Genomic DNA, 72089 nt, shown 5'->3' on the forward strand with positions numbered 1-72089 from the left:
GTGAGGGAAAAACACTGTTTGGGCGCACGGCAGGTCTCAGACTGGAAGGAGCGCCATTTGACTTTTTGAATGTAAAATTTGCTTGAATAATTAGCGGACACCATGTTGTGTTTGGGGAGCCCCTGATGTGCCTAAACAGTGGAAACCCCCCACAAGTGACACCATTTTGGGAACTAGACCCTCCAGTGAACTTATCTAGATGTGTGGTGAGCACCTTGAGTCCCCAGGTGCTTCATAGAAGTTTATAACATTGAGCCGTAAAAATAAAATTTTCACATTTTTCCAACAAAAAATGTTTTTCAGCCCCCAATTTTGCATTTTCACAAGGGTAACAGGAGAAATTGCACCATGCAATTTGTTGTGCAATTGCTCCGGAGTAAGCAGATACTCCATATGTGGGGGAAAACCACTGTTTGTGCGCACAGCAGGGTTCCGAAGCGAAGGAGCGCCATTTGACTTTTTGAATGTAAAATTTGCTTGAACAATTAGCGGACGCCATGTTGCGTTTGGGGAGCCCCTGATGTGCCTAAACAGTGGAAACCCCCCACAAGTGACACCATTTTGGAAACTAGACCCTCCAGGGAACTTATCTAGATGTGTGGTGAGTACCTTGAACCCCCAGGTGCTTCACAGAAGTTTATAACATTGAGCCGTAAAAATAAAATTTTCACATTTTTCCAACAAAAATGTTTTTCAGTCCCCAATTTTGCATTTTCACAAGGGTAACAGGAAAAATTGCACCATAATAAATTTGTTGTGCAATTTCTCCTGAGTAAGCCGATACCCCATAGGTGGGGGAAAACCAGTGTTTGGGCGCACGGCAGGGTTCGGAAGGGAAGGAGCGCCATTTGACTTTTTGAATGTAAAATTTGCTTGAATAATTAGCGGACACCATGTTGCGTTTGGGGAGTCCCTGATGTGCCTAAATAGTGGAAACCACCACCCCTCCCCCCAGTGACTCCATTTTGGAAACTACACCCCTCCAGGATTTTATCAAGGGGTATAGTGAACATTTTGAACCCAGAGGTACGACACAGAATTTGACAACATTAGGGCATCATATTCAATAAGTTGTCATTAGTCTTGAGCGCAAGTGCTCGCTATTTGAGTTTGCATCGGATAGTCGGGTATGCACCAAGTATCGCGGGTGCTCAAGTCCCCGTCCCGCATGTTTCACGGCTATTAGACACCCAAAAAAAAACATGTGGGGATCGCTCGTGCATGGCAGGCAAACCCCGTGAGGTTTTTTGGCTGCATAACAGCTGCAAAACATTTGGGGCAGAGACTTGAGCATGTCACTCGAACACCCGCTATACTCGGTGCATACCCGAGCACCCGATGCAAACTCAAGTAGCGAGCACTTGCGCTCAACATTAGTCGCCATATCGTTGTCATTTTTTTTCTTTACTTCTGAAAAAATCCCAACCCCAACTCTAACCTTAGTCCAACCCTAACCCTAGCCCAACCCTTGCCCAACTCTAACCCTAACCAAAGCCTAACCCTAGCCTAACCCTAACCCTAGCCCAACCTTAACCTAAGCACAACCCTAGCACAACCCTAACCCTAAAGTTTATTTTTTACGCCATTCCTCGTGCGGTACAAGTGATTAGACGACTTTATTCTCCGGGTCAGTGCAATTACAGAGATACCAGATTCATATCGGGTTTTTATGATTGACAGCTGTCCCACACTAGAAGACGCATTTTTTTGCAAGGACTAGTTTTTCCATCGCCATATTTTGAGAGCTATAATTTTTCCATATTTCGGCCAACAAAGTCATGTGACGGCTTGTTTTTTGCGGGACAAGTTGACGTTTTCATTGGCATCATTTTCGGGCACGTGACATTTTTTGATCGCGTTCTATTCTGATTTTTAGAAGGCAGAATAAACAAAAACCAACAATTCAGGAATTGTTTTTTGGGTTTTTTTTATGCTGTTCAGCATGAGGTAAAATTGATAAGGTAGCTTTATTCTTCGGGTCAGTACGTTTACAGCGGTACCACATTTATATATTTTTTTATATTTTGGCGCTTTTACACAATAAAAACTACTTTATAGAAAAAATAATTGTTTTTGCATCGCTTTATTCTGAGAGCTATAACTTTTATATTTTTCGGCTGATGGAGCTGTATCGTGGCTTGTTTTTTGCGGGACAAGATGACGTTTTCAGCGGTACCATTTTTATTTACATTCGTCTTTTTGATCGCGTTTTATTCCATTTTTTGCTTGGCAGGATGATGATAAAACATCATTTTATGTTTCGTTTTTTATTTATTTTTTTTACTGTGTTCACTGAAGGGGTTAACTAGCAGGACAGTTTTATAGGTCAGGTCGTTCCGGATGTGGCGATACCAAATATGTGTAATTTTATTGTTTTTTTTTCATAAGATTATTTATTTATGGGTACAAATATATATATATATTTTTTATTATTATTATTATTATTATTATTTTCATTTTTTTTTATATAGTTTTACAATTTTTTATTTTTTATTTTTTTTCACTTTCTGGCACTTTTGTTACTTTTACAGTATGTCCCACTATGGGACTTTCACATTTCGCAGCCTGATCGGCTGTATAGCACAGGAATGCAGAACCATCCCTGTGCCATGCAGCCTGTCAGCGCTGCACAGGGAGAAGTTACTTTGGTCGTGCATTGCGCATGACCAAAGCAACTTACTGCCTCCTGGTGACCCGGATGTTGTCATGATGACATCGGGTCACGATGTCAACATCCGGCACCGGACTCAGATGCAGCGGGACGCCAGCAGAGAAGGTAAGTATCGTGCTTACCTCCTCATGCCACCGGAATGCTGCGATTGATTTAGATCGCAGCATTTCGGGGATTAATGTGCCGGGAGCGGTGCGGAACCGCTCCCTGCACATAGCACCGGGTGTCAGTTGTAACAATCAGCTGACACCCGGCGGCGATCTCACCCGCACCGCTCGTGTGCGGGCGAAATCGCCAAGGCGTACTAATACGTATCAGACCCATAAGGCCCAGGGCACAGATATGTATTAGTACGTCCTGGGCCATAAAGGGGTTAAAGGGGTTTTTCCACGAACAAAAGTTGATTTTAATTAATAGATCTTGGAATAATAATTTCCGCAATTGGATGTGTTTAATAAAATGTTCCTGTGCTGAGATAATCTTATAAATGAGCCCCTGCTGTGTACTGTGTAATGGTCGTGTCTGACCATACAGGGACATGGTCTGATCATACCATATATCCTGGGCAGGGGAGGAAGCAAAAGAGTATACAGATAATACAGCAGGGGATCATGGTTGATTATTTCAGTGAGGAAAAATATTGTTTAAAAACAGGCAGTGAAATGTTTTACCTCACAAAAAGAATCAGCTGTGATCCCCTGCTGTCCTGCCTGTTGTTCGTGGGAAAATCCCTTTAAGCAATTATTAAAATATTAGTGTTTTTTGAGGTGAAAATGCTTAGAAGACACTGAAAAAGACAATCACGCATCTTCCGGGCATTTTTTAAGCCTTTGACTTCTATTGTAAAGCATGAAGGGTCTTCACAACCGAAAAACGCCTAAAGAACGGCCAGGTCACTTTTTTTAGCCGCTTGGTATTTTGGAAAGCTGAAGTAGTTAAAAAATGCTCAGAACATATGACCAGCAAGTCGTTTTGCAGTAGAAATGAGTAAGAAGAGTCCTTGAAGTGATTTCTAAGCTTTTATTTAGGCGTTCTGCGAAGCGGAGCGGACCAGCTCAAAATCCGAAAAAAAAGTGGTGTGAAGATAACGTAAGTGTGCAACTGTGAGGACGTATTCATTGGCTTTATTTGGGGTACAAATATTCCGTAAACCATATGTATGTGTGGTTACATCCAGCCTGCGATCAATATCTATTATTATGGACAGATCGCTATTACATGTATGAACGTTATACAGAATAAGAGCCAGAAGAGCCTCCCGGTATAAATCATGCCTAATGTATGGAAATAACTAAGTGAAGTCACCATGACATTGATTCTCAGGTTATCTGAGGAATGGTCGCACGGTTACATCGTAGATTAATGTGCTGGGTCTATCTACAACGGGCGTCTGTGCTGCAGAACTGGAGACCGGGATCAATCAGCTAATCAGAATTTTCACCAATACCCTAAAATTACCAGAGCCGGCAGAGAACAGGGAGATGTGTGTGAATGGGATTTCTTCCTTCAAGTCATCCTGATTCATCTCCTTGATGACTAATTCTCCACTATCATTCTAACTATTCTGTGCGTATAAAATGTACCATTCTATGGTTGTCTCTTTAGAGCCCTATATATATATATATATATATATATATATATATATATATGTACAGTATATATATTAAAGATTGTACCATAAGGACACCGCTTCATGAAATATAGCCCTGCTGGCTACTGACTCTTCATCATGGGCTGCTGAATGCTCTAAGCGGGTGCCACCCAAAAATGATAATTGCCAACTCTCCCAAATCATCCTGGAGGCCTCTGTAAAAAGAGGAGGAAACTTGCCAGACTCCTAAAATAGGCAAATCTCCAGAGGCCACAGAAACCATCAAAAAAGTAGTGCAGGGGTGTAACGACAATGCCGGAGTCCCACCATGGTCCCTCTCCCTCCTCCTGGCAGGGACACCGACACACTCACCGCCACGGCTACCTGGCAGCATATCCTTCTCCTGGTATGGCTTCCTGCTCCCAGGGCCTGCGCACATCACACAGGTCTCCCGGCAGCACGCTTATATGCCCCCAGCATCCAGCCAATAGCTGGAAGTCATCAGGTTCTTAAGGCACCCTCTCCTGTAGGGTGGTGCCTGAAGAACTTCTTTAGTTCTAGTTTGAGTTTATACCTGCTAGTCTGTTGTCAGGTCCCTGATTCCTGAATCTATTGAACCCAATCCTGTCTGCACCTGAACCTATTCCTGAATCTGCCCAGTCTGAACCTATTCCTGAGTTCGTCCCGTTTGAACATCCTGTTCTGTCCTAGGACGATCCTGTTCCATCTGAATACGCTCAGACATCCTGTCTACCCATGATTCCAAATCCTGTCCTGCCAGTGACTGCGATCCTGACCCTTGGGGTCAGCAGCTGCAGTACAGGGGTCTGTCCTTGGAGTGGTACTGTTAGAACCCTCCTGTTTGTTTTTTCCATCCTGTGTTTTGCGGTCACGTGACCATCTGCCTTTATATTCGAGCTCCGCCCTCCTGGCTGTGCTGGACTTCAGTGTTTGACTGTTTCTCTAGCCAGGCGCTTCGGTGCCTTTCTCTGTCAGTTCACTTGGTCCTTCTGGGACCTCTAGTACCTTTTTGTCAGTTTGTCTTTTTGTGCTCTGCAACAACTTCTCTGTTTAGGAGGTGTCCCATTTTTGTTCCAGTCCTTAGTTCTTTTAGGGACCCCTCCCCTCTTGCTATAGGTCTTCGTTCAGACTAGCCGAGGACTAAGGCGGGTTTGTTCGCTAGGAACAGGCAGCCCGCTACATCGTGGGGATTCAGCTTAGTCTTACTGTAGGGATAGCTTTCCCCTATCTTTCCTTAGTACATGTTACAGATCATAACAGGTACCTGGTGGCTAACTACAGCTCAAGCCTGACTCCATCAGGAGCTCTAGCGAAAACCAGGTAGCTGCTTATCCACACCCTTCCAGGGTAAGACCGGCCCGTGGCAGTGGTGGCGCAATAGGTCCACGATTCACCAGTGTGACAAGAGGGCATGTCCCTGCAAAAAGGGGGAAAGGCTATGAAGGCAAAATGTTGCAATTTATATCCTTTCAAAGGGACATTTATAAAAAAATACACTGTGCTTTATTCACCCTTCCAAAGTCCAGTGCTGAGTCGCTACCTCTGCTCCCCTTGTCTGTTACTGTCTGCGGAGCTGACATCACATCTACAGCACTGCAGCCAATCAGTGAGCTCAGCGGCGCTGCCAGAGTTGACGGCATGAGCCACTCAGAGCCACTGAGCTCACTGATTGGCTGCAGTGCTGTTGATGTGATGTCAGCTCCACAGAGACTGGTGCATTGACGGAGACTCGACTGGACCTGGGGAGGGTGAGTAAAGTACATTTGTATTTATTAAATAAACTGCAACCGGGCGACAGGAGATTTCTGACACCAGAAAACCTCTGTACCAAGCTATTAATATGGCAGATATGATGTGTGACATGGTTTTTCTTGATATAAATAGGCGGCCATGTTATTTATGGCTGTGCTGAATCCTGCTTATCTCTGCTGTGCCTGCTAAGGGGGTGACAACTAGAGGACTGCCCTTTGTAATGTCCGAATGTTCTGTCAGGCCATATGGAAAGGATTTCTTCTGACGCATTTGTTGTATTCCTTTTTTAAATGAATGTGTTTTGGTTCTTGAGAGATTTTTTACAGCTTTTTTTCAGTTGTGTTCTTAATGGAGTCCAGAATCTTAAAAATATAACAAAATCAGTTTATTATAATGAAATAACAAACATACTAATTTATTTTGCAGGAGCCAGATGTTCATATTTTGGTCGCATGATTCACTCCCTTCTCTGAATCCACAAAAATGACAAATGTTACAAATCGTGAGACAATGTATTCAGAAAGCAATGTACCCCTTAAAGGGGTTGTCTAAGCTCAAGTCTACAGTTACTGCAGACTTGTGAATGCTCACAGTGCACACTGTTAGGATTCTTCGGTGCGGTTTGCATATTTCCAGCCACATTCCAACGTGTCCGGCCTTGCTCAATTTATTTGTATGGATCAAGGCTATGCACGTTTAGCTGCCATGTGACTGCATATTTACAAATCGCATAATTAAGGTCAAGCTCCTGGCGCCGGCACCGGGGAATCCTGATAGCGTGCACACTGCGCATGGTGAGGATTCACAAGTCTGCAATCACATAGTATAGTGACTGTAAACTTGAACCACAAGCCTAGACAACCACTTTCACATATCAAGAAAGAGCCTGTAGGATCCCTCATAGGGAAGGGACTGTGACTCATGCTAGAGAGCAATACCTTAACTAGATCCGGAGTGGGAGGTTGGGCAGGCATGGAGGAGAGGGGACATAAGGGAGGTGTGGTTTCTCTGGATTCTGTTCTAGCTGAGTACATCCCCGTCATCCCACCATCCACAGATTTTTGTAAGCAACACAGCCACCGGTCCCTAGAAGTAATTTTATTTATTAAACATTTATTTCTTGTTAAGTTGAATAACATTGCAAGTCATGTGATTAGTAGATTATGTGGTGGAAGAAACAGTAGCCTTTTTATCAAGTTGGCATGGTCTTGACCTCTTCTCTGTAGGAGTCTTATGCTAGGGTCACACCAACGTAAACTCTTTCATCTGAGAGAATTTTGTGGATTATGCTAATCACACTCTGGTCAACATCTTCGCCATTCTGTCAGTGCGCAGAAATCGGACAGTACTCAGATGCCATCCGAGTGCAGTCCGATGGTTTCCACGGGCTCATTGACTTGCATAGCCGATTGCAATCCGAATATCGAATCAAACTCGAACATGCAGCCATTTTTTTCCCCGGATCTGCTCTGTTCGAGGAAAAAAGCGGACATGTGCACGACCCCATAGAATAACATTGGTCTGGGTGCGCGATCCGATGTTTTGTCTGAGCGCACTCGAACTGAAAATACGGCAATCTGCACCTGCCCTTATTGAGGACCATGATCAGCCAGATAAAAAAAACTAGAGGGTGGAGGGGCCATATCTCAGGAACGAAAAATAAATAATTTAGGAGAACAGTGGCTGGTAAGAAAATACTTATTTATGGCAAGAGACAGATCCTCTTTAAAGCTGGGTTCGCACGAGCGTATGCAAAATCGTCTGTTTTACATCCAGGAAAAAAATGATGATTTTTCATCCATACTATCATTCATATACATTCTGTATAACCGTTTTTTAAATCCGTACGGCATCAGTTTCTTACATGCAGTGCCTGTCTGGAGAGTTTTCCTACAGGATCCACTTCCTTTTTCATATGAACTTCAACGTCATCTTGTCATGTGCTGTCCCTAAGGCCACGGTCCCACTATCAGTATTTGTTTAGTATTCAGTCCAAAACCAGGTGAGAAACAATCAGAGAAAAGGTAGAATAGAAACAAGTCACCAATTCTGCATTTACCACCCACTCCTGGTTTTGGCAGCGACTCCTGAGAAAAAATACTGACCGAATACTGATAGTGGGTACATAGAGATACATTATATACAGCAGTGTATTTCTATGTATTTGCATTCTACAGGTGAAGAAAAGTCTATTTTTTTATTCCTATAATACTACTAAAAATAATGAAAATCAATTACAAAAAACTAATTGTCTCTTTCTTTGTGTGTCTCCCGGGACTCGAATCGACAACCTCTATAATTAGAGGCAGGAGCTAAAGCTACGTTTTTAATACTACAGAAAAGCTTTCAGTCTGCGTTTAAAAATGAAAAGGCGTTTTTTTCCTTGCATTTTTTTTCAAGCTCCACATAGAAGCCTATAGAGAAAAAAAGCACCAAAAACTCAAGAGTTCAGCGGCGTCTTTAGATGCACCGAGGCCGGAGATTTCACAGAATCACATCCACTTTGCTTGGACATTTAGACCTTGTTCACACGTAGCGTAAATAATGTATTTTTTCTGCTGCTATTTTTTTTTTTGCACAGAAATTCTGTCGTTTGTGGCTATGTTCACACACGTTGTGTTTTACTGCAGATTTTTATGCAAATTTTCAGCTGCGTCTCGCAGTACCAGCAAAGTCTATGAGAAACCAGAATTCACTGTTCCCACATGTTGCTTTTTGTTTGCTGCGTATTTTCTGCCTTGCTTGCGTTTTTGGAAAATATAGCATGTCTTTCAGCATTTTGTCAGCGTTTTTGCAGCAACCATAGGAAATGGTGGTGAAAAAAACGCTGGAAAAATGCAGCAAAAAAGAGCCTGCGTTTTTGCAGCATTTTTTATGGCAAAATAGAATGGGATTCTTTTTTTTCACAGAACTTTATGTACATGCATAAATATAGAAAGGACAGTTAAAAAACGTTGCAAAAATGCATAAAAAATGCATCAAAAAATGCAGAAAAACCTGCATTGTTGACGCAGCTGTTTTCCTGCCAGAGAAAAGTTGTCAGCAGATTTGCAGCAGATTCAGCTGCAGAAAAAAACACAACGTGTGTGAACATAGCCTAACTGTCCAAGCAAAGTGGATGTGATTTCATGAGAACTGCGCCCCCTGTGGTCAAAAGACGTGGCTGAACTGTGCGGTTTTGGTGCTTTTTTTTTCTCTGTAATCTTCTATTTGCAGCCTAAAAAAACGCATGTAAAAAAACTGCAGATACTTCACTAAGTGCAGAATCAAAGCTTTTCTGTGCTATTAGGCTAAGTGCCCACGATGCAGAAATGCTGCAGATTTTTTCCGCATCTCTCTGGCAGGAAAAACGCATGCGAATTATACATGGGTTTTTCCTGCCAGGGACAAGCGTTTGTCAAGCGTTCTTCACAAGCATTTCCACATGCGGGTTATCAAGCGCTTTTCCAAGCGATTTTAGCATCACTTGGAAAGTGCTTGACAACTTGTTCACACTATATAAATCCATGCAACCGGCATGGATTTATATAGTGTGACCAAGTAATAGTTAAAAAAAGAATAAAAACGGTAAAAAATAAAGATTATACTTACCTTCCGATGGCCCCAGTCATTTAGTCATGTGACAAGTCACGTGACGGCCGACATCAGTGGTCGCGTGACCTGTCACATGACTAAATGACGTCACCGCAGATCCTTTTAGACCATCGTGAGCCGTACAACAGACAGGACGCAGCAGAGAAAACACTGGGGGCCATCGGAAGGTGAGTATAATCATTATTTTTTATTTTAAATTCTTTTTTTTACAGGTACTATGGTACCTGGGTCCGGAGGAGAGTCTCCTCTTCTCCAGACCCGGGTACCATCCACGCATTGAACCGCATGATATCCGGATGGGCACATGTGCCCATGAGGATATTATGCGATTAAATGCAAGTCAATGGTGGCAATTACGCTGCGTGTCCGCAAAATTAATGGACATGCTGCGTATTTTTCCGCAATGATAATCCGCATCGGAAATTTCCGCAGCATGTGCACAGCACATGCGGATTATCATTGGGGACCATGGGGCACGTATTACCAAGCGTTTTTTAAGCGTTTTCGCAAAAACGCTTGAAAAACGCATAGTGGGCACGCAGCCTAAAAAACAAATTAAAAACACGGCTTCACATCTGCACCAGAAACGCATCAAATAAGGGGGAAAAGGCATAAAAAATGCAGCAAAGATGCAAGAGATGCCAGAGATGAGTAGGGTGCACAGATGAAGGGGCGCCGGCTCTGACTAATCAAAAGCCGCCGAGGACCCCAGATGGTAAGAGATTTGCGGCCTCCCGTCCATCCGCCAGGTACCACTGACCTGCACGCTGGACCAGAGTCCCGGGAATCCATCCGCTCATCTTTAATACCATCTGTCCCGGATACAGCGGACAGTCCTGGATTTGGGTCTTCCCCCTGCGGTCTCGGGCATCTGAGCCCTTCTGACAACTCCTCCTGCCAGGAGAGAAAGAAATGACAAATGGGCGTGAATTGGGGTGGGGCCAGGGGCGTGGCTACATTTTGCCCTGGTGTGCTATGCATACCCCATGATGTGTCTCTCTGTTCTTTAAAACTTGGGAGGTGTGTCCATATAGTGTGAACAGCGCCGCCCTTGTGACCAAGCCAAACACTACAGCTATGTAACCAGAGTTATTATTTATACTAATTTCTATAATATTAACTAGTAATTAATTACTTATTAATTAACTTCCAGGCGTAGGAGTTATCATTATCCGGGGGTCTTAATAACTGATGAGAGCGCAGTAACTAGGGGCAGGGACTTTTCAAGACTTTGTCATTTATTCACAGGAAATCACTATAGACAGCCATTCCTGAGCCTGTGGGGCTGATATAAGAAAGCAATAGAGTGTATTTAGCTTATTTGGGTTTATCAGGCAATAGACACAATTATAACGCTGAGGAACGGGCACATTAGTCACTAGGGTCACACTTAACTAGTGTGCCCGAACACAGTGCGTTTGTGTTTTATTATTGTTGTCGATAAAGTTTGTTTAAAAAAAAAGCGGCTGAAGAAAGTACGTAACTGAAGCCACCGGAAGTGACGTGCTACCTATTCCAACATGGCCGAAAAGGGAGAACCCACGTGGAGAAGCGCTGAGGAAGGAGATGAAGACATGGAAGGGACGGAGAGCGAAGAGGACGATAATGATGACGAGATCATGGAGGAAAACGAGGAGGAGAAGAAAGACGAAGCTCCTCAGAGAGTGTACCTGCCGGGAGTGGAGCCGCTGCACGAAGGAGAGGAGCTGGTGATGGAGCAGGACGCCTATGTCCTGTACCATCAGGCGCAGACAGGTGGGGCCCGGCCTCCTGGGGGCGCTGACCCGGCGGTGACACTGCCCGCGCTCCGCCTCATGCTGTACCTTGTCTTCTAGGGTCGCCATGTCTGAGCTTCGATGTGATCCCGGACAGTCTGGGGGCCGAGCGCGCAGAGTACCCCATGTCCCTGTACCTCTGTGCTGGGACTCAGGCTGACAGTGCACAAGCCAACAGGTAGGACTCAGCCAATCAGGACGCGGCTTACATCTTCTAAAGGGCTGCCCAGGAATAAGCTGGGCTGTTATTGGTGGCTATCACTGATTCTGCAGCACTGATCAGATTCCTCCATTTCTTAAAGGGGTTGTCCACCTTTTTTTTCTTAAATGCAGAAGTTGTTGGCTGAACATCATTTTTGCAATTGGATGTAGTTAAAGCAGCACTCCAACTGTTTTTTTTATTGCACCGCTGGAGTGAAGTTCCCTGCTCCTAGTCTTGTACTTACCCGCTGACGCAGTCTTCACCTCCTATCGCCACCTCTCCCTTGAAGTTTGTGACCTGCCAGATGGCTCCAGTGTTTGCTGGATGAGCTGGAGGTCACATTTCAATGGGAGTCTAGGAGCGGCTTCTTCTGGCTGTCATAGACTTGCATTGAGACCTTGTGACCATCTCTGACTTCCAGTCAGTGACAAGGTGGCGGTAGTGGAAGGGCACTCGGAAGAGCTGAAGACTGGCTGGAAAGTATAAATCTTAGATTGGAAGCACCACTCCAAAGCTGCAATAGAAAAAACACCAGAGGGGCTTTAAATCTCTGCACCTTTTGCCTCCTGTGGCCTCTATGTTGTACTGTCTATTACTGGCTGCAGATGGAGTTCACTGAAAATCTGTCAGTAGACTCTGACCGTTTTTGTATCTCATTTATCTGTCTTTTCCTGAGCTCCTCTCAGCTGATTAAACCTCATCAAGGTTTATTGTGCAGGAAAACAGAGAGGCTGTAAAAGCCAAATAGTGCAAATTTTTAAATGAATCTGAACTACAAAAATGATTTTTAGCCGTGAGTACATGCCTTTAGGTAAGAAAAAATGTCCCCAAAGGTGGACAACCCTTATCTGCACTATTTTTAATGGAAGTCCGACCATCTTGTAAGTCAGTGAGATCTATTGCGTAAAACAGAGGAAACCATTGCCAGTGTGAATAGAGCCTTACTCTTTTTTTTTTTCCTTTGGGCTAGCTTCTTTGTCTTAGGGGAATTCTCCTGTTTAAAAGTTATCCTCTATAGGGATAGGGGATAACTTTCTAATTGCTTGGGGTCTGATCATTGGTACCGCCAACGATCCCAACAAGTGCAACTCTGAAAAGCCCCATGTGAATGTAGCAGTGGTCGATCATATGCACTGCCGCTCCATTCATGCTACTGGGAGTTCTGGAGCAGAATGCAGCGCTCAGCGAGCTCTGGCCAGCCCATTTAGAGTGAATGGAGCAAAGGTTCATATGATCGAGCACCATGAGGATCGCTGAGGGCCCAGTGGATGGGGATAACTTGAGAATATCCTTTAAAGGGGTTGTCCACCACTAGGACATAACCTTCTTCATCTAAATGTTTGATGCCGATAAAAAAAAAAAAAAGCCTATACTCCCCTCCTGTGCTGGTGCGGTTGTTGTGAAGTGACCCCCCGGCCCCCAATCAGCGCTCGCCTCAATGTCTCCGCCTTTGCATGAAGAGGAAGTCAGAGATCAGCTGCAGCCCAGACTTTCTGTTCATGTTCATTTGGTAGGAAGGCAGAGATAGTGACGTCAGCGCTGATTGAGCACTGAGGTCAAGTATCAGTCCACCGCATCACAGCCCCAGAACTGCGAGTGCTGACACCGCTGGAACAGTGCCGGCACGAGAGGGGAGTATAGGCTTTATTTTATCAGGGTCAAACATTTACATTAAGAAGAAGTTGTCCACTTTAAAGGTTATACAGGTGCATCTCACTAAATTAGAATATCATCAAAAAGTAAATTTATTTCATTTCTTCAATACAAAAAGTGAAACTCATATATTATATAGTCATTACAGAGTGATCTATTTCAAGTGTTATTTCTGGTAAAGTTGATGATTATGGCTTACAGCCAATGAAAACACACAGGTCATCTCAGTAAATTAGAATATGTTATAACAGCTTGAAAAATATTTTTAAAATCTGAAATGTTGGCCTACTGAAATGTCTGTTCAGTAAATGCCCTCAATACTTGGTCGGGGCTCATTTTGCATCAATTACTGCATCAATGCGGCGTGGCATGGAGGTGATCAGCCTGTGGCATTGCTGAGGTGTTATGGAAGCCCAGGTTGCTTTGATAGCAGCCTTCAGCCCGTCTGCATTGTTGGGTCTGGTGTCTCTCATCCTCCTCTTGACAATACCCCATAGATTCTCTATGGGGTTAAGGTCAGGCGAGTTTGCTGGTCAATCAAGCACAAGTGATACTGTTGTTTGTAAACCAGGTATTGGTACTTTTGGCAGTGTGGACAGGTGCCAAGTCCTGCTGGAGAATGACATTTCCATCTCCAAAAAGCTTGTCGGCAGAGGGAAGCATGAAGTGCTCTAAAATGTCCTGGTAGACTGCTTCGCTGACTTTGGTTTGATAAAACACAGTGGACCTACACCAGCAGATGACATGGCTCCCCAAACCATCACTGATTGTGGAAACTTCACACTAGACCTCAAGTAGCTTGGATTGTGGCCTCTCCACTCTTCCTCCAGACGCTGGGACCTTGATTTCCAAATGAAAATTGGAACTCTGGGTCCTTGTGGAGTGTGTCAATGACTGCCTTTTGGACATCTGTCAAGTCAGCAGTCTTCCCCATGATTGTGGAGCCTACTGAAACAGACTAAGGGACCTTTCTAAACGTGTAGGAAGCTTTGCAGGTGTTTTTGTTAATTATTCATTTTACTGAGACTTTTGTGTTTTCACTTGAAATCGATCACTCTGTAATGACTCTATATAATATGAGTTTCACTTTTTATATTGAAGAACTGAAATAAATTTAACTTTGATATTCTAATTTTGTGAGATTCACCTGTATAACAAGATCAGAAGTTAACCCTCTCGGTATGATGGGATAACTTCCTGAGACCCGCATGGATTCCCAGAAAGAGACCGTTTTCGAGATTGGAGAGTTGCCAGTGATCGGACTCATAGAGATCAGGAAATTATCCATTTGATAGGGAGCAAATTTTGATCTTGGTATATATACACCCTTTAATTCACCTTCATTCTGACGAATAAAAGGAATTGTGACATTTATGGCACAGGGATATTACTGTATATGCTAAAAGGGGGATTCCAGTTCTGTTCACTTCTGCCTAGGACCGTGAGCAGGGCTGGTGACGTCGTGTATACGGATAGCTATTGACTGTTCATGCATTCCGGCAGGTATCAGTAGACGTTACATCACCGGCCCTGCTCATCACCTGATGAAGAAATGAGTGGAGCCGAAGTATCCCTTTAAGCACACGTGGTAAATTTCTCTTCTCCCATGGAACCGAATAGAGACATGCATGCATGGACAAATCTATTCCAAAAGCACTTGGGCCCCATGTATAAAGTCCTATTGCATCGATTTGCACACTTATCCTCACTTTAAGGGCAGAGGTAAAGTATAGATTCAGTTGTGTGTGACCAACATTACCGAATTCTTCATCCCCCAAGAGATCTCATCAATATTAGTGGGGTGATCTGACCATTGGACAAGTGTAGAGGCCATGATAACCTGATGGATTGTTTTTATACTAATAATTTACTACTGTGCTCTTGTCACTCAGGATACTAGTGATGAAGATGCACAACTTGCACCGGACCAGCAAAGAGAAGGGCGATGCCGAATCTGAAAGCAGCGAAAGTGAAGATGATGAAGAGGAGGAGGAAGAACGAAAGCCGCAGTTAGAGTTGGCTATGGTTCCACACTATGGAGGGATTAACAGAATTCGGGTAAATGCAATTTCTTGCACATTCATTATTATATTTTTTTTTTTTTTTAGCATGAGCTTACTTTAAAGGGATAGTCCAATTTTGGAAAAACAGGGCTCTTTGCTTCCAGTCACAGCACCACATCTGTCCACAAGCCGTGTGTAGTACTGTAACTCTGCTTCATTCATTTCAATAAAGCTGTGTATAAAATCTGGACCAAATACAAACAAAATGGGAAGGTTGTTAAAGGCAAACATACTGGTAGACCAAGGAAGACATTAAAGCATCAAGATATGTCTCCAAAACAGGAAATGCACAACAAAACAAATGAGGAACAAATGGGAGGAAACTGGAGTCAATGTGACCGAACTGTAAGAAACCGCCTAAAGGAAATGGGATTTACATACAGAAAAGCTAAACATAAGCCATCATTAATACCTAAACAGAAAAAAACAAGGTTACAATGGGCTAAGGAAAAGCAATTGTGGACTGTGGATGACTGGATGAAAGTCATATTCAGTGATGAATCGTGAATCTGCATTGGGCAAGGTGATGATGCTGGAACTTTTGTTTGGTACCGTTCCAATGAGATTTATAAAGATGACTGCATGAAGAGAACATGCAAATTTCCACAGTCATTGATGATATGGGGCTGCATGTCAGGTAAAGGCACTGGGGAGATGGCTGTCAGTACATCTTCAATAAATGCCCAAGTTTACATTGATATTTTGGACAGTTTTTTTTTTTTATCCCATCAATTGAAAGGATGTTTGGGGATGATGACATCATTTTTCAAGATAATGCATCCTGCCATAGGGCAAAAACTGTGAAAACATTCCTTGAAAGAAGACACACAAGGTCAATGCCATGGCCTGCAAATAGTCCGGATCTCAATCCAATTGACAATCTTTGATGGAAGTTGAAGAAAATGGTCGATGACAAGGCTCCAACCTGCAAAGCTGATCTGGCAACAGCAATCAGAGAAAGTTGGTGCCAGATTGATGAAGAGTACTGTTTGTCACTCATTAAGTCCATGCCTCAGAGACAGCAAGCTGTTAAAGCCAGAGGTGGTGCGACAAAATACTAGTGATGTATGGGAGTGTTCTTTTGTGTGTTTGTTTTTCATGATTCCATAATTTTTTCCTCAGAATTGAGTGATTCCATAATTTTTTTTCCCTCTGCTTGGTCTGAAAAAAATTACCCTTAGGCTATGTGCCCACGATGCAGAAATGCTGCATATTTTTTACGCTTCTCCCTGGCAGGAAAAAAGCATGCGGATTTTACATAAGTTTTTCCCGCCAGGTAGAAGCTTTTGTCAAGCGTCTTTGCATGCATTTCCGCATGCGGGTTATCAAGCGCTTTTCCAAGCGATTTTAGCATCACTTGGAAAATTGCTTGACAACTTGTTCACACTATATAAATCCATGCAATCGGCATGGATTTATAGTAGTGTGACCAAGTTAGTTAAAAGAATAAGAATGGTAAAAAATAAAAAAATAAAGTTTATACTCGCCTTCCGTTGTCCTCCCGGTGTTTTGTCTGCGCTATCCGGTGTCTTGCAATGCTCGCGGTGGTGTGAAGGACCTGCGGTGACGTCATTGAGCCATGTGATGGGTCACATGACTCAGTGACGTCATGGTAGGTCCTTCACAACAGCGCGAGCATTGCAAGACACCGGACGGCGCAGACAAAACACCGGGAGGACAACGGAAGGTGAGTATAAACTTTATTTTTTATTTTAAATTCTTTTTTTTTTTTTTTTTTTTTTTTTTTACAGTTTCTATTGTATCCAGGTCTGGATGAGAGTCGCCTCTCCTCCAGACTTGGGTACCATCCGCACATAGAAGCGCATAATATCCGTGTGTACAAATGTACTGACACGGATATTATGCGTTTCAATGCAAGTCAATGGCGGCGATTACGCTGCGTGTCCGCAAAATTAATGGACATGCTGCGTATTTTTGAGCGCAGCATGGGCATTGACATTGCGGCTTGTCATTGGGGACCATGGGGGGGCGGATTATCAAGCGTTTCCCAAGCTTTTATGCTGCAGAAATTCCGCAGCATATACGCTTGTAAAACGCTACGTGGGCACATACCCTTACTGAGTACCACATTTTTTATCTTGATTTCTTTTGGTGTTTCTTAAAGCCCTAAAGTTGCCATTTGAAATGACTTTAGTTTTGTGCCATGTCTGTGATCTGCTTTTTTTCAACAACATTAAACAACTGAATGAACATCCTCCGAGCCTGGTGATTCCATAATTTTTGCCAGGAGTTGTAGTATATGTAAATAACATAGGGAACTTGGTTAACACTATTTTGATCTAAAAAAAAGTGTAAAAGCCGTCCCACCATGACAGGGTGTACCTAAGTGGACGGTCCTGTCTCTAGCATTAACCTCTCTATGTGCCAGCCGGCCTCCATAGACTAATCTGAGTGTATCCCAGGCCTGGACTGCCTGGGAAAAGCTTTTTTGCTTTTATCCTAGGCTGTGTTTGTTAATGACCATAGTGTGAATGTGCACCTACACATTGCACTTACACCAACATGTGTTCCGGCTCATTTCTTTGGCTTTGCGTTAGTTTTGTTGTACTTTATACATACAGGGTCGTTGCTCTACCATTTTTCGGATGTGCATTTAGTCTATATTGCTTTCCCCAGGCAGGTGTAAAACAGTCAGGCCTTGGTCATGCTCCACCCTGTCTATTGAGGCCTGCTGGCACATAGAGAGGTTTGATGCTAGAGACAGGACCATCCTGATTGGGTAAAACTTGTTGCGGTGGGATGGCTTATATGCTTTTTCAGAGCTTGATTTAGGAGAGCGCATAACATTGTTCACACTGTGCCATCACTCATCAGACAAGTCGCACTACAGGACAGAACTTGGATCTGGTGATGACACCAGTACTTTTGATGTGTTCTCAGGTCTCTACACTTATGGACACTCCGGTGGCCGCAGTTTGGTCAGAAAAAGGACAAGTAGAAATCTACGATCTCCAAAAGCAACTGGCGGCAGTGTCTGACTCACAGATGTTGGCGGCGTTCCTAAAAGAAGAACAAGCAAAGATCAAACCAGTCTTTTCTTTCTCTGGTCATATGACTGAGGGATTTGCCATGGACTGGTCTCCAAAGATAGCAGGTAAGAGATGGACGTACATAGACATGGGCCCGTACCTGACATTGACTCCTGGCGTTTTGCTGTTTTACCACTTCTTGTGCTTTTCTTCTCCAGGCCGATTGATTACTGGGGATTGTAACAAGAACATCCATTTGTGGAACCCTAAAGAAGGAGGGTCCTGGCATGTGGACCAAAGGCCGTTCACTGGTCACACAAAGTCTGTGGAGGACCTGCAGTGGTCACCAACCGAAGCCACGGTAAATAGACATCCACACTTACTGCTGTCTGACTTGTTAGTACAATCTTATAACTATAGATATGTATTTAATATTGGAATGAGAATTGTATTCCAATTATTGCATCATATTTCTCAAAAATGAATGTTCAACTGTGGTAATAGAAAGAGCTGTAACTCGGGCAGTGATGGTGCAGTATATCCTTCAACATCTCAGGTCAGCGAGACCTCTGATATGAAAGGAAGAATACTTTCCATCCTGTAGATCTTGTCACACTCAGCTCTGCTTATCAAGTAACCTCACATAGAGATATTTCATGGGGTTTATCAAGATTTAAAGGGGTTCTCCACTAATAAACAGTCTAAAATGAGCCCATGCCTTTGCTAAACTAACAAAAGAAAACTAGCAAACCTTGCCTCTCCTCCGTACCACTGCTAGGGTGCTTTCCCGATCTCCTGACGTTGTCTTCTAGAAGGAAGAAATGAAGTCAGGTGACCGCTGCAGTCAATCAGTGTCTTAGCCCGTCTCCTGGCCAGTCACCTAACACTCCCCATAGGAATGAATTCAAGTGACCGCCAGGGGACACTGGTAAAGCTATGGATGAGTGGCGGGGGTCCGGTAGGTGAGGTTTTGTGTCTGTAGAATCGCCACAAGTACATGCTGCCCACAGAATTGGATAATCAGGTCAAGTATTAACCTAAAATAAGGGGAGAGTCTCATTTTGTTTTCCTGCCAGAATAATTAACCTTTTTCCTAATTGATACAGTAGTGTTCAAAATAATATCAGTCCAATATGATTAACCAGATTAATCACTGTTTTGGTATAAATTATATCACCACATGTCAAACAATTTACCAGTTGGTGCAGTAGATTCTAAGAAAACCACCAGATTCAGCATTCATGATCTGCATGTTTTGGAGTCTGTGTATTTCAATAATTAATTGTAAGGGGATGTGTTCAAAATAATAGCAGTGTGGAGTTCAATTAGAGAGGTCAATCATTCTGTGAAGAAACAGGTGTGAATCAGGTGGCCCTTATTTAAGGGTGAAGTCAGCACATGTTGTACATGCATTTCTCCATCAAAACCTGAGAAATATTTAAACGTTGTTCAGAAGAACAGTGTACTTTGATTAAAAGTTGATTGGAGAGGGTGAAACTTATAAAGAAGTGCAGACAATGATAGGCTCTTCAGCTAAAATGATCTCCAATGCTTTAAAATGGAAAGCAAAACCAGAGAGACGTGGAAGAAAACGGAAGACTACCATTTGAATGGATCGAAAAATAGCCAGAATGGCAAAGACACCGCTAATGATCAGCTCCAGGATGATGAAAGACAGTCTCAAGTTACCTGTGAGTACTGTGACAGTTAGACGCCTGTGTGAAGCTAATCTCTTATGAAGAAGTCCCCGCAAGGTCCCACTGTTAAAAAGACATGTACTGAAGCGGATACAATTTGCCAAAGAATACATCAACTGGCCTAAAGAGTAATGGAGAAACATTTTGCGGACTGATGAAAGTAAAATTGTTCTTTTTGGGCCCAAGGGCCGCAGACAGTTTGTCAGACGACCCCCAAACTCTGCATTCAAGTCACAGTACACTCTGAAGACAGTGAACCATGGTGGTGCAAGCATCATGATATGGGCATGTTTCTCTTACTATGGTGCCGGACCTATTTACCGCATAACAGGAATCATGGACCAGTTTGCATACATTAAAATACTTGAAGAGGTCATGTTGCCTTACGCTGAAGAGGATATGCCCTTGAAATGGATGTTTCAACAAGACAACGAGCCTAAACACACCAGTAAACGAGCAAAATCTTGGTTCCAGTTCAACAAAATTGAGGTTATGGAGTGGCCAGCCCAATCCCCGGACCTTAATCCGATAGAATACTTGTGGGGTGACATCAAAAATGCTGTTTCTGAGGCAAAGCTAACAAATGGCAAAAAATTGTGGAATGTAGTCAAAGCATCCTGGGCTGGAATAACAGTTGTCAGGTGGCAGAAGTTGGTTGACTCTATGCAACATAGATAAAAAACTGTGGTTAGACAACTAAATATTAGATTAGTGATCCACAGGAATGCTAAATCCTCAAAAAAAAAAGTACATATTGTGAGTTTATAAAGACAAATGCAAACACTATTTTTTTTAGTACAGATCAATGTTCATTTTTTTGTTTTCGGTAAAGTAGTACAAAATTTATTTACGTTTCTCTTCATGTTTTGAATTAAACAGTGTGCAATGTTCCCAGTGCCTGGAAATAAAAACTAGTGTAAAGATTTTGTGCTTAACTCATGGTTTTTGAACACTACTGTACATACAAAAAAATCTAAGCTGACAATCACAGGTGAATATTTTTGGTTCCTAATGATAATGTACTTAACAGGTTTTTGCCTCTTGCTCGGTCGATGCTTCGATTCGTATTTGGGACATCAGAGCGGCTCCTAACAAGGCGTGCATGCTGACAGCCAGCCCGGCCCACGACAGCGACGTCAACGTCATCAGCTGGAACCAACATGAGCCTTTTATCGTCAGCGGCGGAGATGATGGCGTCCTCAAGATTTGGGACTTGCGTCAGTTTCAGGTCAGTCTCTGGCAGTAGACATTTGGCTTACTACATCATATATACATGTATAGTAAGTGAATATGATTGCTGGATACTCATTGCTGTCAGTCAGTAAGGGTGCTTTCACACTGAGTTTATAGGAGGATTTCATATAGGTGCCTCTGATGTTTGCCACAGTATAGTCCTACAGTGGAATGAGAGAGATATTGCTCTCTCACTCTCAGTATATACAGTTGAAACCAGAAGTTTCCATCCACTATATAAAAATACACACATGCATGTTTTTCTCAATATCTGACATGAAATCAGAATAAACCTTTCCCATTTTAGGACAATTAGGATTACCATCATTTTTAATATTTGCCAAATGCCAGAATAATGAAAGAGAATGTTTTAAGGAATTTTTATTACTTACCTCAAAGTCAAAAGTTTACCTACATTTCATTAGTATTTGGTACCATTGCCCTTAAACTGAATGACTTGGGTCAAACTTTTGGGATATCCGTCCACAAGCTTCTCACAATAGTTGGTCGGAATTTGGGTCCATTCCTCCTGACAAAACTGGTGTAACTGATCCAGGTTTGTAGGTTTTCTTGCTCGCACCTGCCTTTTCAGCTTTGCCCATAAATTTTCAATAGGATTGAGATCAGGGCTTTGTGATGGCCTCTCCAAAACATTTACTTTGTTATCCTTAAGCCACTTTGTTACCATTTTGGCAGTATGTTTCGGGTCATTGTTAATTTGGAAGACCCATTTCCTCCGAAGCTTTAACCTGGCTGATGTCTTGAGGTGTTGCTTCAGTATTGCCACATAATCTTCTTTTCTCATAATGCCATCTATTTTGTGAAGTGCACCAGACCTTCCTGCAGCAAAACAACCCCACAACATGATGCTGCAGCCCCCGTGTTTCACAGTTGGGATGGTGTTCTTACGCTTCCAAGCTTCTCCCTTTTTCCTCCAAACTTAATGATGGTCATTATGCCCAAAAAGTTCAATTTTAGTTTCATCAGCCCATAGATTATGCCCAAAAAGTTCAATTTTAGTTTCATCAGCCCATAGGACATGTCTCCAAAAATTAAGGTCTTTGTTCCTGTGTGCATTTGCAAACATTTATCTGGCTTTTTTAGGGGTGTTTTTTTTTTTTTTTTTTGAGTAATGGCTTCTTCCTGGCAGAGTGGTCTTTTAGCCCATGTTGATACAGTACTCTTTTCACTGTGGATATTGACACAAACTTACCAGCTTCTGCCATCATCTTCACAAGGTCTTTTGCTTTTGTCCTTGGGTTGATATGCACATGCTGGACCAACCAGTCTCCTTCCTGAGCGGTATGATGGCTGGACATTCCCATCTTGTTTGTACTTGCGTATAATTGTTTGTACAGATGAATGAGGCACGTTCAGGTATCTTTAAATTGTATCCAAGGATGAGCCAGGCTTGTGCAAGTCCACAATTCTGTTCCTGATATCTTGGCTGATTTCTTTAACTTTCCAATGATGCTACACAAAGAAGCAGTGTGTTTCAGGTGTGCATTAAAATACATCCACAGGTGTGTCTCTAATTAACTGAGATGTTGCCAAAAAAAAACAGAAGCTTCCAAACACATTACACCATCATATGGGCAGTCCATAATTGCTTAGAGGCAGTGTATGTTTTGACTTTACAGTAAGTAATAGAATTAAAATTCATTCTTTCTCTTTCCTCTTTCTCTCTCAAATTCTGGTAATCCTAATTGATCTAAAACGGGAAAGGTTTATTCTGATTTCATGTCAGATATTGGGAAACACATGCAGATGTCTTTTTATATAGTGTATGTAGACTTCTAGTGTGAACTGTGTGTGTATATCTCATATTCTACATTTTTACTGGACGATTCTGCATAGAATAGAGCTATCGGCTGCACTATATACAGTAACCAAGAAAAAAACCACCGTATTATACGGTCTTGACAGCACGCTCTTGCCATCCCTTGGGTAAATGTTTGATGTATTTGTGACGTATACACAGGGAGATTCCTGGCGCAAACTGCAATGTGAATGCTCCCTACTATCCCCAGTAAGTAAGGGCTGGTTTTCTCCATTCCTGCCCTCCATTCCTCCCTGCTCCTGTATACTTTTAGTGAATCACAGTTTAGATGAATGGACTGGCTTAGAAGAATAATACAGATAGTACAGAGACAAATCCTCATAGAACAATGGCTTTCTATGGAGCTTTAATCATTACTTCTTTTCCATCTCTACGGAGATTTTAAATGAGCCTGGTGTATCGTAACTCAGGCGGGTGCATTATAGATTACTTGGGATGAATGCATGCAGTGTTTGCGCTCACAGTTGCACATATGTGATCTTGAGGGAAGCATTCAGCAGTGGCCATAGTCTGGATCCCTGCTTTGGCATCTGTTCATACCTGTCATACACACTGTTTTGGCTTTGGTCAAATATGGGGTTTTCTACATTTAGCAAAATGGATCCCAAATGCTTGCAGGCATGTAAAATAACAAAGGCCGAGATTACTCGCCCTCCCCTGGACCAGAGACCAGAACAGTGGTGGAGAGGCGAGTACCATCCGCCTTTATTTTACATGCCGCCAGGTGTTTTGGATCCACTTTGCTGAAAGTGGAAAACACTTAACGTATATGCTGGGAGTTTTTCTTTAGATGCAATCTATTTTCAGCTGGCACCCATCGTAGTGTGTACTGGGTCTTATAATTATGTGACCACCCCCCCCCCCCCCAATATGTCTATAGCTGATGGGCGAGGCATTCGAAGATAACATTTTAAGAGCACTTAGCATCACTGATTAGAGGAGGGATTGGTCCTTTTAGGTTTTCATTCCCACATTGTGCTTTGTTGATTGCAGATCTTATTTTTTTTTTTTTCATTATTTCTCATCAATGGATTCTTAGCAGTTGTCGCATGAAAATATAATTTCCTTAGAACGAAGCCTGTGTGATACAGCTATTTTTTTTCACCCCTAGCAATAATTTCTGAGCAGAAGTTTAGTGTAAGCACTAGTGTTGAGCGAGCATGCTTGACACTGCTCGTTACTCGCCCGAGCATCTCACTACTCGGGATGTTCGGCGAGCACCGAGCATTTCCGGGTTACTCAGGCGGGAGCTCGGGTCTCCGCCCTGCACGTTTGGCGCTCTTTACAGAGCCAATGAACATGCAGGGATTGCCAGCCAGTCACTGTAATGCCGCAGCCATGTTGTTTGTGGGCATTACAGCGTCACCTCAATTATTTAAAACCTCCCGCCGCCATTTTGGACACAGTCGCTCCGGATCAGACAGTGTAGAGAGGGTGCTGCTGAGTTAGGGAGAGATATATATATAGTGCGAAATAGTTCGTGTAGGGTCTCTAAAGCCTGCCAAATCAAACAAACAGTCCTTCTCAGGACTAATGTCCATCCCAGATATCAGGCAGGTAGGCGGGCTGTATAGGAGACGCAGAGGTTATACCAGCAAACACTGCATTACAGTCCTGTGTGCTCCTGTTGGTCAAATTGCTAGACTTATCACCCCGGTCTCAGGGGCCAGGAAAAATTTATTTTTTTTTCATCTAAATCCTGTATATATTTTTTTTTTTTCCTCAGTCAGACTGTACAAATCCACGTGTTATTAACCTTTAGGTATCTCCCCACCCAAACAAAAAAAAAAAAATTGTGTGACTGTTCAGACACCAATATATCTGTTTAAAAGCGTCTGGTGTAGGCCAGAGAACTAGAACTGTGGTTTTCCTCTTCCACGGTTCTAATCTCCATTTTATTACCCTTTTGCCATTGATAGTGCGAGTGTAAGCTATTTTACTTCATTTACAATGGGCAAGGCGCGTGGCAAGGGACTGGACGTTCTGGTGATGGTGCGTGTAGAGGACGGGGCCGTGGCCAAGGTGAAAATGTGCCACAACCAACAGCCACATCTTGACCGAATTACTAGGGAAGCACACTACAACACCAGTATTGCGAACTGATCAGTGTGAACAGGTTATTAATTGGATAGCAGATACTTCCAGTTACCTGGGCACCCACCACCTCCGGTCTGTCTTCCACATGGTCAAGTTTTAGTAGCTGTGAGTCTCGACCGCATACTTCTCCTCACCCTGATGATCCTTCCTCCCACCATGCTGAGTGTCGTCAGACAGCAACTGATCCCACAGTTCGACACTCTGAAGAGCTGTTCACTGGTCCATTTCCATATTTGTGCCCTTCGCCTGCTCCGCTTGAAGTGGTGGAAGAGGAGATCCCATGTAGCGATGCCCAAATATTTGAACAGCCACAGGAAGTCGACGCTGGCAGTTTGTCACAAGAGGTGGACGATGACTAAACACAATTGCCACGAAGTGAGGAGGAGGATCGTGGTGCGCAAGTGGAAGAGGAGGAGGTGGTGGATGATCTAGTAACTGACCCAACATGGCAGCAGGACACAGGGGGAGGGAGGCAGAGTACCCCAACAGGCAAGAAGAAGCAGTGTGGTGGCCGCACACAGAAGGCGGGCAGCTGTTCCCCGTAACACCAACACGAGGGACTTTGCCAGTACAGCCGGTAGGTCTTCCAGAGTCTGGATTTTTTTTTTAAAGACTCTGCTGATAACTCCAAAAAGCCATTTGTACCACCTGCCAGGCCAACATCAGCAGGGGTGACAAAACTACCAGCCTGACCACCACCAGCATGATCAGGCACATGGCAGCGAAGCACCCGATTTTCTGGGGCAAACCCTAGGGTCCACGACCAGTGTCAGCGGGTGTCACCACTGCTTCTTCCGCTGTTGTGCGTGTAATAGAACCCCCTGTTGTGCGTGCAAGGCAATCCCCTGTCCATACTGCATGCAAAGATGCCCCCTCCTCTCAGTCTTCACTTGTTATGGCAATTTCTCAAGAAACAGCGTACACGTCCCACCGCAGCGTTCAATTGTCCATATCCCAGAGCTTTGAACGAAAGCGCAAATACGCAGCCAACGCCCCACAGGCCACAGTCCTAAATTAGCAAATTTCACGACTGTTTGTGTTGGAAATGCTGCCTTTTAGGCTGGTGGAGACTGAATCCTTCCGCAACCTTGTGGCGGTGGCCGTCCCTCGGTACTCGGTCCCCAGCCGACACTATTTTGCCCGGTGTGCCATCCCCGCACTACACAAGCACGTGTCCCAAAGCATCTGCCATGCCCTCAACAACGCAGTTACTGGGAGAGGCAACCTGACAACGGACACGTGGACAAGTGCTTGTGGCCAGGGACAGTACATCTCCCTGACGGCACACTGGGTAAACATAGTGGAAGCCGGGACCCAGTCGGACCTTGGGACGGAACACATCCTCCCCACACCGAGGATTGCGGGCCCTATGTCAGTCAGAGTTGCCCCCACAGTGTACAGCTCCTGCGCATCATCCTCCTCCTCCTCCTCATGTTCAGCCTCCATCTCAGATATCACCACATCAGTTACAAGCTGGAAGCACTGCAGTACTGCCTCAGCCAAGCGGCAACAGGCTGTGCTGAAACTCATAAGCTTAGGTGATAAACCTCACACTGCTTGTGAGTTGTGGACAGCTATGAAAGAGCAGGCTGATCTGTGGCTGAGACCGCTGAACCTACATCCAGGCATGGTCGTGTGTGTGTGACAATGGCCATAACCTGGTGGCGGCTCTGAGGCGAGGCGAGATCACACGTACCATGCCTGGCTCATGTGCTTAACCTCGTGGTTCAGCGGTTTCTTAAATCTTACCCCGAGTTGCCAGATCTGCTCGTCAAAGTACGCCGCCTGTCAGCTCATTTTCGCAAGTCTGTTACTGCTTCCGCCGCCCTTGCTGTGTTGCAGCAGCGTTTGCAGCTTCCGGCACACCGACTGGTGTGTGATGTACCCACACGTTGGAACTCTACCTTTCACATGTTGCAAAGGATTTGTGAGCAGAAGAGAGCAGTTGTGGAGTACCAGCTGCAACAAGGCTGTCGATATTCAGGTCAGACTCCACACATAAGACCTCAGGACTGGACCTGGATGTCTGACATATGTACCATCCTGACAAACTTTGAGGAGGCCACCAAGATGGTGAGTGGCGATGACTCCATCATTAGCGTGAGCATCCCACTTGTCTTTCTTTTGCAACGCTCTCTGCAGAGAATTAAAGAGGAGGCATTGCAGCCAGAGTATGATGAGATGGATCAAGAAGCTGTAATTGGCGATTACACACAGCCCAGCCTCATCTCATCCCAACGTGCATTGGGGGACAATGAGGGAGAGGAGGAGGAAGAAGAACAGGAGCTGGTATCATGCGCTGTAGACCGTAGTACCTGTACAACTGTCATACAGTCGATTCAGCATGGGTGGCCTGAGGACAGGGGGAGGAGGAGAGCATGGTCAGTCGTCATCTTGGTGAGGACACGGAAGTCTTGCCCGTTACCAGTCTGGCACGCATGGCTGAATTTGTTACGCTGCCTTAACCGTGACCCTCACGTTGTCAAAATGTTGGGTGACAGTCATTACTGGTTGGTGACACTTTTAGACCCCCGCTACAAGGAGAACTTTCACTCTCTTATTCCTGAGGTGGAGAGGTCTACAAAAATGGGGCAGTACCAGAAGGCCCTTGCTGCAGAACTGTTAAAAAAAATTCCCGTCTGAACACGCTAGCAGCAGAGGTCACAGTTCGTTGACCAACCAAGGCGTACAGGCGAGAGAGACGCAACTCCAATCCAGCAGAGGCAGGGGAACACTGTCAACATTCTGGGACAGTTTTCTGAGACCCGCCCAGCTTACAGGCCCTGAGGCGCGGTGTACTCTCACAAGGAGTGGAAAGTTTCAAAAGATGGTGATGGAGTACCTTGCCGACCGTAACAGCGTCCTCCGTGATTCCTCTGTGCCTTTTAATTATTGGGTATCCAAGCTGGACACTTGGAATGAACTCTCTCTGTATTCCTTTGAGGTCCTGGCCTGCCCTGCTGCTGGCATGTTATCGGAGCGTGTTTTTAGTGCCGCTGGGGGAATTATATCTGATAAGCGCACTCGCCTGTCAACTGACAATGCTGACAAGCTGACCCTTATCAAAATGAAGAAGAGCTGGATTGGGCCTGACTTCTAATCACCACCAAATGACAGCAGAGTAACAAAGTCAAATCCACTGTGTTATTTTGGGAGGTGTATTCCCATGCACCACTTCACACCCACACATGGGTATACGCTTCTTCATTTCGGCTGTATTTTGCTCTTCTCCTTATCCTCAGCCTCCACCACCACTATACCACTAGGGTGACCGTGGTCCGTGTTGCCAGCATTGCAAGTTCCTCCGTCCTAATTTTTGGCAGCTTTGGCTTGGAAGGCATAGGCAAAGACTATGGGAGACCCACTCCCCAATAATGGGAATGCTTTTAATATGCTGTACTGCATGGCTCTTGTAAGGGGCATGAAAACCGTGTTAAGCTACTGCGACCTCCACCACTTTTCCCAGGGACATTAAAACCATCTTGTTAAGCTACTGCGACCTCCACCACTTTTCCCAGGGGCATTAAAACCTTCTTGTTAAGCTACTGCGACCTCCACCACTTTTCCCAGGGGCATTAAAACCTTCTTGTTAAGCTACTGCGACCTCCACCACTTTTTCAAGGGGCATTGATATTATCTTTTTATTCCACTGCGAACTCCACCATTCTTCCAACGGGCATTGCATTTCCTTCTAATTTTAGTCAGCTTTTCCTTTTCAATGCATAGGCGAACACTAAGGGAGACCCACTCCCCAATAATGGGTAGAAGCTTTTTAGTTTGCTGTAATCTACGTCTGTTTCAAGGGGTTTTGCAGTTCCTCATAATTTTTGGAAAGCCTTCCATTCACTGCTTAGGCCAACAGTGCACAGGAGACCCAGTTGCTATAAATGGAAAAAATCATTTAGTTAAGGCCCTCTGACCTCCATGTTACTTCCAAGGGGCACTGGAGTGCCTCGAAATTTTTGGTAGGCATTGCACTCACTGCATGCCCTATAACTGTGCAGCCGAACCGCTTCTTTTGGTACAGAAACATATCCTACAAGACATATGTGGTTGACTGGCCTGATATTGATGTGAATGGTCTCTGTTCCTCCTGCTCTTTCTCCTTTGCCACCACCTCATCCATCATTCATCACCTGAAGCTTTGTTTGAACGGGAGTCATACAACTGGGATAGTAGCAGGAAAACATCCAGCAATCCTTGGAGGAGGTAGGATATGTGCCAAAACGCTGACCACCTCAGGCCTAGCTGCTATCACATACATGTGACTCACCCCCTGGGCCGTGGGGCACCCGGTCCCGTGGCTCAGGGTGGTCAGACCAAGGTTGTGGCAGTCTCTATCAGTATAATGCAATGTCCGACTACGCCACCCGTGGATTGCGGTCAATAAGAACCGCCGCTGCTGGACCGACCTCTGAGGCTGATGTTGTGAGGGCCGCAGGGTGTAGTATAACTCCCCACGGGAGGAGTCTAGCCTCAGGGCAATGTAGAGCGATGATGGTGGTTGTGGTGCGGGGCGTCCCAGTACTAGTAGTGCTGTATGCGGCGAGAAAGCACAAAGACAAGGTGTTGCAGTTCAGGTTCTTTACTCACTGTTCTCATCCAGGTCACTTGTGCACAGGTAGGACCGCCTGAGCCGTGCTGCGTCCACCAGGCAGGGGGCTCGATCAACCCCCAGGTAATTCCGGAGTGTGGCACAGGACTCCCTTCTATCCTTTCGTCAGCCGTACCCCACCAGTGACACTACTCCTGTCCAGCTACCTCGGGTCTTCTCCTGGGAGGGCTGGGTGCCCACTTCCCTGACCCTATGTGGTGTGCCTTCCTAGTAGGTGTAGTGAGGGGTCGCACCAGTAAATGATCACGACCACCGGTTCTTGGCTAAGGATTAGTCACCTCCACCAACTTGGGATCCGGTACCCTGTTCTGCCAACCCGTCACCCGTAATCTCCTGGGTCCTTAGGGTTCCTTCTGCCTTCGTGTCTGAGCCCTTCTACACTTTGGGTACTTCTCTTTCTTTGCTGTTCCTTTCTGTTTCTGTTCCTTTCTTCTGGCTCTGGCCTTCACTCTAGGCCTGCCTCGTGGAGCTGGGCCCGGACTGAGCCACAGCTCCCTGTCAGCCCTCTCTGGCTGAACTCCTTCTCTCTCTCCTCTGACTGAACTTCTCTCCTCCCAGAACTAAGATGGTGCCCACCTTATATAGTGTGAGCTCAGGTGACCAGCAACCAATGAGCTCCTACCTATGCTCAGAAACCGTCCCCTCCTGCTCCTACATCACTAGGTTTTCCTCCCCCCTCCCCACTCCAGCTAGGGACATGATCTGTCGTGCCTGCATTACTATATAAATGGGAGCACCGTTGAGCTGTCCCCTGGAAATGGGGTGTGTGTGATGCATGCAGCTAACTGAGTCCCGGTCCACACTCCATCCTTACCCGGGAGTGGAATATCACACCTCTGGCAGAGGTGCAATACCCCTGTAGCGGCCGAACCCTCGGGGCGCTACACATGCGCTTGCATTCCAAGAAGACAAAGCAGATGCTAACTTCTATCATCATCATCATGCTCCTCACCTTGGCACTCTCAACTCCCCTGATGGAGAAGCCAGGGCCCACCGGAGGAGTCTGGTTCTCTGATGGGCTTGTCCAATGCTGCCCTAAAGCAGGCCAGGCTAAGTAAAGTGTGGGGGGAAGTTCCAAGGAGAAAGAGGCTGCTGGAGACTGTTTATGGACACCCGGCCGCCCCCTGGCGGCCTGGAACCGAGCGTGGACTCCTGGGCGGCTGGGGACTTAGTATGGATACCAGGCTGCCGACGCAGCCATGACATGGTGGTCGGCATCTGCCTCCACATACCTAAAAGGCCCAATTTCAAGTGCAAGCAGGCTAGCAGTATGGTATTGCGGCCTGGGGGTGGGTGTGTGGCAGGCTGCATACTTGCGCTTGCATTGCAAGGAATGGGGGAGGTACAATTGAACACTGCCCTGGGACAAGGACTTGATGCGGCAAGGATCACTTCTGATGGGCACACTTTTAGGCAGTGACCTGGGTGTCAGAGATGCTTCCAGGGGTCTTCCCCATGCTGGTCCCACGTCTTTCCAGCACTGTATGCATGTGTCACACAGCACATGGCCAGATAAGATTGTAAAATGTTAAAATGACATTTCCCGGTGAATGTATTTGTCACGGCTGAAAACAATACAAAAGTGCAAAAACGCATAAAAAATGCTACTTGTGAACATAGCCCAAGGTGTGGAGGAGTATTTTTGTTTTTGGTTATATATTTTACCTAATACACAAGTCTTTACCCTGGAAAGGAAGTTCCTTAACATATTTCACAGGAAAACCGTTTCAGTTTCGTTTTTGAACGTTTTATTGTGAGCACGTAAAACCTCTGACCACGTTGTTGACAGCAGTGACCTGGGGGTCAGAAATGCTTCCTGGGGCGATGCCCATGCTGTCCCCATGTCTTTTGAGCACTCACTATCGTTTTGGGCACTTTTTAGGCTTTCTACAGACTACCGGGGGTGCCGCCGCAAAAATGCTCGGGTCTTCCATAGACTAACATTGGGCTCGTTGCTCAGGTCGAGCACCCGAGTATCACGGTGAGCTCGGCTCGAGCTTCAAGCTCCCGAGCAGTTTAGTGCTCGCTCAACACTAGTAAGCACACATTTCCTCTTGTAGCCGGGGTTGGTTCTCTCCTAAGGATTTGGAAGTTTGGCTCAGCTGCTTGGTCGCTCTGCTTGTCTGAACTGTGCTCTCACAGGCTACCTGCAGAGGTAACGTTGCCTCAGCAGCATGAGGGAAATGCAGAGACTGAAAGTGGCCTGATCCAGCTGGCTTCAGAGCTGTGCGAGGGGCTTATGCGCATTACCTAGATAACCAGCCACTCTGAGACTGCAGGGTGACAGGTTACTTTGGCAACAAGCTGTACACAGGATGGATTTTTAATCTTACATTCTTAAGAAAATGTAGAGAAAATCTGGGCAGTGAGAAAGATAAAAAAACTGGGAGAAGAAAGGAGTGCTATCTGAGCGCAGTAAATAACATCACATATAGAATTTTGATAAGGTAACTGGAGAGGTTCACCTTTGTGGGTTGTGCAGATCCAGGCACAACTCTAGTAGAGATGCCATTATATGTCAACCACTCATCTCTTGAGTGGTTTTTATTTCCAAATAAATTTTTATATCTTGAACCTATGCGCTTTTGAGCAGTCACCTACGAGCCTATTGGAACGTTTCCACTAAACTTACAGTGGAGTCTCGATCATTATCCACGGGAGCGCCTCCGGTAAGCTTTCACATTCTTAAGAAAATATGATTTTTAATAAGTTAATTCCAAAGTTGCTTGTTTTGGACAACCCTTTTTAATCAGTTTGGTTAATTATATGAAATAAAAATATTACCAGATTTTTTTTTTCTCCCCCTTACAGAAAGGAGTCAGTGTGGCCCGGTTTAAGCAACACACGGCCCCGATCACCTCTGTTGAGTGGCATCCTACAGACAGCGGGGTGTTTGCCGCTGCTGGTGCTGACGATCAGATAACTCAGTGGGATCTTGCAGTGGAGAGAGATCAGGATCAGGAGGGCGACACAGAAGATCCTACTCTACAAGCCATCCCACCACAGCTGCTGTTTGTTCACCAAGGCGAAAAGGACATTAAGGAGTTACATTGGCATCCGCAGTGCCCGGGGGTCGTCATCAGCACAGCCTTGTCTGGCTTCAATGTGTTTCGTACCATCAGCGTGTGAGGCCGTTCACCACCCATCACCATGGACAACCTGTAAAGCAATCAATGGTGTAAATGACACGACAGCCGGGTACAACTGACCTCTCGTCTGTGGGGTTACTGACAATCCACAAATAGGTGTGGCCATTTTATAATTCTTATAATTAGTTGGGATTTAGCCCGGTGCCCGACATTTATCTATAAAGAAGGCGTCTGCCTTCTGTCCTCTGCTGTGTACTGCTGGATGCTTACAAACACTGTGTGTTTTCATAAAGTCTTTTGGATCAAATATGACCTTAAAATATATTGCTTGATGTCTCTTTTATTGGAACTAGCATTCTTCATCAGTCTGACACACTTGGTAGCATCATGATCTCACAGAAATCTGTATATGTATGTGTATATATATCTCGCCATTAATTCCACAAAGCTTCAGACATTATCAAGTATGTGATATGCATACTGCCGGCCACATTTCGATTAGACGTGAACCACTTTGTTCAGTAAAAGGAAATTTAGGGAGGCTCTGGACTTCTTGTTGGAATGCCATGGAACCAGAGGATCCTCAGTCTTGCCTCCAACACTGAAGAATTTATCCATAGTGACTAGACTTTTGTGATAAACCTGGACAACACCTTTAAAATGTACTTGTTTTGTTTTTTTTGGTCACAAAACCAAAAATACGTGTTCATGTGTCCATCTCCCCCCACCTACTTAACAAATTAAGGTGTATCTACAATTTTTAGAGCACTTTTCACATGATTCATGCTGAGCCCCACAATGTGTTTAATCTTTTTACGACCTTGGACATATCAGTACATCCAAGGTCACATCCATGCGGACTCTATGCTCGCATGTTTTTGGGCACTTGACGGATGATCTGTACTTCTGAAATGTGCCCCTAACAGCAGTGTGTGGAATTGCGATCCACCCGCTGCCCTTAACAAGTTAAATGCCACTGTCAATGTCTGGCGGCGGCATTTATCTCGCTTTTACCGGAAGCGCATCATAAGGCCTACCCATCAGCGCCTGTGTCACATGACCACGAGTTGCCTATGAATTACCATGACAACCCGGGGTTTGCAGTAGACCCCCTCCAGTTGTCATTGCCGGGACGCTGTGAGCGCCGCCCAGCAGTCGACGCTCATAGCAAGTGAGCATTTTTTCTACGCTGAAGCCCTGCTGTATAGCACAAGCAATCGGATGATCGCAGCTTCTTGTCTCCCATGGAAACTATTGAAGCATGTAAAAGTCAAAATAAAACATTAAAAAATAAATCAAATATACACATTTTGTTATCGCAGCGTTCAGAAACTCCCGATCTATCAATATATAAAAAGAATCCGATCGGTAAACGGCGTAACAAGTTAAAGGAAGTCAAAACTCCAGAATTACAATTTTCTCCAAACCTCTCCACGACAGAACCACCTGGAGGTTGCCTTGCCATCCTAATTAGGGACAGTAAACACAAGAGGTTAAATAGCTCCTCCCCAATACTATCTCGAATGTTTTCCTGTCCCTATTTGATGTAGAGGTTACCTAGGGCACTGCTCGCTGGCCACAGCCACCCTAATAAAGATTACTTGAGCCGGGCTGCAGAGATCGCTCGCCTTCGACCTTCCTCCTCTGTCAGCTCCTGTTCCCTCTGGAGCGGGACCTCCCTACTCTCCTGCGCCGGAGGGTAAAGCTGAGTAAGGTTGTAGGCTGGGGGCCTCTTGTAGCTCCCCAGCCTGGGTTTCCTCCATGGCAGCGTCTGGCGCGCATGCAGGACGGCACCGGAAGTTCAGGGTTTTCGGCCGGCAACGTCACTTCCGGTTGCGTTCCACCATGGAACGCGTGGGGCCACGGCGGGAAATTCAAAATTGAAACTGCGGTTGGCCTGGAAGTGAGAGGAATCTTCCACCTGATTGGTGAAAATCGGCACTGGATCTCTCTCGGATATAAAAGAAGGAGATGAGAAGACACCATTAAGGTAAGACAGAACATTCTGTTGCTATGGAAGGTGTTGTTTCAAAGCTTGCATCTGCAGAGCCCAGTGTGAACACAGCCTCAGTAAGTACTACTGGGAGGGGTCATTTCCCACTCTTTTTGAGCAGGATTCAAAATTATGTTTTTAAAATCTCACATTTTAAAGAGACAAGGATCCTGCACAGAGAGAGGGGGAGAAAATACTGCAATATGCAAATGTGACATTTGTAGATAAAAAAGCTTGCTTCGGGCCATAAGAATCCCCTATGCTAGAAATGTATGGAGAACGTTGTTAAAGAGGAGCAGCCTTCCCTTATGGTTGAGGTTAGAGAAATGGTTCGGCAGGAAATGCAAGCCCCCCTAGCCGCCTCCGCAGTCTTTTTCGCAAGCTAAGGCTGAGGGTCCATCTCCAGCGAAAAAGAGGAAGTGTACCCCTAGGGATACCTCTGCAAATCAGAAAGGTGAAGAGGATAAGTATTTTTCTTCCAAAAACATGGTGGAACTGTTATTACAAGTAAGAGATACTATGCAGGTGGAAGAGGAGCAGAAAACCTGTGCTATTCAGGACGAGATATTTGGGGGTTTAAAATCAAAGATGCTAGTATTCCCTTTTCACTACAATATTCAAAGTCTGATAATGGATGAATGAGTTACCCGAAAAAAGATAGATTTCCTCTAAATGTGTGGCTAAATCGGGTCCGAAATTCCGAAGGTCGATGTACAAGTGGCAAAAAAGACAACCTTTCCATTCGAAGACTCCTCTGATTACAACAACTGGAACTTTGGAAAGGTATCTAGGAAGGACCTTCTTGCATCTCTTCTCTTACTGCAAAAGTCCACGGAATTCCTAGCGATGCCTCAGCAGTGTCAGTCAGGATTGCGGCAAGATCGGCAGTATTTAATTCTATGAGAAGAACTCTATGGTTAAAAATGTGAAGTGGAGATAATGTGTCAAAATTTAAGCTTTGTTCCATCCCATTAAAGGAGAATGTATGTTTGGTTCGACCTTGGATGAGCTGTTGGAGAAGGCTTCGGACAGGAAGTCTCTACCAGAGCCAAAGCATACAAAATATTTTAGGAAGAGGCCATTTCTTCCACCTCAGCAACAGAAAACATTTCCGTATAGAGGCAAGGGTAAATCTGGTCGCTGGAGTTACCCCAAAGATGGAAGAGGGAAGAATATCTTTCAAAATTCAAGGCTGCATAGACAATGATGCCAAGAAGGTAGGAGGCAGGATTGCAAGTTTCCTTCCACAGTGGCAACAAGTTTCAACAGACATAAGGATCCTGGAGATGGTGGAAATAGGAGCAAAAATTTACTTCACTACCTACCCTCCAAGAAAGTTAGAGATAACAACCTTGTCGTCTTCAATATTGCAGAAGATCCTAATATCCCAATATGTCAAATAGAGAAGGTTAAAGATGGAATCTATAAGATCCACGATTCCATTAATTGGAAGATTGTGTCATGGCAACAATAGACCTACAAGAGGTAGGCCATGTGCCGATTTACCCTGCCTACAGGAAATTTCTCAAATTTGCTGTAAGTCAAAATCAGAGGATACACTTTAGTTCAATGTGCTACCCTTTGGAATTTCTTCAGCGCCCTGTCTATTCATGAAACTCATGGCAGAAGTGGTAGCTTTCCTAAGAAGGCGAAATATTGGTGTCATCTCCTATTTAGACTGTTTTCTACTAATGGCTTCCTCAGTTCCAATATTGGAGAAGCACCTTCAGATGACCCTCCAGTTTCTGGAATCATTAGGATGGCTGATAGATCGTGGAAAATCTGATCTGATTCCCTCCACAAGGAAGACCTTCTTGAGAATCCTCCTAGACTCCCTTCAACAGGCCTAGTTTTTGCCAAGACAAAAGCTAATTCAGTTGAGGTCAAGAGTCTATGCACTAAAGAACCGGAACCAGGTTTCAATAAAATTTGCCATGTCCATCCTCGGGACCATGACCTCCTCCATTCAAGCTGTACCCTGGGCTCAAGCTTATACAAGGGTTCTGAAAAACTACATCCTTTCCCACTGGAACAGATCTCCAAGTTCCCTTACCAGCAAAATTCATCTGCCAGATCAAGTAAAAGCATCTTTAAGGAGGTGGCTCTGTACAGGAAATCTGGAGAAAGGAACATGGATTCAACATCCGTTAATATTGGTTAAAACAGACACTAGCAAAAGAACATGGGGAGCAGTAGACTCAGGTGGCCTTTCAGAGAATTAGGTCACAAGAAATTGCAGTTCAATCCTCGAACCTAAGGGAGTTAAAGGCGGTGGAAGAGACGAGATCCTCTGGGCAGCCAGTTCTCTACTTCAGGGGTTCACATGTCACAAGACAATATGATGACTGTAGCCCACCTGAGACATCAGGGAAGTACAAAGAACAAAAAACTGCACTTGATCTCAGCAAGCATCTTCCACTGGGCGGAGCATCATCTATCTTTGTCGGCTCTGCACCTGAGGGGCTCTGACAATTATCAGGCAGATCTATTGAGCAGAAAGGGCATTCATCCTGGGGAGTGAAGTCTGAACTTGGAGATATTCTGTATGGTTGTACAGAAATGAGGATATCCAGAAGTTTATTTGCGAACCACAAACGAAAAAGTAAAAACCTATTTCTCCCTAGACCCCAAAGATCCAGCAGCAGTGATAGATGTGTTTTCTTATCCTTGGAAAATCAGACCCGCATATGCATTTCCTCCAATTTCTTTGCTGTCAAAACATTACAATCAGATCCGAAAGAGTCAAAACGATGTAAATTGCACCAATGTGGCCCAAAAGGGCATGGTTTGGAACACTGAACAGTCTGAAGGTGGAGGATCCATTGATTATTCCTCAGATCCGCGATCTGCTGCATCAAGGCCCGATCTACCATCCGACCCCTCAAAATCTATCTTTAGCAGCTTGGCTTCTGAAACCTCCATCATAAGAGCCAAAGGCCTTTGAGAGGAGGTAATCCATACTCTGCAGAAAGCAGGTCACAAATTCCATTTATGCAAAAATCTGGAAGACCTTAAGGCTATGGTATGAACTTCATCCATTAGATCCCTTTCGGCCAGACATAGCTGGACTTTTTGCAAAAAGGTCTGTCTAAGGGACTGAGACCAAGCACACTCAAAGTCCAGATCTCGGCTTTGAACTCCTATTTTGATACGGACTTAGCCCAAAACGGTTTAAAAGATTCATGACAGCCACATCACGGATAAATCCAACAAGAGCAAAAGCAATTCCACCTTGGGATCGCAATACGGTTCTCAAAGGTCTTACTATACAACCTTTCGAGCCAATATCTTAAGCACACGTAGACAAATTGTCATGGAAAGCAGCATTGTTAGTAGCACTGACTACAGCCAGGAGAGTGGGTGAAATCCAAGCACTTTCCATCAGCGAGCCTTACTTATGAATTTTGGAAGACCGAATCATCCTCCAGTTGGAGCCTTCTTTTCTTCCCAAAGTTTCGTCTGAATTTCGTATGTCTCAGCCTATAATCCTCTCGTCCTTTTGCCAGAATCCATCAAATAGCAGAGAAGCAGAGTTCCTCGCATTAGATGTTAGGACTATCCTCTTCTACTTGTCAGACTGAAGCCTGGAGGAAGGATCAGAACCTCTTTGTGTAATATGAAGGCCCCAACAAAGGAAAGAAAATCTCGAAAAATACGCTCGCAAATTGGATTAAGAAAGTCATTTGTGAAGCATACAAAATTCAAGAATTATCTTCTCCAAAATCCTTGAAAGCTCATTCCACCAGAGCTATGTTTGTCTCCTGGGCTGAAAAGGCTAGTGCCTCCGTCGAGCAGATCTGCAGGACAGCTACATGGTCATCCGTCCATACCTTTGCTAAACATTATAGATTAGATGTTATGTCAAATAGAGGCCTAGCATTTGGAAGGAAAGTTCTTCAGGCTGTTGTCCCTCCCTAAAAAATTCATTCTTTGGTATTACTCCAGATGGTACTGTCATGGAGGGGATTGGAGAAAATAGAATTACTTACTGTTAATTTTGGTTGCTAAGACCCTCCACGACAGCACAGGTAATTCTTGCCTTTTGTTCATGGGAAAATTCCTTGGTGTCCATAAAATATTTGAAGCATTCATACTGTGGTCCTTTGAAAACACTGGGGATAGTATTGGGGAGGGGCTATTTAACCTCTTGTGTTTCCTATCCCCAATTAGGATGGGGAGGCAACCTCCAGGTGGTGCTGTCATGGAGGGTCTTAGAATTCGACTTACCGGTAATTCGGTTTCTATTTTTTGGTCACCACAACATTGCAATAACAGGCGATCAGAAGATCGTAACTACCCCAAAATGGTAACCATAAAACCGTCAGCTCGGTGCGCAAAAAAATAAGCCCCCACCCGGCCCCAGATTCCAAAAAATAGACGCTACGCGTCTCAGAAAATGGCAACTTTATTTTTTTTGCAAACTTAGGATTTTTTTTCATCACTTTAATAAAAATGAACCAAATACATGTTTGGTATCTACAAACTTGTAATGACCTGGAGAATCATAATGGCAGGTCAGTTTTAGTATTTAGTGTACATGGTAAAAAATAAAAACATTTGTGAAATTGCTCTTTTTTTTTTTTTTTTTGTAAATTTCACTGCACTTTGAATTTTTTTCCCGTTTTCCAGTAAACTATATGGTAAAACTAATGTTGTCATTCAAAAGTACAACTCTTCCCACAGAAAAATAAGCCCTCACTTGGCCATATTGATGGAAAGATAAAAAAAAAAAGGTCTAGCTCTTGGAAGAAGGGGAGCAAAAAACGGAAAAACCCAAAGTGGTAAAGGAGTTAGGCTGAGTTCACACGATGCGTTTTTCATGCGTTTCCGCGGCGTTTTTGCAGTTGCGTAAACGTCGCGGAAACGCATGAAAAACGCATGGTAGAAGGGCAGCAATGTTACCCAATGGAAATCCGCATGTGCTGTGCCCATGATGCGGATTTTTCCGCAGCGTAAACGCTGCGGTCAAAAATCCGCAGCATGTCAATTAATTTTGCGGAAACGCTGCTCTTTTGCCGCCATTGACTTGCATTAGACCGCATGGAATCCGCATCACTGTATATGTTGATGCGCTTTTCATGCGGTCTAATGTGCGGATGGTACCCGGGTGTGGATGAGAGGACTCTCATCCAGACCCAGGTACCATTAAAAAAAAAAAGAATAAAATAAAAAATATATATATATTCTCACCTTCTGACGGCCCGCGCTGCGTCCTGCCGGCTTCCCGGGCACTTCGCGGTTGAATGAAGAAGGACCTTCGCTGACGTCAGAGTCATGTGACGGGTCACGTGACGCTGATGTCGGAAGGTCCTAAAGTCTTCACTGCCGGCAGCCGGGACCGATGAAGCAGGACACCGGGGGCCATCAGAGGGTAAAGTATAGATTTATTTTTTTGACATTCACACACTATATAAATCCATGCCGGTTGCATGGATTTATATAATGTGACCGAGTTGTCAAGCACTTTCCAAGTGATGCTAAAATCGCTTGGGAAGCGCTTGTCAACCCGCATGCGGAAATGAAAGTGAAGACCGCTTCATTTCCGCATGTCCCTGGCAGGAAACCGCATGTACAATCCGCATGCGTTTTTTCCTGCCAGAGAGATGCAGAAACGCTCAGGAAAAAATCCTGAGCATTTCTGCATCGTGTGCACATACCCTAAATCCACATTTAGTGTCCACATGTTTGGCATTTCTGTAGCGATGAGAGTGCTTAGATGGAATCTGTCAGGCCATTTTAGTGTACCATACTAATATTATCCTGAAATAGTGCTGGGGTAACCCTTTGAGGATATGCAACTCTTATTGCTGTACATTGCCCCGTTGTGTTGCTGTAAGCCCTGAAAAAGTTAGTCGTGCATCGGCTCATCAAGTATGTGTAAAGGCAAATGAATATTCGCCCCTCTGCAGAGGCGTCAGTGATTGTCAGACTGCCGTATTACTCCCCGAAAGATTGTGCGGCTATAAATTTTTCAGGGCTTACAACAAGACAATGGGGCAAGGCACATCAATAAAAGTTACATATCCTGAAGGGGCTGCCCAAGCACTGTTTCAGGATACTAGGACTATGGACACACAAATGAACTGACAGATATATACCCTTTAATTTACGAGTGTGTCTCCCCAGAGCCTTAAACGAGGCACTACAACGTCAGTGTTGCAGTTTTCACTCATCAACGTTCACTGACCCACTGCTGCTTGTTTCTGGATAAACACCCATGGAGTCAAATCATCACTACACCTGTAGATAAATTCCTAAAGGGGTGTAATTTGCAAAATGGGGTCACTTGAGGGGGGATTCTGCTCTTCTAGCACTTAGAAGTTCTGTATGGTATCTGCAACTATTCTAGGAAACTCTGTGCTCAAGAGTCAAACAGCGCTTCGTCCCTCCCGAGTCTCATCGTGTGGCTAAGCAGTACTGTGCAGCCACATATGGGGTATTGCCACGTTCAGCAGAAATTGTGGGACAAATTTCGATGCCATTTTTACCCATTTTCTAATGTGAAAATGTAAAATCTGGGGCTAAAACAAAATTTTGGTTGTGAAAATGTAATTATTTTTTCTTCATTACCCAATGGTATAAAACTCTGTGACCCACCTGTGGTCTAAATATGATCACTGCATTCCCAGATGAATTCATTTGGGGGTGTAGTTTGTAAAATGGGGGATGTTCTGCTGTTCTGGCACCTCCAATGTGACATGGCACCCTGAAACCAGTCCAGCCCAATCTGCACTGTAATATGGCGCTTTTTCCCTTCTAAGCTTTGAACTGTGCCTGAAAAGTACTTTTCAACCACATTTGGGCTGTCGGCGAACTTAGGAGAAATTACATAATAAATTGTACTTTTCGTTTTTATACCTACTTGTCTTTTTGAAAATTAAAAACTTAGGGTCAAAGCAACATTTCAGTGGAAAAAAATGGTAATTTTCATTTACTAAGCCCCATGTTATGCAATTCTTTGAATTGGCTGAGGGTTAAAAATTCCCACTACACCTCTAGATAAATTCCTTGAGGAGGTCTAGCTACCAAAATGGGGTCACTTATTGGGAGTTTTCACTGTTTAGGCACAGCAGGGCCTCTGCAAATGTGACATGGCATCTACTATCTATTCCAGACAATTTAGAACTCCAAAAGTCAAATGGGCCTCCTTCCCTTCCGAGCCCTGCTGTGCGCCCAAACAGTAGTTTACCCCCCACATATGTGGTATTTGTGTACTCAGGAAAAATTGCACAAAAAATTGTATGGTCCTCCTATTATCCTTTTGAAAATGAAAAAAATTGGATCTAAAGCAATGTTTTTATTCGGGGGAAAAGTACAATTTTCATTTTTTCCTACCACATTGCTTTAATTCCTGTGATGTACGTGAAGGGTTAATATACTTCTTGAATGTAGTTTTGAGCACCTTAAGGGGTGCAGTTTTTAGAATGGTATCACTTTTGGGTATTGTCGGTCACATAGACCCCTCAAAGTCACTTCAAATGTGATGTGGTTCCTTTAAAAAAAATAAGTTGTTGGAAAAATGAGAAATTGCTGATAAAGCTTTAACCTTTCTAACGTCCTAACAAAAATAAATAGTTTGAAAAATGATGCTGATGTAAAGTAGACATGTGGGAAATATTATTTATGAACTGTTTTGTGTGATGGGCGGCATGGTGGCACAGTGGTTAGCACTGCAGCCTTGCAGCTCTGGGGTCCTGGGTTCACATCCCACCAAGGACCACATCTGCAAGGAGTTTGTATGTTCTCCCCGCGTTTGCGTGTGTTTCCTCCCACATTCCAAAAGACATACTGATAGGGAATTTAGATTGTGAGCACCAATGGGGACAGTGCTCATAATGTCTTTAAAGCGCTATGGAATTAATGGCGCTATATAATTGAGTAAAATACATAAATATAACTCGCTGGTTCAAGGGCATAAAAACTAAAAGTTTGAAAATTGCAAAAGTTTCAACTTTCACCAAATTTGCGATATCTTTACAAATAAATGCTAAAATTATAGACTTAAATTTACCACTAATATAAAGTACAATATGTCACACGAAAAAAAACGTCTCAGAATCACTTGGATACATTGAAGCGTTCCAGAGTTATTATCTTGGCTTAGAATTGGGAGCATTTGGCCTAGTCAAGAAGGTGCAAACAGGCTTCAGGGTGAAGAAGCTTGCAGAGAAATTGTCCTAAACATCTTGGAGAAGTAACCACAGATCTATCGATGTCGCTTTTGCAAATCCTTCTGTCTCTTCATGTGAAGACTGGGCCCCTTCCCCTCAGGACCAGGTCTCAGTTGCCCCCTCTGTGAGCTCGATCATTACACCACTGATGGAAACACTGTAGGATGGGGTGTATTCTATATACATGGGGTATGAGGCCCTTGGGAGTCACTGCTGTATGCTGTCACAAGACATAGGGGGCAGTATAATAATGACTACATGGACAAGCATTGGAATAAAGACAAGCACAAAGATATAGGGGGTAAAAAGATTTTATTTATAGATGGGGTTTATTATATATTATAGTATCATGTATATGTGTAAATTATTCATATATCAGACTAAACCTATTTATGGGCCGTGTTGATCCAGAGGAAGGTGAAAACCCCCTGTGAGGAATCAGCCAATTGCCCTCATATCAGGGGGGGAAATTCCTTCCTGACCTCAAATAAAGAATGGCGGTCAGAATAAATCTCAGGATCAAGGACTGATACCGAACCTGTGAAATATGAGTGCAAATTAAAAACAAACAGAACCAAATGATTTTTGCATGTGTGCACTAATTTTTGTCCATTTGGCTTAGCTAACATTTTTTTAACTAATATTTTATTTCAAAGTATGTACATTCTTATTAATCTATCACACTAAATGGATGTATGGGTCGTGTTGATCCAGAGGAAGGCGAAAACCCCTTGTGAGGAATAGGCCAATTGTCCTCATATCAGGGGGGGAATTTCCTTCCTGACCCCAAATATGGCGATCAGAACGAATCCCAAGATCAAAGGCCAATACCTGACCTGTGTAATGTACCTGACCTGTGTAGCGTACCTAACCTGTGTAATGTACCTGATCTGTGTTATGTACCTAACCTGTATAATTTTCTAAGTAACAAAAAATATTTACTTGTACTAATTATCATTAATATTTGAATAAACTATTTTTTCTTTATAAAATATAAAATACAATTTTCTTAGTTAAAATTTTCTTTCTTATGTTGCTAGTGTGTGTGAATCTACTTATTAATTTATGATACTAAACTTATTTAAGGCCGTGTAGATCCAGAGGAAGGCGAAAACCCCCTATGAGGAATGGGCCAATTGTCCTCATATTAGGGGGAAAAATTCCTTCCTGACCCCAAATATGGCGATCAGATTAAATCCCAGGATCAAAAGCCAAACTATATCTTATATCTATGTGCCAAAATTACTCTGTGCTACATGTGTGCCTATACTGATCATGTAGTGTGGGGCCTATATTGATCATGCAGTGTGGGTGATGTGATGTGTGATGGGTGCGGTACTTACCAGGCCTGTGCTAAGATGAGTTCAGGGATAATGGCCGCTCCGTACATTCTGCTGCCCCAGGACTATTGTTCCTGAACTCACCAGATGGAAACTTAGCACAGGCCGCTCCTGGAGTAGACGATCTTCGGGCTGGAGGGATGTCAGATACCAGCCCAGGATTAGAAGAGGGCAAGTCAAGGATCTGTGGCAGCAAAACAATGCCAGGGGTCCGGCATAAAGATGGTATAGAGAGAGCTGATGTTGAAGGGCAGCCGAGGTGACGTACAGCAGCAGAGATGAGGTACGGGTCAGGAGGCATGAAGTTCTGGGCAGTTGGCATGGGCTCATCCTGCAAGACATAAGAGGAAGACATAAAATCTTCTGTTATTAGGGGAATGGTCTTTATAATGAACCACTCCGCTATGTAACATCAGATACAATGTACTCATATAATAGGTGTCTGTGTGGACAGCGGTCACTCACCAGATGGTCGTGGATTCTTTCACAGTCCAGATCTTTTCATCCACCTAAGAAAAATAGAGACATAAAGTCATTGTCAGAAAGTAAAAAAAAGACAAGTTGGATGATGGTTACCACAATATGAGAACACCTGATGGGAGTTATAACCAGATGATGAGATCCTTACCGGGCCCAACTTGGTGACACGTTCGTAAATCTGGCCACGGGGTGAAGGACTGTATGCTCCGGCCACTGCAGATGATGGTTCTCCAGAACTGGCCTGAAAGGTGTAAATGGCGGCTCCGCTCTCCTTTCCTCCAGATCCTCCCAGCCGATGGTGGTAAAAAATGGATGTTCTCGGATGTTCCCGCACACACCCAGGCGCGTCTGAGGGTCTTTGCGCAGTAGCTTTTTGGTGAGATGTTTCACGTCAGCATCAAGCCAAGATGGAAATTTTGGCTTTTCGTTGATGATAGCTTTGAAAGCCATTTGCTTGACGGGGCCGTTGTAAAATGGGGATCATCCTGCTGCCATCCTGGACACTACAATCCCCAGGCTCCACCAGTCCACTGCTGTGCCGTATCGTTTTCTACGAAACACCTCAGGGGCCATGTAGTGGAAAGTGCCCGTCACTCCAGAGATGTTTTTGGAGGATGTTACGCCATCTTGGGCAAGCCCAAGGTCGATAATACGGATGTGGCCGTCTGCATCCAACATGATGTTTTCTGCCTTAATGTCTCTGCAATGAAAGAAGAAAACAAAATAAGAAATCTGTCCAGTGATACAAGGGATGAAAAATGGATCGTGGCAGGACACCAGGAAAGTTAAGGGCCATATCTCCTGAATGTAAAGGGGACAGAGAAGGAGGAAAGTTCTGCTTACCGGTGGACGATGTTGTGTCCATGGAGGAACTGGAGGCCACATACTATCTCTGCTGTGTAGAATCTGGTGGAGAGAACAGAGTGTAGTATCAAGGTCATCAAATCCTTCTCTAGCAATCCCCAAATACCATGGCGCCCCACCTCCTGTATCCAGCACCCTAAATATATACCCTGCCAGGGCTCGCTTAGCTACACCTGGACCTTGGAAAAAAAACTATTTTCTTAGCTCTCCTGTAGGCACATTCTCCGCTTTCTCACCTCACATTGCCGATGTTCCTGCAGCCGCACATCCTGATCAAGTCCTCCAGGCTGCCACCGGACAGATACTCCGTGATAAAATAGGCCCTGTGCTGAGACTGATGTGCGGCATAGAGGTGGCATAGGAATGGGCAGTCTCTGGCCGCCAGGAGTATCTGCCGCTTTCTCTTGATGGTGTCCTCATTGTCCTCTTTTTTAGTGATAATTTTGACGGCTACATTGATGTTACGGCCGGGGACTGATGCCAGGACCACCTGAAAAAAGCAAATGAATACTTAGAAGGTGTCTGCAGGGTGTAGAAGGGATCTGGATTTTCTAGTACACACAACACATGAGTAAACTGAGTGGTCACTCAGTCTGCTGGTAATCAGGTCCATGTAGAGGAGCAAATCTATGTGCATAATGCATTGCCTGCTCGATGGGTGGGTTATGGAAAGGTCTTAAAAAATAATCATTTTTATTTCATAAATCAATAATATACATGAAAATAAGCAACTCTGTAATAAGTCTAATCATAGAAATCTGCTTTTTTCTCTACCAGGACTGATTTTTCATTTTCAAACATTCTCAATTTTTGGGTTAAAATCTGTGCTCAGTGATAACAGATTGTTACATTACTGAGATAGGAGGCAACAGTTGGTGCTGATTTCTATGTAAAAGGGAAGGGGAAGGATGAGGGAGGAGTTCTGCATTTAAATCCTCCCTCTCCCCCTCTACATAGAATATTATCAGCACCAACTATCATTTCTTATCTCAGTAATGTAACAATCAGCTTCACTAAATACAGATTTTGCCCCAAAATAGAGACTTTTGAAAGTGAAAATTCAGTCCTGGTGGAGAAGGAAGCAGATTTCTCTTATAAGATTCATTACAACATTGCTTATTTTCATGTGTGCTGTTAATTAATTAAATAAAAATTAAAATGACATCGACTCTTTAAAGGGTTTTCTACTGTCACCATATGGGAATAAACATAACAAGCATTAGTGGAGGCTTTGAGTTGGCATTAGTGTGGTCTGAATATCATTTTCTATTAATGTTTAATAAAAACAGAGAGCAATGTATGTACAATATGGCCGCCAGATTGGAGCCGATATTGATGATGACATGGAAAAACACAATGTCCCCTACCCCTACAGCTGTGACCCCTGAGATCAACCATCCAGTATCGAAGAATACCACGTTATAGCAGCACTAGATCTAACTATGGAGATGTCTTATATGTCATCTCACAGAACACTTCACTGTGCAACCACAAAGCATGACATGGCTGATAACAGAGTACAATACATGGGGATATAATAAAAACTTCAGGTTTCAAATAAATAAATAATATGTAGGACTTACTTTGCCAAAGGCTCCCCTACCCAAGACCTGGTGGATGTTGAAGCGGCTGATGTTAAGCCTGGCATAGGGGCTGGATGATCCAGGGTCTCCGCTGCATCCAGGTGTTGGCTCCTCCAATCCATTTTTGGCTCCTCTCCTCTTCCTGATCTTATTGAATCCGGTCACGCTGTACTCTTCTCTCTTCCGCTTCTTCTCCTCGCTCTGCTCTCCATGTCTAGTAAACGCCATTAGCATAAATTTCTTCCAAACCGCAAACTTCCGTCCGATCACTTCAGCCGACAGTAGAAAGTAAACAGCAGTTGGTCGTGTGCAGGTGATGTCAGAGGTGACGGAACCTCAGGTGGCCCCTGCCAGGCAGCGGCTCATGGCCCTGCTCTGCCCTATACACTGATGTGGGCATCATGGGTGACAGTTTAGAGTCCAGAGGAACGGCACAGAACTTCATGGCGACTTCTAGTGTTTTTTTTATTACTCTATTAATCCCTCCATTCAGGTGCTCGGCGACGGCAGTAGAAACTTGTTGTGCATCCCTATATGACTATGGGCGGTGCATTATACTAATATATATGACTATGTGGGTGCATTATACTACTATATATATGAGTATGAGGATGCATTATACTATTAGTTATGTCTATGGGGTGCATCATACTACTATATATAAATATGGGAGTGCATTATTATACATGACTATGGGGTGAATTATATTACTATATATGATTATGGGGTGCATTATGCTACAGAATAATGGACCCCATATAATGCTCCATACAGAATAATGAGCTCCATGTAATGCTCCATACTGAATAATGGACCCCATATATTGCTCCATACAGAATAATGGACCCCATATATTTCTCCATACAGAATAATGAGCCCCATGTAATGCACCATACAGAATAATGGACCCCATATATTTCTCCATACAGAATAATGGGTCCTATATATTGCTCCATACAGTATAATGAGCCCCATATATTGCTCTATACAGAATAATGAACCCCATATAATGCTCCATACAAAATAATGTGCCCCATATATTGCTCCGTACAGAATAATGGGCCCCATATATTGCTCTTTACTAGTGTTGAGCGAGTATGTTCTGTCCGAGTATGCTCGGGCCGAGCGCCGAGTATTTATAGCTGCTCGGTGATAAGGTTAAATCGCTCCCCTGTGCATGATTTGCAACTGTTTGACAGTTTTATTACATGTGAGGAATGTGTGAGAAATAGACATTCTTCACATGTAATAAAACTGTCAAACAGTTGCAAATCATGCACATGGGAGCGATTTAACCTTATCACCGAGCAGCTATAAATACTTGGAGCTTGGCCCGAGCATACTCGGCGAAAGGCTTAATAGAACATACTCTCTCAACACTACTCTTAACAGAATAATAGACCCCATATATTGCTCCATACAGAATAATGGACCCCATATATTTCTCCATACAGAATAATGGACACCATATATTGCTCCATACAGAATAAAGGGCCCCAAATATTGTTCCAGACAGAATAGTGGACCCCATATATTGCTCCATACGGAATAATGGGCCCTATATATTGCTCCATACAGATTAATGGACCCATAAATTGTTCCATACAGAATAATGGACCCCATATAATTCTCCTTACCGAATAATGGACCCCATATATTGCTTTATACAGAATAATGGACCCATATATTGCTCCATACAGAATAATGGCCCCATATATTGCTCCATACAGAATAATGGACCCCATATATTGCTCCATACAGAATAATGGGCCCATATAATGCTCCATACAGAATATTGGACCCATATATTGCTCCATACAGAATAATGGACCCCATATATTGCTCCATACAGAATAATGGACCCAATATAATGCTCCATACAGAATAATGGACCCCATATATTGCGCCGTACAGAATAATGGGCACCATATAATGCTCGATGCTGAATAATGGACCAATATATTGCTCCGTGCAGAATAATGGACCCCATATAATGATCTATTCAGAATAATGGACCCCATATACTGCTCCATACAGAATAATGTACCCCATATAATGTTCCATACAGAATAATAGACCCATATATTGCTCCATATGGAATGATGGACCCCATATATTGCTCCATACAGAATAATGGACCCCATATATTGTTCCATACGGAATAATGGGTCCCATATATTGCTCCATAACAAATAATGAACTTCATATAAAACTCCATGCAGAATGGATCCCATGTATCTCTTCATACAGAATAATGGATCCCATATAATTCTCCTTACCGAATAATGGACCCCATATATTGCTTCATACAGAATAATGGGCTCTATATAATGCTCCATACAAAATAATAGACCCTGTGTACTGCTCTATGCTGAATAATGGACCCCATATATTGCTCCATACAGAATAATGGGCCCCAAATAATGCTCCATGAAGAATAATGGACCCATATATTGCTCCATACAGAATAATGGAACACATATATTGCTCCATACAGAATAATGGACCCCATATATTGCTCCATACAGAATAAATGACCCCATATAATGCTCCATACAGAATAATGGACCATATATTTTGCTCAATACAGAATAATGGGCCCCATATAATTCTTCATACAGAATAATGGACCCATATATTGCTCCATAGAGAATAATGGGCCCCATATAATGCTTGATACAGAATAATGGACCCATATATTGCTCCATACTGAATAATAGACCCCATATATTGCTCCATAGAGAAGAATGGACCCCATATAATGCTCTATACAGAAAAATTGACCCCATATATTGCTCCATACAGAATAATGGACCCCATATATTGCTCCATAAAGAATAATGGGCCTCATATAAAACTCCATGCAGAATGGATCCCATATATCTCTTCATACAGAATAATGGATCCCATATATCTCTTCATACAGAATAATGGATCCCACATAATTCTCCTTACCGAATAATGGACCCCATATATTGCTTCATACAGAATAATGGGCCCTATATAATGCTCCATACAGAATAATAGACCCTGTGTATTGCTCTATGCTGAATAATGGACCCCATATATTGCTCCATACAGAATAATGGGCCCCAAATAATGCTCCATACAGAATAATAGACCCATATATTGTTCCATACAGAATAATGGACACCAAATATTGCTCCATACAGAATAATGGACCCATATATTCCTCCATACAGAATAATAGACCCCATATATTGCTCCTTACAGAATAATGGACCCCTATATTGCTACATACAGAACAATGGACCCCATATATTGCTCCATAGAGAATAATGGGCCCCATATAATGTTTGATACAGAATAATGAACCCATATATTGCTCCATACAGAATAATGGACCCCATATATTGCTCCATAGAGAAGAATGGACCCCATATAATGCTCTATGCAGAAAAATGGACCCCATATATTGCTCCATACAGAATAATGGACCCCATATAATGCGCCATACAGAATAATAGACCCATACATTGCTCCATACAGAATAATGGACCCCATAGATTGCTCCATACAGAATAATGGACCCCATATATTGATCCATACAGAATAATGGGTCCCATATATTGCTCCATACAGAATAATGGACCCCATATATTGCTCCATAAAGAATAATGGGCCTCATATAAAACCCCTATGCAGAATGAATCCCATATATCTCTTCATACAGAATAATGGATCCCACATAATTCTCCTTACCGAATAATGGACCCCATATATTGCTTCATACAGAATAATGGGCCCTATATAATGCTCCATACAGAATAATAGACCCTGTGTATTGCTCTATGCTGAATAATGGACCCCATATATTGCTCCATACAGAATAATGGGCCCCAAATAATGCTCCATAAAGAATAATGGACCCATATATTGCTCCATACAGAATAATAGAACACATATATTGCTCCATACAGAATAATGGACCCCATATATTGCTCCATACAGAATAAATGACCCCATATAATGCTCCATACAGAATAATAGACCCTGTATTTTGCTCTGTACAGCATAATGGACCCATAGAATCCTCCATACAGAATAATGGACCCCATATATTGCTCCATACAGTATAATGGATCCCATACAATGCTCAGTACAGAATAATGGGCCCAGATATTCCTCCAAACAGAATAATGCACCACATACATTGCTCCATACAGAATAATGGGCCCTATATGTTGCTCCATACAGAATAATGGGCCTCATAATGCTACATACAGAATAATAGACCAATATATTGTTCCATACAGAATAATGGACACTAAATATTGCTCCATACAGAATAATGGACCCATATATTGCTCCATACAGAATAATGGACCCCATATATTGCTCCATACAGAGTAATGGACCCCTATATTGTTCCATACAGAATAATGGACACTAAATATTGCTCCATACAGAATAATGGACCCATATATTGCTCCATACAGAATAATGGACCCCATTTAATGCCCCATACAGAATAATGGACCCATATATTGACTTCATATATTGCTTCGTACAGAATAATGGACCCCATATATTGCTCCATACAGAGTAATGGACCCATGTATTGCTCCATACAGAATAACAGACCCCATATATTGTTCCATACAGAATAATGGACCCCATATAATGCTCCATACAGAATAATAGACCCTGTATATTGCTCTATACAGCATAATGGACCCATATATTGCTCCATACAGAATAATGGACCCCATATATTGCTCCATACAGTATAATTGACCCCATACAATGTTCAATACAGAGGAATTGGCCCCAGATATTCCTCCAAACAGAATAATGGACCCCATATATTGCTGCATACAAAATAATGGGCCCTATATGTTGCTCTATACAGAATAATAGGCCTTATAATGCTACATATAAAATAACGGACCCATATATTGCTCCATACAGAATAATGGACCAAATATATTGCTCCATACAGAATAATGGACCCCATATAATGCTCCATACAGATTAATGGGCCCCATATATTGCTTCATACAGAATAATGGACCCATATATTGCTCCATACAGAATAATGGGCCCCATATATAGCTCCATACAGAATAATGGACCCATATATTGCTCCATGCAGAATAATGGACCGCATATACTGCTCCATACAGAATATTGGACCCATATATTACTCCATAAAGGATAAAGGACCCATATATTGCTCCATACAGAATAACGGACTCCATATATTGCTCCAAAAATAATAATACAACCCATATAATGCTCTATACAGAATAATGGACCCCATATATTGCTCCATACAGTATAATGGATCCCATACAATGCTCAGTACAGAATAATGGGCCCAGATATTCATCCAAACAGAATAATGCACCCCATACATTGCTCCATACAGAATAATGGGCCCTATATGTTGCTCCATGCAGAATAATGGGCCTCATAATGCTCCATACAGAATAATAGACCCATATATTGTTCCATACCGAATAATGGACACTACATATTGCTCCATACAGAATTATGGACCCATATATTGCTCCATACAGAATAATGGACCCCATATATTGCTCCATACAGAATAATGGACCCCTATATTGCTACATACAGAACAATGGACCCCATATATTGCTCCATAGAGAATAATGGGCCCCATATAATGCTTGATACAGAATAATGGACCCATATATTGCTCCATACAGAATAATAGACCCCATATATTACTCCATAGAGAATAATGGACCCCATATAATGCTCTATACAGAAAAATGGACCCCATATATTGCTCCATACAGATTAATGGACCCCTATAATGCTCCATACAGAATAATAGACCCATACGTTGCTCCATACAGAATAATGGACCCCATATATTGCTCCATGCAGAATAATGGACCCCATATATTGCTCCATACAGAACAATGGGTCCCATGTATTGCTCCATCCAGAATAATGGACCCCATATATTGCTCCATGCAGAACAGAGGACCCCATATATTGCTCCATACAGAATAATGAGCCTCATATAATGCTCCATACAGAATGTATTCCATATATCGCTTCATACAAAATAATGGATCCCATTTAATTCTCCATACCGAATAATGGACCCCATATATTGCTTCATACAGAATAATGTGCCCCATACAATGCTGCATACAGAATAATAGACTCTGTATATTGATCTTTACAGAATAATGGACCTCATTTATTGCTCCATACAGAATAATGGGCACCACTTAATGCTCCATACAGAATAATGGACCCCATATATTGCTCCATACAGAGTAATGGACCCATGTATTGCTCCATACAGAATTACAGACCCCATATATTGTTCCATACTGAATAATGGACCCCATATAATGCTCCATACAGAATAATAGACCCTGTATATTGCTCTATACAGCATAATGGACCCATATATTACTCCATACAGAATAATGGACCCCATATATTACTCCATACAGTATAATGGACCCCATACAATGTTCAATACAGAGTAATTGGCCCCAGATATTCCTCCAAACAGAATAATGGACCCCATATATTGCTCCATACAAAATAATGGGCCCTATATGTTGCTCTATACAGAATAATAGGCCTTATAATGCTCCATATAGAATAACGGACCCATATATTGCTCCATACAGAATAATGGACCAAATATATTGCTCCATACAGAAAAATGGACCCCATATAATGCTCCATACAGATGAATGGGCCCCATATATTGCTTCATACAGAATAATGGACCCATATATTGCTCCATACAGAATAATCGGCCCCATATATAGCTCCATACAGAATAATGGACCCATATATTGCTCCATGCAGAATAATGGACCGCATATACTGCTCCATACAGAATAATGGACCCATATATTACTCCATAAAGGATAAAGGACCCATATATTGCTCCATACAGAATAATGGACTCCATATATTGCTCCAAAAAGAATAATAGAACCCATATAATGCTCTATACCGAATAATGGACCCCATATATTGCTCCATACAGAATAATGAGCCCCATATAATGCTCCATACTGAATAATGAGCCCCATGTAATGCTCCATACAGAATTATGGACTCATATATTGCTCCATACAGAATAATGAGCCCCATATAATGCTCTATTCAGAATAATGAGCCCCTATAATGCTCCATACAGACTAATGGACCCCATATAATGCTCTACACCGAATACTGGACCCCATATATTGCTCCATACAGAATAAGGGACCCCATATATTGCTCCATACAGAATAATTGACCCCATATAATGCTCCATACGGAATAATGGACCCCACCATTTAATGCTCCATACAGAATAATAGACCCTCTATATTTCTCTATAAAGAATAATAGGCCCCATATATTGCTCCATACTGAATAACGGGCCCCATATAATGCTCCATACAGATTTATGAATCCCATATATCGCTTCATACAGAATAATGGATCCCATATAATTCTCCTTACCGAATAATGGACCCCATAAAATGCTCTATTAAGAATAATAGACCCATATATTGCTCCATACAGAATAATGGTCCCCATATAATGCTCCATACAGAACAATGGACCCCATATATTGCGCCATTATATTGCTCCATACAGAATAACGGACCCCATATAATGCTCTATACAGAATTGACCCCATATATTGCTCCATACAGAATAATGTACCTCATATAATACTCCATACAGAATATTGGACCCATATATTGCTCCTTACAGAATAATGAGCCCCGTATAATGCTCCATGCAGAATAATGAGCCCCATATAATGTTCCATACAGAATAATGGGCCCCACATAATGCTCCATGCAGAATAATGGACTCACATATTGCTCCATACAGAATAATGAGCCCCATATAATGCTCTATACAGAATAATGGGCCCCAATAATGCTCCATACAGATTAATGGACCCCATATAATGCTCTATACAGAATAATGGACCCATATATTGCTCCATGCAGAATAATGGACCGCATATACTGCTCCATACAGAATAATGGACCCATATATTACTCCATAAAGGATAAAGGACCCATATATTGCTCCATACAGAATAATGGACTCCATATATTGCTCCAAAAAGAATAATAGAACCCATATAATGCTCTATACGGAATAATGGACCCCATATATTGCTCCATACAGAATAATGAGCCCCATATAATGCTCTATACAGAATAATGAGCCCCATGTAATGCTCCATACAGAATTATGGACCCCATATAATGCTCTACACCGAATACTGGACCCCATATATTGCTCCATACAGAATAAGGGACCCCATATATTGCTCCATACAGAATAATTGACCCCATATAATGCTCCATACAGAATAATGGACCCCACCATTTAATGCTCCATACAGAATAATAGACCCTCTATATTGCTCTATAAAGAATAATAGGCCCCATATATTGCTCCATACTGAATAACGGGCCCCATATAATGCTCCATACAGATTTATGAATCCCATATATCGCTTCATACAGAATAATGGATCCCATATAATTCTCCTTACCGAATAATGGACCCCATAAAATGCTCTATTCAGAATAATAGACCCATATATTGCTCCATACAGAATAATGGTCCCCATATAATGCTCCATACAGAACAATGGACCCAATATATTGCTCCATACAGAATAACGGACCCCATATAATGCTCTATACAGAATTGACCCCATATATTGCTCCATACAGAATAATGTACCTCATATAATACTCCATACAGAATATTGGACCCATATATTGCTCCTTACAGAATAATGAGCCCCGTATAATGCTCCATGCAGAATAATGAGCCCCATATAATGTTCCATACAGAATAATGGGCCCCACATAATGCTCCATGCAGAATAATGGACTCACATATTGCTCCATACAGAATAATGAGCCCCATATAATGCTCTATACAGAATAATGGGCCCCAATAATGCTCCATACAGATTAATGGACCCCATATAATGCTATATACAGAATAATGGACCCCATATATTGTTCCATACAGAATAGTGGACCCCATATATTGCTCCATACAGAATAATTGACCCCATTTAATACTCCATACAGATTAAAGACCCCATATAATGCTCCATACGGAACAATAGACCCTCTATATTGCTCTATACAGAATAATGGGCGCCATATAATGCTCCATACGGAATAATGGTCCGCATATAATGCTCCATACAGAATAAAGTACCCCATATATCGCTTCATACAGAATAATGAATCCCATATAATTCTCCTTACCGAATAATGGACCCCATAAATTGCTCTATACAGAATAATGGAACCATATATTGCTCCATACAGAATAATGGCTCCCATATAATGCTCCATACAGAATAATGGACCCCATATATTGCTCCATACAGAGTAGTGGACCCCATATATTGCTCCATAAAGAATAATTTACCCCATATAATGCTTTGTACAGAATAATGGACCCCATATAATGGTCCATACAGAATAATAGACCCTGTATAATGCTTTATGCAGAAAAATGGGCCCCATATAATGCACCATACAGAATAATGAGCCACATATAATACTCCATACAGAATAATTGACCCCATATAATGCTCCATACAGAATAATAGATCCTGTATATTGCTCAATACAGAATAATGGACCCCATATAATGCTCGATACAGAATAATGGACCCATATATTGCTCCATACAGAATAATGGACCCCATATATTGCTCCATACAGAATAATGGACCCCATATAATGCTCTATACAGAATAATGGATCCCATATATTGCTCCATACAGAATAAAGGACCCCATATATTTCTCCTTACAGAATAATGAGCCCCGTATAATGCTCCATGTAGAATAATGAGCCCCATATAATGCTCTATACAGAATAATGGATCCCATATATTGCTCCATACAGAATAAAGGACCCCATATAATGCTCCTTACAGAAAAATGGACCCCATCTAATTCTTTATACAGAATAATGGACCCCATATAATGCTGCAAACAAAATAATGTGCCCCATATATTGCTCCATACAGAATAATGGACCCCATGTATTGCTCTATACAGAATAATAGACCTCATATAATGCTCTATACAGAAAAATAGACCCCATATATTGCTCCATACAGAATATTGGACCCATATATTGCTCCTTACAGAATAATGAGCCCCGTATAATGTTCCATGTAGAATAATGAGCCCCATATAATGTTCCATACAGAATAATGGGCCCCATATAATGCTCCATGCAGATTAATGGACTCACATATTGCTCCATACAGAATAATGAGCCCCATATAATGCTCTATACGGAATAATGGGCCCCAATAATGCTCCATACAGATTAATGGACCTCATATAATGCTCTATACAGAATAATGGACCCCATTTATTGTTCCATACAGAATAGTGGACCCCATATATTTCTCCATACAGAGTAATGGAACCATGTATTGCTCCATACAGAATAATGGACCCCATATATTGCTCCATGCAGAATAATAGACCCAATATAATGCTCCATATAGAATAATAGACCCTGTATTTTGCTCTATACAGCATAATGGACCCATAGAATCCTCCATACAGAATAATGGACCCCATATATTGCTCCATACAGTATAATGGATCCCATACAATGCTCAGTACAGAATAATGGGCCCAGATATTCCTCCAAACAGAATAATGCACCCCATACATTGCTCCATACAGAATAATGGGCCCTATATGTTGCTCCATACAGAATAATGGACCTCATAATGCTCCATACAGAATAATAGACCCATATATTGTTCCATACAGAATAATGGACACCAAATATTGCTCCATACAGAATAATGGACCCATATATTGCTCCATACAGAATAATGGACCCCTATATTGCTACATACAGTACAATGGACCCCTTATATTGCTCCTTAGAGAAAAATGGGCCCCATATATTGCTTGATACAGAATAATGGACCCATATATTGCTCCATACAGAATAATAGACCCCATATATTGCTCCATAGAGAATGGACCCCATATAATGCTCTATACAGAAAAATGGACCCCATATATTGCTCCAGATAGAATAATGGACCCCATATAATGCTCCATACAGAATAATAGACCCATACATTGCTCCATACAGAATAATGGACCCCATATATTGCTCCATACAGAATAATGGACCCCATATATTGCTCCATGCCGAATAATGGACCCCATATATTGCTCCATGCAGAACAGAGGACCCCATATATTGCTCCATACAGAATAATGAGCCTCATATAATGCTCCATACAGAATGTATTCCATATATCGCTTCATACAAAATAATGGATCCCATATAATTCTCCTTACCGAATAATGGACCCCATATATTACTTCATACAGAATAATGTGCCCCATATAATTCTCCATACAGAATAACAGACCCTATATATTGCTCTTTACAGAATAATGGACCTCATATATTGCTCCATACAGAATAATGGGCGCAATTTAATGCTCCATACAGAGTAATGGACCCATGTATTGCTCCATACAGAATAACAGACCCCATATATTGTTCCTTACAGAATAATGGACCACATATAATGCTCCATACAGAATAATAGACCCTGTATATTGCTCTATACAGCATAATGGACCCATATATTGCTCCATACAGAATAATGGACCCCATATATTGCTCCATACAGTATAATGGACCCCATACAATGCTCAATACAGAGTAATTTGCCCCAGATATTCCTCCAAACAGAATAATGGACCCATATATTGCTCCATACAAAATAATGGGCCCTATATGTTGCTCTATACAAAATAATAGGCCTTATAATGCTCCATATAGAATAAAGGACCTATATATTGCTCCATACAGAATAATGAACCAAATATATTGCTCCATACAGAATAATGGACCCCATATAATGCTCCATACAGATTAATGGGCCCCATATATTGCTTCATACAGAATAATGGACCCATATATTGCTCCATACAGAATAATGGGCCCCATATATAGCTCCATACAGAATAATGGACCCATATATTGACCCATGCAGAATAATGGACCGCATATACTGCTCCATACAGAATAATGGACCCATATATTACTCCATACAGGATAAAGGACCCATATATTGCTCCATACAGAATAATGGGCCCCAAATAATGCTCCATAAAGAATAATGGACCCATATATTGCTCCATGCAGAATAATGGAACGCATATACTGCTCCATACAGAATAATGGACCCATATATTACTCCATACAGGATAAAGGACCCATATATTGCTCCATACAGAATAATGGACTCCATATATTGCTCCAAAAATAATAATAGAACCAATATAATGCTCTATACAGAATAATGGACCCCATATATTGCGCCATACAGAATAATGAGCCCCATATAATGCTCCATACTGAATAATGAGCCCCATATAATGCTCCATACAGAATAATGGACTCATATATTGCTCCAAACAGAATAATGAGCCCCATATAATGCTCTATACAGAACAATGAGCCCCTATAATGCTCCATACAGACTAATGGACCCCATATAATGCTCTACACAGAATACTGGACCCCATATATTGCTCCATGCAGAATAATGGACCCCATAAATTGCTCCATACAGAATAATTGACCCCATATAATGCTCCATACAGAATAATGAACACCATATATTGCTCCAGAGTAGTGGACCCCATATATTGCTCCATACAGAATAATTTACCCCATATAATGCTTTATACAGAATAATGGACCCCATATAATGGTCCATACAGAATAATAGACCCTGTAAAATGCTCTATGCAGAAAAATGGGCCCCATATAATGCTCCATACAGAATAATGAGCCACATATAATACTCCATACAGAATAATTGACCCCATATAATGCTCCATACAGAATAATAGATCCTGTATATTGCTCCATACAGAATAATGGGCCCCATATAATGCTCCATACAGAATAATGGCCCCGTATATTGCTCCATAAAGAATAATGGACCCCATATATTGCTCCATACAGAATAATGGACCCCATATAATGCTCTATACAGAATAATGGATCCCATATATTGCTCCATACAGAATAATGGACCCCATATAATGCTCCTTACAGAAAAATGGACCCCATCTAATTCTTTATACAGAATAATGGACCCCATATAATGCTACAAACAAAATAATGTGCCCCATTTATTGCTCCATATAGAATAATGGACCCCATATATTGCTCCATACAGAATAATAGACCCCATATAATGCTCTATACAGAATAATGGACCCTATATATTTCACTCCATACAGAATAATGGACCCCATATATTGCTCTATACAGAATAATAGACCTCATATAATGCTCTATACAGAAAAATAGACCCCATATATTGCTCCAAACAGAATAATTGTCCCCATATATTGCTCTATACAGAATAACGGACCCGATATATTGCTCCATACAGAATAATGGGCCTCATATAATGCTACTTACAGAATGGATTCTATATATCGCTTCACACAGAAAAATGGATCCCATCTAATTCTCCTTGCAGAATAATGGACCCCGTATAATGCTTCATACAGAATAATGGGTCCAATATATTGCTCCATACAGAATAATGGACCCCATATATTGCTCCATACAGAATAGTGGACCCCATATATTGCTCCATACAGAATATTGGGCCTCTTATAATGCTCCTTACAGAATAGATCCCATATATAGCTTCATGCCGAACAATGGATCCCATCTAATTCTCCTTACAGACTATTGAACCCCATATATTGCTTCATAGAGAATAATGGGCCCCATATAATGCTCAATACAGAATAATAGACCCTATATATTGCTCTATACAGAATTATGGTCCCCATATATTGCTCCATACAGAATAATGGGCCTCATATAATGCTCCATACAGAATAATGGACCCATATATTGCTCAATACAGAATAATAGACCCCATATAATGATCAATACAGAAAAATGGACCCCATATATTGCTCCATACAGAATAATGGACCCCATATATTGCTCCATACAGATTAACGGACCCCATGTAATGCTCTATACAGAATTTTTGACCCCATAAATTGCTCCATAAGGAATAATGTACATCATATAATGCTCCATACTGAATAATGGACCCATATGTTGCTCCATACAGAATAATGAGCCCCATATCATGTTCCATGCAGAATAATGAGCCCCATATAATGTTCCATACAGAATATTGGGCCCCATATAATGCTCCATACAGAAAAATGGACCCAATATAATGCTCCATGCAGAATAATGGACTCATATATTGCTCCATACAGAATAATGAGCCCCATATAATGCTCTATACAGAATAATGGGCCCCTGTAATGCTCCATACAGATTAATGGACCCCATATAATGCTCTATACAGAATAATGGACCCCATATATTGCTCCATACAGAATAGTGGACCCCATATATTGCTCCATACAGAATAATTGACTCTATATAATGCTCCATACAGAATAATGGACCCCATATAATGCTCCATACAGAATAATAGACCCTCTATATTGCTATATACAGAATAATGGGCCCCATATAAAGCTCCATACAGCCTAATGGGCCCCATATAATGCTCCATACAGAATAAAGGATCCCATATATCGCTTCATACAGAATGATAAATCCTATATAATTCTCCTTACCGAATAATGGACCCCATAAATTGCTCTATACAGAATAATGGCCCCGATATAATGCTCCATACAGAATAATGGAACCCATATATTGCTCCATACAGAATAATGGACCCCATATATTGCTCCATACAGAGTAATTTACCCCATATAATGCTTTATACAGAATAATGGACCTCATATAATGTTCCATACAGAATAATAGACCCCATATAATGCTCCATACAGAATAATAATCCCTGTATATTGCTCTATGCAGAAAAATGGGCCCCATATAATGCTCCATACAGAATATTGAGCCACATATAATGTTCCACACAGAATAATGGACCCCATATAATGCTCCATACAGAATAATAATCCCTGTATATTGCTCCATACAGAATAATGGGCCCCATATAATGCTCCATACACAATAACAGACCCTGTATATTGCTCTATACAGAATTATGGACCCCATATATTGCGCCATACGGAATAATGGACCCATATATTGCTCCATACTGAATAATGGACCCCATGTATTGCTCCATACAAAATAATGGTCCCCATATAATGCTCCATACAGACAAATTGACCCATATATTGCTCCATACAGAATAATGGACCCCATATATTGCTCAATACAGAATAATGGACCCCATATATTTCTCCATACAGAATAATGGACCACATATATTGCTCCATACAGAATAATTTACCCCATATAATGCTCCCTACAGAATAATGGAGCCCATATATTGCTCCATACAGAATAATGGGCCCCATGTAATGCTCCATACAGAATAAAGAGCCCCATACAATGCTCCATACAGAATAATGGATCCATATATTGCTCCAAACAGAATAATGGACCCAATTTATTGCTCCATACAAAATAATGGACCCCATATATTTCTCCATACAGAATAATGGACCCCATATATTGCTCCATATAGAATAATTTACCCCATATACTGCTCCCTACAGAATAATGGACCCCATATATTGCTCCATAGAGAATAATGGGCCCCAAATATTGTTCCAGACAGAATAGTGGACCCCCTATATTGCTCCATACATTGCTCCATACAGAATAATGGGCCCTATTTATTGCTCCATACAGATTAATGGACCCATAAATTGTTCCATACAGAATAATGGACCCCATATAATTCTCCTTACCGAATAATTGACCCCATATATTGCTTTATACAGAATAATGGACCCATATATTGCTCCATACAGAATAATGGCCCCATATATAGCTCCATACAGAATAATGGACCCCATATATTGCTCCATACAGAAGAATGGACCCAATCTAATGCTCCATACAGAATAATGGACCCCATATATTGCTCCATACAGAATAATGGGCACCATATAATGCTCGATACAGAGTAATGGAGCAATATATTGCTCTGTGCAGAATAATGGACGCCATATATTGCTCCATACAGAATAATGGACCCCATATAATGATCTATACAGATTAATGGACCCCATATATTGCTCCATGCAGAATAACGTACCCCATATAATGTTCCATACAGAATAATAGACCCATATATTGCTCCATACAGAATAATGGACCCCATATATTGCTCCATACAGAATAATGGACCCCATATATTGTTCCATACAGAATAATAGGTCCCATATATTGCTCCATGAAGAATAATCTGCCTCATACAAAACTCCATGCTGATAATTCTCCTTACCGAATAATGGACCCCATATATTGTTTCATACCGAATGGGCCCTATATGTTGCTCCATACAGAATAATGGGCCTCATAATGCTCCATACAGAATAATAGTCCCATATATTGTTCCATACAGAATAATGGACACCAAATATTGCTCCATACAGAATAATGGACCCATATATTGGTCCATACTGAATAATGGACCCCATATATTTCTCCATACAGAATAATGGACCCCTATATTGCTACATAGAGAATAATGAGCCCCATATAATGCTTGATACAGAATAAAGGACCCATATATTGCTCCATACAGAATAATGGACCCCATATAATGCTCTATGCAGATTAATGGACCCCATATATTGCTCCATACTGAATAATGGACCCCATATAATGCTCCATACAGAATAATAGACCCATATATTGCTCCATACAGAATAATGGACCCCATATATTGCTCCATACAGAATAATGGACGCCATGTATTGCTCCATACAGAATAATAGGTCCCATATATTGCTCCATGCAGAATAATGGGCCTCATATAAAACTCCATGCAGAATGGATCCCATATATCTCTTTATACAGAATAATGGATCCCATATAATTCTCCTTACCGAATAAAGGACCCCATATATTGCTTCATACAGAATAATGGGCCCTATATAATGCTCCATACAGAATAATAGACCCTGTGTATTGCTCTATGCTGAATAATGGACCCCATATATTGCTCCATACAGAATAATAGGCCCCAAATAATGCTCCATAAAGAATAATGGACCCATATATTGCTCCATACAGAATAATGGAACACATATATTGCTCTATACAGAATAATGGACCCCATATATTGCTCCATACAGAATAAATGACCCCATATAATGCTCCATACAGAATAATGGACCCCATACTTTGCTCAATATAGAATAATGGGCCCCATATAAATCTCCATACAGAATAATGGACCCATATATTGCTCCATACAGAAAAATGGACCTCATATAATGCTCTATACAGAGTAATGGAACCATGTATTGCTCCATACTGAATAATGGACCCCATATATTGCTCCATACAGAATAATAGACCCAATATAATGCTCCATACAGAATAATAGACCCTGTATTTTGCTCGATACAGCATAATAGACCCATAGAATCCTCCATACAGAATAATGGACCCCATATATTGCTCCATACAGTATAATGGATCCCATACAATGCTCAGTACAGAATAATGGGCCCAGATATTCCTCCAAACAGAATAATGCACCCCATACATTGCTCCATACAGAATAATGGGCCCTATATGTTGCTCCATACAGAATAATGGGCCTCATAATGCTCCATACAGAATAATAGACCCATATATTGTTCCATACAGAATAATGGACACCAAATATAGCTCCATACAGAATAATGGACCCATATATTGCTCCATACAGAATAATGGACCCCATATATTGCTCCATACAGAATAATGGACCCCTATATTGCTCCATAGAGAATAATGGGCCCCATATAATGCTTGATACAGAATAATGGACCCATATATTGCTCCATACAGAATAATAGACCCCATGTATTGCTCCATAGAGAATAATGGACCCCATATAATGCTCTATACAGAATAATGGACCCCATATATTGCTCCATACAGAACAATGGACCCCATATAATGCTCCATACAGAATAATAGACCCATACATTGCTCCATACAGAAAAATGGACCCCATATATTGCTCCATACAGAATAATGGACCCCATATATTGCTCCATACAGAATAATGGGTCCCATATATTGCTCCATACAGAATAATGGACCCCATATATTGCTCCATACAGAATAATGAGCCTCATATAATGCTTCATACGGAATGTATTCAATATACCGCTTCATACAAAATAATGGATCCCATATAATTCTCCTTACCGAATAATGGACCTCATATATTGCTTCATACAGAATAATGTGCCCCATATAATGCTCCATACAGAATAATAGACCCTGTATATTGCTCTTTACAGAATAATGGACCTCATATATTGCTCCTTACAGAATAATGGGCACCATTTAATGCTCCATACAGAATAATGGACCCATATATTGACCCCATATATTGCTCCGTACAGAATAATGGACCCCATATATTGCTCCATACAGAGAAATGGACCCATGTATTGCTCCATACAGAATAACAGACCCCATATATTGTTCCATACAGAATAATGGACCCCATATAATGCTCCATACAGAATAATAGACCCTGTATATTGCTCTATACAGCATAATGGACCCATACATTGCTCCATTCAGAATAATGGACCCCATATATTGCTCCATACAGTATAATGGACACCATACAACGCTTAATACAGAGTAATTGGCCCCAGATATTCCTCCAAACAGAATAATGGACCCCATATATTGCTCCATACAGAATAATGGACCCCATATAATGCTCCATACAGATTAATGGGCCCCATATATTGCTTCATACAGAATAATGGACCCATATATTGCTCCATACAGCATAATGGGCCCCATATAATGCTCCATACAGAATAAAGGATCCCATATATCGCTTCATACAGAATGATAAATCCTATATAATTCTCCTTACCGAATAATGGACCCCATAAATTGCTCTATACAGAATAATGGCCCCGATATAATGCTCCATACAGAATAATGGAACCCATATATTGCTCCATACAGAATAATGGACCCCATATATTGCTCCATACAGAGTAATTTACCCCATATAATGCTTTATACAGAATAATGGACCTCATATAATGTTCCATACAGAATAATAGACCCCATATAATGCTCCATACAGAATAATAATCCCTGTATATTGCTCTATGCAGAAAAATGGGCCCCATATAATGCTCCATACAGAATATTGAGCCACATATAATGTTCCACACAGAATAATGGACCCCATATAATGCTCCATACAGAATAATAATCCCTGTATATTGCTCCATACAGAATAATGGGCCCCATATAATGCTCCATACACAATAACAGACCCTGTATATTGCTCTATACAGAATTATGGACCCCATATATTGCGCCATACGGAATAATGGACCCATATATTGCTCCATACTGAATAATGGACCCCATGTATTGCTCCATACAAAATAATGGTCCCCATATAATGCTCCATACAGACAAATTGACCCATATATTGCTCCATACAGAATAATGGACCCCATATATTGCTCAATACAGAATAATGGACCCCATATATTTCTCCATACAGAATAATGGACCACATATATTGCTCCATACAGAATAATTTACCCCATATAATGCTCCCTACAGAATAATGGAGCCCATATATTGCTCCATACAGAATAATGGGCCCCATGTAATGCTCCATACAGAATAAAGAGCCCCATACAATGCTCCATACAGAATAATGGATCCATATATTGCTCCAAACAGAATAATGGACCCAATTTATTGCTCCATACAAAATAATGGACCCCATATATTTCTCCATACAGAATAATGGACCCCATATATTGCTCCATATAGAATAATTTACCCCATATACTGCTCCCTACAGAATAATGGACCCCATATATTGCTCCATAGAGAATAATGGGCCCCAAATATTGTTCCAGACAGAATAGTGGACCCCCTATATTGCTCCATACATTGCTCCATACAGAATAATGGGCCCTATTTATTGCTCCATACAGATTAATGGACCCATAAATTGTTCCATACAGAATAATGGACCCCATATAATTCTCCTTACCGAATAATTGACCCCATATATTGCTTTATACAGAATAATGGACCCATATATTGCTCCATACAGAATAATGGCCCCATATATAGCTCCATACAGAATAATGGACCCCATATATTGCTCCATACAGAAGAATGGACCCAATCTAATGCTCCATACAGAATAATGGACCCCATATATTGCTCCATACAGAATAATGGGCACCATATAATGCTCGATACAGAGTAATGGAGCAATATATTGCTCTGTGCAGAATAATGGACGCCATATATTGCTCCATACAGAATAATGGACCCCATATAATGATCTATACAGATTAATGGACCCCATATATTGCTCCATGCAGAATAACGTACCCCATATAATGTTCCATACAGAATAATAGACCCATATATTGCTCCATACAGAATAATGGACCCCATATATTGCTCCATACAGAATAATGGACCCCATATATTGTTCCATACAGAATAATAGGTCCCATATATTGCTCCATGAAGAATAATCTGCCTCATACAAAACTCCATGCTGATAATTCTCCTTACCGAATAATGGACCCCATATATTGTTTCATACCGAATGGGCCCTATATGTTGCTCCATACAGAATAATGGGCCTCATAATGCTCCATACAGAATAATAGTCCCATATATTGTTCCATACAGAATAATGGACACCAAATATTGCTCCATACAGAATAATGGACCCATATATTGGTCCATACTGAATAATGGACCCCATATATTTCTCCATACAGAATAATGGACCCCTATATTGCTACATAGAGAATAATGAGCCCCATATAATGCTTGATACAGAATAAAGGACCCATATATTGCTCCATACAGAATAATGGACCCCATATAATGCTCTATGCAGATTAATGGACCCCATATATTGCTCCATACTGAATAATGGACCCCATATAATGCTCCATACAGAATAATAGACCCATATATTGCTCCATACAGAATAATGGACCCCATATATTGCTCCATACAGAATAATGGACGCCATGTATTGCTCCATACAGAATAATAGGTCCCATATATTGCTCCATGCAGAATAATGGGCCTCATATAAAACTCCATGCAGAATGGATCCCATATATCTCTTTATACAGAATAATGGATCCCATATAATTCTCCTTACCGAATAAAGGACCCCATATATTGCTTCATACAGAATAATGGGCCCTATATAATGCTCCATACAGAATAATAGACCCTGTGTATTGCTCTATGCTGAATAATGGACCCCATATATTGCTCCATACAGAATAATAGGCCCCAAATAATGCTCCATAAAGAATAATGGACCCATATATTGCTCCATACAGAATAATGGAACACATATATTGCTCTATACAGAATAATGGACCCCATATATTGCTCCATACAGAATAAATGACCCCATATAATGCTCCATACAGAATAATGGACCCCATACTTTGCTCAATATAGAATAATGGGCCCCATATAAATCTCCATACAGAATAATGGACCCATATATTGCTCCATACAGAAAAATGGACCTCATATAATGCTCTATACAGAGTAATGGAACCATGTATTGCTCCATACTGAATAATGGACCCCATATATTGCTCCATACAGAATAATAGACCCAATATAATGCTCCATACAGAATAATAGACCCTGTATTTTGCTCGATACAGCATAATAGACCCATAGAATCCTCCATACAGAATAATGGACCCCATATATTGCTCCATACAGTATAATGGATCCCATACAATGCTCAGTACAGAATAATGGGCCCAGATATTCCTCCAAACAGAATAATGCACCCCATACATTGCTCCATACAGAATAATGGGCCCTATATGTTGCTCCATACAGAATAATGGGCCTCATAATGCTCCATACAGAATAATAGACCCATATATTGTTCCATACAGAATAATGGACACCAAATATAGCTCCATACAGAATAATGGACCCATATATTGCTCCATACAGAATAATGGACCCCATATATTGCTCCATACAGAATAATGGACCCCTATATTGCTCCATAGAGAATAATGGGCCCCATATAATGCTTGATACAGAATAATGGACCCATATATTGCTCCATACAGAATAATAGACCCCATGTATTGCTCCATAGAGAATAATGGACCCCATATAATGCTCTATACAGAATAATGGACCCCATATATTGCTCCATACAGAACAATGGACCCCATATAATGCTCCATACAGAATAATAGACCCATACATTGCTCCATACAGAAAAATGGACCCCATATATTGCTCCATACAGAATAATGGACCCCATATATTGCTCCATACAGAATAATGGGTCCCATATATTGCTCCATACAGAATAATGGACCCCATATATTGCTCCATACAGAATAATGAGCCTCATATAATGCTTCATACGGAATGTATTCAATATACCGCTTCATACAAAATAATGGATCCCATATAATTCTCCTTACCGAATAATGGACCTCATATATTGCTTCATACAGAATAATGTGCCCCATATAATGCTCCATACAGAATAATAGACCCTGTATATTGCTCTTTACAGAATAATGGACCTCATATATTGCTCCTTACAGAATAATGGGCACCATTTAATGCTCCATACAGAATAATGGACCCATATATTGACCCCATATATTGCTCCGTACAGAATAATGGACCCCATATATTGCTCCATACAGAGAAATGGACCCATGTATTGCTCCATACAGAATAACAGACCCCATATATTGTTCCATACAGAATAATGGACCCCATATAATGCTCCATACAGAATAATAGACCCTGTATATTGCTCTATACAGCATAATGGACCCATACATTGCTCCATTCAGAATAATGGACCCCATATATTGCTCCATACAGTATAATGGACACCATACAACGCTTAATACAGAGTAATTGGCCCCAGATATTCCTCCAAACAGAATAATGGACCCCATATATTGCTCCATACAGAATAATGGACCCCATATAATGCTCCATACAGATTAATGGGCCCCATATATTGCTTCATACAGAATAATGGACCCATATATTGCTCCATACAGAATAATGGGCCCCATATATTGCTCCATACAGAATAATGGACCCATTTATTGCTCCATGCAGAATAATGGACCGCATATATTGCTCCATACAGAATAATGGACCCATATATTACTCCATACAGAATAATGGACCCCATATATTGCTCCATACAGAATAATGGACCCCATATAATGCTCCATACAGATTAATGGGCCCCATATATTGCTTCATACAGAATAATGGACCCATATATTGCTCCATACAGAATAATGGGCCCCATATATTGCTCCATACAGAATAATGGACCCATTTATTGCTCCATGCAGAATAATGGACCGCATATATTGCTCCATACAGAATAATGGACCCATATATTACTCCATACAGAATAATGGACCCCATATATTGCTCCATACAGATTAATGGGCCCCATATAATGCTCCATACAGGATAAAGGACCCATATATTGCTCCATACAGAATAATGGATCCCATATATTGCTCCAAAAAGAATAATATAACCCATATAATGCTCTATACAGAATAATGGACCCCATATATTGCTCCATACAGAATAATGAGCCCCATATAATGCTCCATACAGAATAATAAGCCCCATATAATGCTCTATACAGAATAATGGACTCATATATTGCTCCATACAGAATAATGAGCCCCATATAATGCTCTATACAGAATAATGTGTAGCGCCCCGTGGGTTCGGTCGCTACAGATTTATTGCACCTCAACCACAGGTGTGATATCCCACTCCCGGGTAAGGATGGTGTGTGGACCGGGACTCAGCAGCATGCATCACACACATCCCATTTCTGGGGGACAGCTCAACGGTGCTCCCATTAGTACAGTAAAGCAGGCACGACAGAACATGTCCCTGGCTGGAGTGGGGAGGGGGGAGGAAAACCCAGTGATGTAGGAGCAGGACGGGACTGTTTGTGGGCATAGGTAGGAGCCCATTGATTGCAAGTCACCTGGGCTCATACACTAGGGGAGGGTATATAAGGTGGGCACCATCTTAGTTCTGGGTCAGTTCAGTCAGTGGAGTGAGAGAAGGAGTTCAGTCAGAGAAGGCTGACAGGGAGCTGTGGCTCAGTCTGGGCCCAGCTCCATGAGGCAGGCCTAGGGTGAAGGCCGGAGACAGAAGAAAGGAACAGAAACAGAAAGGAACAGAAAGGAACAGAAACAGAAAGGAACAGCAAAGAAAGAGAAGTACCCAAGGTGTAGAAGGGCCCAGAGACACGAAGTCAGAAGGAACCCTAAGGACCCAGGAGATTAGGGGTGACGGGTTGGCAGAACAGGGTACGGGATCCCAAGTTGGTGGAGGTGACTAATCCTTAACCAAGAACCGGTGGTCGTGATCATTTACTGGTGCGACGCCTCACTACACCTACTAGGAAGGCAAACCACATAGGGTCAGGGAAGTGGACACCCAGTCCTCCCAGGAGAAGACCCGAGGCAGCTGGACAGAAGTAGTGTCACTGGTGGGGCACGGCTGACGAAAGGATAGAAGGGAGTCCTGTGCCACACTCCGGAATT

General features: G+C 42.2%; 1 protein-coding gene across 1 annotated transcript; it reads left to right on the forward strand.

Moving 5' to 3' along the window:
- The first annotated feature begins 11092 nt into the window (after positions 1-11092).
- Positions 11093-33207, forward strand: GRWD1 (glutamate rich WD repeat containing 1). Its single transcript, XM_073656311.1, has 7 exons — positions 11093-11384; positions 11465-11582; positions 15152-15317; positions 18224-18437; positions 18531-18673; positions 21040-21237; positions 32606-33207. The coding sequence occupies exons 1-7, from the start codon at positions 11150-11152 to the stop codon at positions 32921-32923; spliced, it is 1392 nt and encodes a 463-aa protein (XP_073512412.1). The 5' UTR covers positions 11093-11149; the 3' UTR covers positions 32924-33207.
- Positions 33208-72089: the final 38882 nt, after the last annotated feature.

Source organism: Phyllobates terribilis, unplaced genomic scaffold (genome assembly GCF_046119375.1).
Source record: "Phyllobates terribilis strain yellow unplaced genomic scaffold, ASM4611937v1 Scaffold_12__6_contigs__length_324123572, whole genome shotgun sequence".
NCBI classification, from domain to species: domain Eukaryota; kingdom Metazoa; phylum Chordata; class Amphibia; order Anura; family Dendrobatidae; genus Phyllobates; species Phyllobates terribilis.

Coding starts and splice junctions, on each gene's coding strand:
- GRWD1 (XM_073656311.1), top strand. CDS start 11,150: ATGGCCGAAAAGGGAGAACCCACGTGGAGAAGCGCTGAGGAAGGAGAT. Junction 11,385..11,464: donor GTACCATCAGGCGCAGACAG/GTGGGGCCCGGC, acceptor CTTGTCTTCTAG/GGTCGCCATGTCTGAGCTTC. Junction 15,318..18,223: donor GAGGGATTAACAGAATTCGG/GTAAATGCAATT, acceptor ATGTGTTCTCAG/GTCTCTACACTTATGGACAC.